Below are 72,089 nucleotides of genomic sequence, written 5' to 3' on the forward strand. Positions count from 1 at the left end.
TCATTTGCATTTGGTGATGGGTCTTTGTGATCTCCACTTCTTTTTTCTAGAGATGTTTACTAAACAACTCTTTTAGTAATAGGTTATAGAATTCTGCCAGCAATCAACATCAGGTTCACTGGCCAAAACAAAGATTTTGAAAGATAAGAAGAAAATATTCAGTAATTAAAATTCAACAGATATTAATTGCCTACTATATTGACAGCATTGTTAGGCATTTGGCAAAATACAAAATTATGAGACATGGTCCATGTTCTTATGGAATTTATACCTTAAGAAGGAATAAGAATATATATACATATACATGCATATCTATGTAAGTATGTGTGTACACACACACACACACACACATAATTATATGGGTATTATCATTTAGAAAGGAATGACATAATATAATTATAATACAAAATAAAACCTCATTAAGGTATTGGAGAGATGCAAAATAAAGTATTTGTTGAGGCCTTAGGGAGAAGGTCATTACATACAAGAGGGATCAGGAAGGGATTTAGGGAATAGGCAATATTTGAGTTGGACTTTAAAGGATGGATGTTAACTCAACAGGTGATGAATGTGAGTGATAATGTTCCAGACATAAGGAACTTAATGAATAATGGCATGAAGGTGCCAAAAATGCAGATCCTTTTGAAAGGAAAGAGTTTGGCTAAAGCACAGTGAATACATAGAAGGGTTTATGAGATAAAGGTGGAAAGGAAGAGTGATGCCAGATTGTTGGAGGGCTTTGAATGATAAATGAAGGCATTTGAAGTTATTGAAGAAGCAATAGGGAGCCACTAAAGATTTGTGAGTGGAGAAAGTGAAATGATTACTGCTATAAAAATGGAAAAATAGTTTGGCAACTTAATGAAAAATTGACTTCCTCAAAGAGAATAAACTAGTTGGTGGAATTGATTTCATTGTGGAACCAACATCAATGAGAAACAATTTCATTGAAATCATATTGAATATACATTTATAAAGTGCCCACTAGGTTCCAGGTATCATGCCAAATGCTAGCATGAGAACTGCTCTTGTGCCCAAAGTGCTGGGCACTTGGCATTCTCTTTTCTGTACTAATGGGATTTGCTCTGAATATATACAAGTGGTCCAGACTGGGTTCAGCCTTGGGGAACCTGGCTTCTAATGTGAAGGATTGGGTCCCTTTGCTTACACTCTTCAGCTCATTATACCGATAACCCAGTGATCCAGAAGTGATTTACTTAAAGCTCAGCTTTTGGCTCATGTCTGGGGTTGTCCTAAAAGGAGAAAGTAGAAACATACTCAATGTCCAGCATAAATCAGTTATGTGTCAGGTATTTATTTCCTACACACAAAAGTAAATACACAATACACTCTTAAGCATGAATCTGACAGAAACAAACATATATAAAGGGTAGCAATAACTTCTATTACACTCTCTCAGGAGGTTGATACTTAAACTTCAGCTAAGCAATTACAAATTATTTTTAAAAGACATTTTGTAGGACTGCTGAGAAGATATTTCATATTTCATCTTGGCTTTGCACTATCCCCCTTATGGTGTTGTTTGTCCTTCATTTTCAAATAGGACCAATGACATCATGGGAGTGATGTCTTGACTTGTGTGTGAATTGGATTTAAGTGAGGCAGAGTTGTACAAAATCTTCAGCCTATCTCTCCTTGAGTCATTGAGTTCTGGTGGTAAGACAAAAGTCAGGATGACTGGCAACGGCCTGGCATATAGTGGATGACCTTGGCATCTTTAATGTCTGACCAAGTTGCAAGCACTTCACAGTACCTGCTTCCACCATCTTTATGGCTCTTAGAACAAACTCTTCCCATCCACCCATTCAGCTGGGGTGCCAGTCTTCACATGTTTGGAGTAGACATCCCACTAACTGGGTTTGAGGCCTGTCAGTTACCGTCAACCCAATTTAGCCTGTGGGCAGAGATGGTTTTACTGGGGTGTGGCTTCTGGGTATGCTACAGCTTCTGTGAGCCACAGGTGAGAGTTGGGTGAAGGTGGACATCAAAGGTGGATGAACAACCTTGAAAAGGGCTTGGCAAGCTCTCATACCAGAGGTGCTAGTCCTCTTGGAACACTCCACACATCCCTTTTGTGGTAGATGTGTTATGGAAAGCCAGGCCAGAGCTAAGACTCTTATGTTGATGGCCATCTTCTCCAAGAACATTGGCGTAGTTACTGGGGATTCCTTTCCTTGTCACCAGTCAGGTATGAACATCAGCACCACCAAACTTGGACTTGTCAATCTTAGGATCAGTCCTTGTTCACCTATGGTCAGGCAAAGACACACAAACACAAAAAGAACAGCCCAAATGCTAGGCATAGGCTCTACTAGGTAGGACAAATGCTTTAGCAGCCATGTGTTTGCAGTTCAACATTACCTCCAGAGGGAGTATTTCACGGAGCACAGTGGAAGGGTGGATTGCTTTAGAATGTGACTTTGGGGGTAAGGGTTAAGTTGAGGTGGATGAGATTCAGGGGGCAAGCATTTGGGGGATGGAGAACAGGCCTTGCATAATAACAGAAGTGGGTTCAGGATCGCTGTGATGGGGAGGGTATAACCTGGTAGAAGATTGTTAATCATTGCTGAGTGAATTCTCTAGGAGTTTGGTTCAGGCTTGGGAACTAGTGTGGGAAACTGACTGAATAGCTTTTTTGTCCTATCTCTGTAGGCAGGCTAGGCCAGGAGATAGGTGGAAGGTTCAGAAAGGAGTAGCATCTCTGTCCCTTGCAGGCAGGGTTTTCTGCAAACTTGTAGAAGGTCAGCCCATGGGATCAGCAGGTAATGGAATGATGTCTCTCTGATCCCTTGTAGCTGGAAGGATCCTGAGTAATCATGAAGAGACTCAGGTGATGAGAAGGTGATGGAATGGTGTTTCCTTGGTCCCTCACTTACAGGAAGAGGCTGGGTCAGGAAAGCTGTAAGCAATGAGATGGCATTTCTCTGATCCCCTGAAAGCAGGAAGAGGCCAACACAAGGGACCTACAGGTGTTTGACTGAGAATAGCATAGAGTAGTACAATGGCATGACCAGAGGATATCAGCATCTCTGCATCAGAGATGTTAGTTGCCCCAGTCATGTATTTATATATTTCGTATGAGTGTGCTTTCCATGTGCACCCTAGGCACATATGTTCCTTATGTCCATATCTGCCAAATACGTTCCCTATTCATGTGTATCCTCTGCATGTACGCCCTCTTCCAATGGTGGCAATTTGTGGGAGAATGTTCCTCATGTGTACATCAGAGGCTGGATTTATTTTGCTAGTTATTCTGTTTGCTATGCTACTTGATTAAACTTCTTTTGTTTAAAATTGATGCATCCTTTGCCTGGCTGCTATAATAAACACATCCATGGGAACTTTTAAGCTTTGATTTTAAATGGGTACCTTGAATCTGGAGTAGCTATTCTGTGTACTCATTTATTTACCTGTCAATTCATCATTCATTTAACAAATATTCGTTTATGCCTGCTTCTTTTGTATCTACTCATAGTACCTAGTACAGGGCTTTGCAGTTGAAACATCCTCAATAAATGATTTTACTGAATTGAATTTTAAAATCTAGTGCTTGGCCTTTTTCCCTATCCTCACAATCTACATTTATTCTAATGTAATGCTCTTTCTCTTTCAGTTTAATGCTCTGTAACAGTACAGGACTCATAGGGATTACAGATGACATGACAGAAGCCAACTATTATCTTGGCTTAACTCTGAGCATTCTATTTCACACAAATACATTTCACTCAGATCCTAGGAAAACAATAGGCATTGTGGATTCAGGGAGAGGAAGACAATGATCTCTTTGCCATTCCAATCAAAGTGTTTTATGACCACATCTTGCATATCTTAAACAATTTAAATTTCTTTTCTCTTGGTCTCCAGCATGTGTCCTTGATGATCAAATCTCAAGTCAGTTCTCAATTCTTTTTTGTAATGCAACTGGAACCAGGAGGAAGTCCTAGAACTTTTCCCATGGATTCATTACACGGACTAGAGTTCACCTAGAGCTTTGTCTTAGAAACACAAAATGTAATTATAATGTCATGGGGTCCATTATTTGGATAAAGATTTTATTAGCTTGCTTTTGATTTCTAGCTCATGGTTCTCTGAGTTCAAACAAAGCATTGACTAATTATCCCTTTGGCTCTCTTACTACTACCTGAAAATAATGCCCCTATATCTCAACACTTATCTCCAACAGATGCACTGGGATTGGTTCAGCAAATATAGTACTGTGGTTAAGAATCAAGAGTAATTCCACATAATGTGTTTTCACCTCATCTTTAGAAAGAAAAAAAGATCTTAAATGTTACTTTGGAAGGACAGAAAATTATATAGAGGTTACCAGGATTTCCCAGGGCTGTTCCACGCTATGACCAATGAGACAAGGCATTTTGTAGAAGCTGATATGAAAGTTAGTGTTCGGAAGCCCATTGGGCTTTACAGTAATGTTATATGCATATGGAATGCAATATAGAACATTATTCCATGCCCCTCTGTCTGTCAGTGCCTGGGATCAAGTTATTTTTTTTTTTAACTTTTGGTTCAGACCTGTGATTTCATAAGGTAGCACTCATTGAGAAATCCCCCTTTACCAATTTGGAGCAGCAACTATCCTGTAATTTGTAAGCTTAGAGAGTTGCCTGAGGTGGTGGTGGTTAGTACTGAGAGGTTAGATGATTTTTCCAGAGTCACACAGAAAGTATGTTTCTGGGGTAGGAATTGAACCCACATTTTCCTGTCTCTGAGGCCAGCTCTCTAACCACTACTTCATACTGTCTTAGGGTCAAAGATTACACAGATTGAACCTAGATTTATCTAAGCACTCTATTGAGCTTATATAGTTCTAGCTAAAAGCTATAGGAATTAAGTTTGTGTGTGTGTATGTGTGTGTATGTGTGTGTGTGTATATGTGTGCACATATGCACATAAAACTCACAACCAACTTGCCCTAGGGATCTCATGACTATTATAGGCCTAGCATGTCTTTACCTTGGGCCTCCAAATTTACTGCTCCTCTACTTATATCTGTATTCTTGTGGAAATGATTAGATGGAATTTCATGACTAATATCCTTTTCTCTTTATGGCCACGAGAAAGTCTTCAGTGATCATCCTGTGAAATGTTCCTCAAGGCTTGGTCTGTTATGGCAAATACTACTGGGGGCTTCATTTCATATTCCTGAAGGATTAGGGTGGAGTAAAAAGGCTCACAGCCTAACTCTCCTACTCCCTAGCTTTTTTATTAGTTTATTCAATAAAGGTATCCATGAGTTCATCACAATTGCTTTCTCTCTTTACCTGTGCCTTTTGGAATCCTTAGCTCCCTTTAAGAAGCAGCTGAGATACTACTTCCCACCAAAGGATTTTTTAATTTAGTTTGCATTTGCTTATATAATGATGCTTGCTTGGACCTGTGCAGATTGCCCAACGTGGAGGCTCTTTGAATCCTTTGCCACAAGTGTAAGGAGGTAGCTTCCTTTGATTGGCTGTGTAGCCAGAAAGTGCATGTCCTTAAAACTGGTTAAACTGGGACATTCGCTCTATTTCCTGCACGGTCCATCCTGCTGTGTTCAGAGGGCAGAGATAGCCGCTTGCCCATATCAAGGACTGAACAGGAGAGAGAGGAAGAACTTCCTAACCCTGGACTCCCTCTTACCTCTTACTCTTGCGTTTTTCTTGGCCTGGGAGTGTTTCTGTTTCTGTTCTGTTTCTTTTGTCCTTCTCAGTTTCTCAGGTGCGGGGCAGTGATCTCCACCACACCTGCGAGTTTGAGCCATGATGACTTTGGAGCCAGGATTTTAGGCAGGAAGTTACAGCCATCCAAGCAGGGAAGCCCAGAGAAGCCTGACTCCTGGGACTCCAGCCTAAGTGGGGTTTTGGACTTGTAACTGGGACTGTATTCTCTTGGAACTGAGCTAAACTATGAATGTAGTTCCTTACCCAGAGAATGATATGGTGAAAGGGGCAATTGGGAGGCAAGTTTGTATATTTGTGATTATGCTATATCTCTTGAAATAAATATTTCTTTGTAAAAGCTAATCTGATTGTTTAGTAGCTGAATGGAACTGGGGTGCAGGGACCCACCCCTACAATTGAGGGAACACTGTCAATGGGGGCTTGAGCCATTTTCAGAGACTGGACAATCCTATACTCCCTTAAGGATAGTAGGGGAGAGATGAAAATGTAACCTATCTGCCCTGGTAGTGGGAGCCAGGGTGGTCAATGTTATGTTATACTTATGTGTGTTCATACTGTATCTGGAGAATCTAAGTCCCTTGAGATCAGATACCATTTTACATTTTGTCTTTGTTGCCTCAGTGTTGGTTTTGAGCAAGGACTTCCATGTTCCATAATGCTTTGCACAAAGTAGGTGCTTAATAGCACTCACTGAAAGAAATTAACCCTGTAGATGCCCTTCTGGTAGTCTTTGATGGGTTCTGTGACTGGTATTTAGAAATCCAGAGACATTTTTTCCCTACCATTAACTGCAAAATCCAAGATTATGATGGCTCTCCCTACCATTAGACTACAGAATGAGTGGTGACACTAATATATAGTGTCCTTCTTATTATTGTTGTTATTTATCCTTTGTTCTCAAAGAGGACCAGGACAACAGGGAGGTGATGTCATTACTTGCAAGTGAATTGGATTTAAGTGAGGGAGGCTGTGCAAAATCACCAGCTTCACTTTTTCCTCTAGAGCCATCTGGATCCAGTGGCAAGATATAGATCAGGAGGACTGGAGATGGCCCCATAGTGTCCTATACATAACTGGAATTCCAAAAATAAATAGTGACTCTCCTACCTCTCTCCCCAACTCTCCCGGTCCCCCAATAGTATAGGATTAATTTTTCCCAGCATTTCATCAGCCATCTTTCATATGTAAATCTCCATTTGTGTATTCTGGTACCTGAGCTACAGTAGTCAGCCTGGAAAAATTAGTTAATCATTTGGCCATCCTTTCCTCATTATATAATTAATTTAATTCAGTCATAGAGAATGCTAAAAAGGATAAAAAGGGCACCCATTGAGAAAGGTATAATGGAAAGTAGGGTGAAATTGGAGTCAGGAAGAGGGGTATTCAAATCCCACCTCTGATATTACTAGATTATTGGCTGAGTGATTATGGGCAAGATATTTTACCTCTCTGAGCCTCAGTTTTCTTATGTATAAAATGGGCATGATGATAACATCTGCAGTATCTATTTCTCGGGGTTATTGTGAGGATCAAATAAGACATGTGTAAAGTACAATGTAAACATCAGCTGGTATTAAAAGTAAAGATCAAAAGAGGCATAATCAGGAGATTAAAGAATTGATTGTACTTTTACCTTTGATAGCTGGTAGAAAATACAATTTTCTTCAAACATAGACTTCGAGATCCTCCACCAACTCTCCAGTTTTGTCTCATTTATTGTTGGCCTTCTACTTAAATTAAATAAATTTGTTTGTCCTCCTTTGTATGAAAGTTACTTATGTCCACTTCTGTTTTTGCATATGCAACATTGGGTTTCTAGGCTCCCTGCCCAGATAGTATTGTTATGGAGATGAGGACTCTGGGAGATGCTATTCCAGAATTCATCAATTTGGAAACTTCTGGAAAGGGGAAGTTGAAAGAGAGGAATTAGATTGTTGGCTGTTCCATTGATGGGGTCTAGACATATCTGGTTTCTAGATGCTAGCATTCCTGTTTCCCTCCTCCCACTCTCTGAAGTGATACAGCAACAGGGTAGTGACATTGGAACTGTGGGGGGAAAATAGGGACCACCATCATTTGTTTTTTGACATCTTGATGGACTAACAAGATAGAAGTCCCCCAACCACCTGGGAGTCTAATATTGGAATATGCCTGACTCCTGTGCAAGAACACAGTAAAGCAAATGCCCTTGTTGTAACTGTTGTAACAAAGACTTGTCCTTAGATAAAAAGCTTTGCAGTTTGGTCTGTCTACAGCTATAAAAAGTATTTGGTCTCTGTGTTTCATGCTCTTGAAAGGGGAAAAATATATTCTTATGATAAATCTTGTCACTTGCATTCCAAAAACTCTCTTTTCTTCCTTGACTGTTCCCTCTCTTTCTTTATTCCTCCTTTTCCTGTGAAAAGCTTTGCTTTTCTATCCTAAATTGCCATAGAATGATGCTAATTGATTGTGATTTCTAAGGCATCCAGAAAAAGTTATAAAAACTAAATCTGTAAACCAGGAATTTGAATTTGCAATGCAGATTCCTTAGCATGCTAATAAATCTCTTTAATTTCAGTTTGTCCTGTCATAGACCCATAGTCATTGGACTCCAAGAGAGAATTCCCTGACAAAACTGAAGAAATACTCACGATGACCCAACTTACAATGGAAAAGGAAGAGACAGAAAGAGGGAACAGACATCTAACCTGTCTCCAGCATCCCCGAGTCCCCACCAAAATGACCAGTGCTCCTTGATGCTGCTTACCTCCCAAGGTTTCATTACAGTTTGTACTATCATGTGTGTTTTGTATACAATTATAAATAAAAAAAAACCCTGGTAATTCTTAAAACCTTTTCTAATGTGATTAATGCTGGAATGGAGAGACAATTTGAGATTGAAGGTCAGCAGACAGATTGGAGCAGAAAAAGTAGATTTGAGAATTATCAGCATAGAGATGGTAATTAAATCCGTGGATCTACTGAGATCACCAAATGAAGTAGTATAGAGGGCAAAGAGGGTCCAGGAGAAAATATTGAGAGACATTTAAAGTTAGAGAGCATAAACTGGAGGAGGATCTAGCAAAGAAGAGAGAAAAGGAGTGGTTAGATAGGTAGGAGGAAAATAAGGAGAGAGAGTAGTATCCCAAAAACCCAGAAAGAAAATTATCTTGCTATTCCATTTTCCTAGCATGCTCTTCCCTTATCTGTTTGCCAACTCATGACTCACTTCTTTTTAAATGGGCTTTAAAAGTCACTTCTCCTATGATGCATTTTCTGCTTTATCCTATGGGGCTTTGTCCATATCTGCTTTACTACTTCAATACTCAGTATCTGCTGTACTTTATTGCCTTCTGTTTGTAAATTTAATCCCTATGAATATGATCTTCAGTATACGAGCATCTCCACTCCCTAGATTATAAACCTTTCAGAGTCCACACCTTTCATGTGTAGAATTATAGAACTTGAGAGGTGGATTGGAATACAGAGGTTCTCTCAATTTAAGATTGCACCCACCCAAAGCAAGAGCCTTCCCCACACTATCACTGGCAAAAAATTTTCTGATTTCTGCTCAAACACTTTTAGTTACTGAAGGTTCTTTACTGTGTCACGTCCTTACTTAAACAATTCTTCCTTACATCGAACTGCCCTATTACATGCATCCATTGGTGTTAGCTCTGCTTTTAGAACTATAGAAAATAAATGAAGTCCCTTTTCATATAAGTCTTAAATATTGGAAGAAAAATATGAGACTCCTCTCAATCTTCTTTTCTCTAGATTAATCACTGCCCGTTCCTTGAAACTTTCCTCATGTAATGTAGAATTTTGATCTCTGTTACCATTCTTTCCTTCTTCTGGACATGCCCCTGATGGTCAGTGCCCCTTTCTTTAAAATATGGTGCCTAGAATCAAATAGATGATTTCTCCAAATTTTATGTGACCAGCATGGAATAGAGTGAGACTATGATATCCCTGCATCTGGACATTATGTTTCTATGAATGTAGTCTAATTCAATGGTCATTTAGACCATTTCTTTTTGGTTCACTTTGTCTACAGGATGTTACAAGATATTTTATTAAACCTTGGATGAAATTGAATTGCACCTGTAACATTCATCTGCTTTATCATTGTTCTTTTAAACACCTGGTCCAGCAGCATGGTGAATAGGAAAAAAGTGAAGAATTTGGAGTAGGAGGATTTGAGTTCAAATTCTGACTCTGATTTACTGTCTATGTAACATTACACAAATCACTTAACCACTCTGGGCTCAGGTTTCCACATCTGGGAAAAGAGGAAGCTAGACTAGATCACTTCTAAGATCCCTTGCCATTTAACTAGAAGTATTTCAGAGAAATCAGATGATCATTTGTGAGTGATACTATAGGAGAAGGCTTTTACTTCACCTTCTACATCTCAAGTTCTATGATTTTATATAGGAAAGATATAGGCACTGAAATGTTTGCAATAATCCTTCGATCTTTTCCCCCTTTGAATCTGACTGAATGGTTTGTACCTAAGTTTGCCTGGCTGGGTGCCATAGGTATTTTAATTTTATTAGTAGGTACAAAGTTTTAAATTAAAAGAATGAATTTCTAACTATAGAATTCCATATGGGGCAGTTAGGGTGGTCTTCTCAGCATCCCTAAAATTATTGACTACTTTGCCAAAGCATAAAGCTTACCATGACCAGAGTAATTACATACTATGTTCAGAAGGGACACCTAGGTGGCATAGTGGTAAGAGTGCTAGGCCTGAAGTGAGGAAGAGCTGAATTCATATCTGGCTTCAGACACTTACTAGCTATGTGACCCTAGGCAAGTCACTTAACTGCTGTTTGCCTCAGTTTCCTCATCTGCAAAATGGGGATAAAAATAGAACCCATCTCCTAGGACTGTTGGGAGCATCAAATGAGATAATAATTGTAAAGTACTTAGCACAGTGCCAGGCACATATTAAGCACTATGTAAATGTTAGCTATTATTACCATTATTATTTTCATTGTTGTTGTTATTGTAGAAGACCCTAAACCTTCCAGCTGCAGTGGTCCACACATTTTTAACTATGTTTCAGATTTTGGAAAGCCATTTAACACTTAGAAAGTAAACCTCTTTTTAAAAAATGATTGATTACAATGCCTGATTTTGTTTTTCTTGTAATCTATACTTGAAGGAAAAAAGAATTAGGAAAAACTAATATGCCATACTCTTTAGTTAGAAGCTGAATGGCTGCTGATTGCCATAGACTGAATTGTACCTTATTTACCTAGTAACATCTTTGTTACTAGGAGACCATGCTTCATATTTTAGTACATTCTTATATAGAAAATAAAAAATATATATAAAAAATAAAAACCTGCCTTTATTTCCCAGGCAGGTATCCATTGGCTTTTGAAACCTTTATATGCTGTTCCCCAAACCATTTTCTGATAAATTCTGTTACACATATTTAATTTGTTTCAAAGATGGTTTTGCTTCAACACTTTGAAGCAGATTTATATTATACACCTAACCAATTGATTTGTGACATTGAAAATGTTTGCAAACTTGTTTCTTATTCTTGAGGAACTGCTGTGTCAAGTCAGCTAATGTTTTTAAGGTCATTGTTACACTCCTTTCTCCTTTGTTACCACTGAGTGGTTTGGACACGAGAACTAAATTGACTCCTTTGATGAAAAGTGGCAGCAACCTGATTCATTCATTTTGTTAGGTTCGAGGCTTGCTATTTTCCTTGAATTTCTGCAGATCCATTATTCTTGTAGTATTTTTACTGTTTTTGAAAAGAACTTTCCAAGAAGGCATTAGTTAATTTTTTAACTCCATCCCCGTTGGAACCTCCCCCCGCCCCAAGCCCCACATGTAGATGTAAAGATTTTACATCTTATTTTAGAGGTAGAGGAATTGAGAGTAAGTGACTTTTTCAATTCACAGCAGAGTTATTGTATATAGTTAAACAAGCTACTGTGGTAAAAAAGAAAATGCTGAACAAGATACTAAAAACCATTAAGCTTGTTTATGGATGTATGTCATCTGTTCTCCAGGAGAACTATTAATAAGAATATATTTTTTTTAAAAGCCTGAAGATCTCATGTCCAGTGAGGATAGAGAGAAGTAGGAGTGTGCTAGAGACAAGCTGAATGGGAGAACTGATTATTAAATTTTCAATGTGCATATTTACACCTCAGAAAGTGGAAAGCTACAAATCAGGGCTTGCTTTATTGTTTTGTTGATTGTTCAGACTTAAGAAAGTGACGAAAAATGTTGATAATGCCGATTAAACTTGAAAGTGTATTGTATGTATATTCACTTCCCATCTTCACAGTTGTTAAATATTTACAACTATACCCACAGAGAAAAGAATGAATTTTTTAGTACCCAGCACATAATGTGGAATGTTTGTATTGCTGACATAGGGTGGGGTAAAGAGAGATGTAGGAGCATTTCTTCACTTCTTAAGTTATAGGGGAGAATGAAGTATTCCTTAAAATAAATAGGACTCCATGACATAAAGAGAACTGAAAGGTTCTCTTCTCTCCTTTTCTCTCCAACTGTATTCCTTCACTCAGATGCAGGGCAATGATCTCTGCCTACAAGGAGAGTCCCATCCAAGGGCCTTTGGAACTGGGGTAACATTCCTCCCCTGGGCTGAAACTTTTTGCAGTCCCTTGTAAAGATCAACTGGGGCAAGTATAAAACTTGTAATTATGTAGTATAAATACAAACATTAGTGTTTTTTTAAAAAAATCATTTATTTACTTTTAGCTTTCAATATTCACTCTTATAAGATTTTGAGTTCCATTTTTTTTCTCCCTCTCTCCCTTCCTTCCTCACCAAGATGGTAAAACATCAGTGTTTTAAAACAACAAGGATGATTTTCCTGGCATAACAGGTAACTAACCCCTATGACAGTTGAAACACATTTAGTAGACATGGCATCAAATAAATCACCTAGTAGGATACTACAGTGAAAACATACCTAACTCCATATAGGACATAAGATATACACATTTCAGAAGTACATGCATATTCACAGGATGCAGAAATAAATCAAAAGTGAAAAGCATGGCTAACTAACAAAGCAAAGCTCGATAATTGTAATAATAACAGTATCAATAGACCTATATTTATGCTTATTTTATTTCATCTTTACCATGTATTTGATATACCTCTGAAGTGGGTATTATTATCATCCCCATTTTATAGACAAGAAAACTGAGGTTGAGAGAGGTTAAGTCACTCAGGGTCACGGGGCTGATGTTTGAGGTAGTATTTGAACTCGGGTCTTTCTGACTCCAAGTCCAACAGTCTGTCCTTAGCTGCCATCAGCTAGCCTACTTGTAGGTAAATAAATACAAAGTATATCTGTAGTAATACAAAGTAATTTCAGGAAGTAAGGAGGGCTAATGACTTGAGTGAGAATAAGATCTAGGAAGAAAGGAAGGCAACAAGAATTTGTTATGCACTACTACAAGCCAGGGGACAGTTACCTGGCACAGTGGTTAGAGTGCTGTCCCTGCTGTCAGGAAGACTCATTTTCCTGAGTTCAGATCTGGCCTCAGACACTAGCTGTGTGGCCCTGGACAAGTCACTTAACCCTGTTTGCTTCAGTTTCCTCATCTGTAAAATGAACTGGAGAAGAAAATGGGGCACCATTCCATTATCTTTACCTAGAAAACCCCACATATGATCATGAAGAGTCAGACATGACTGAAATAATGAAACATCATCATGAGTCAGGCACTGTGCTAATTGCTTTAAGAAGATTATCTCATTTGATGCTGATGATGATAACAATAGCTAACATTTATATAGTGCTTCCTATAAGCCAGACAGGAACTGTGCTAAGAGCTTTATAATTATTGTCTGAATTGAGCCTCATAATAACCTAAGATGCTCTTATTATCCCTATTTATAATTGAAGAAACTGAAGCAAACAGTGGTTAAATGACTTGCCAGGTAAGAGATAGTCCCTGAACTGTACTTTGAAGGAAGCTGGGTATTCCATAAAGAGAGGAATTGTGAAGATTATTCCAGACATGAAGCATGAGCATGAGCATGGAGTGGGAGATGGGATTATGTATAGAGAATAGTTAGGCCAGTTAGATTTGAAAAGGGAATCTGTGAAGGGAAGCAGTATAAAGTAAGATTGGAATGGTAGGTGAGAGCTAAATTATAGAGGGCTTTAAATGGCACTCTCATTTTTATTGGGGAGGCCATGGGTTATCAGTGAACATGCCTGAGCCACTGAGAGCACTTGGACATAAAGAGGTTATAGATGAAAAATCTGCAGGAAAAATCACAAGATAGCACAGAGCATGATTTAGTATTGAAGGAGGGCCTCAATGATCTGGACATCTTTTGAAACTCTCTCCATCCCAAGCACAATTGCTAGTATTTTCTTTACTTATATTAATTATAATTTTGTTCTTCAAAAGCTAGAGGAAAAGTTAGGCCAACATCTATCTGGACCTGATTCTCACCAACTTTCCTTTCCTTTCTTTCTTTTTGTCCTCTCTTCCTTGTCACCTGGTATTACAAAAGCCCAGCCTAGTCTCCTCCTACCCCTGTTCCTGACTTCCTCTGGATTTAAACACCAAGACCTCCCTACTTTTGGCTCATCCTGGAACTTTCCTCAGCACTTGGTGCCCTTACCCTGAATAGCCTACCCTCTGTGGCCCACTCACCATGGAATAGCTTTCTACAAGGCCTGCTCCTGTTCTCCTACTGGTGAGTTCCTCTGGAACCTCCATTTTGAGGATAGGCTGAGGCAAGCATGATGAAACAAAATAACCTGTATACCATATTTGAAGAAATCATAAAGGAAAACTGTCTAGAACTAGTGGAACTGGAGGAAAAGTTGAAAATACACTGAATTCATTGGTTGTCACCAGAAATTCTAAATTTAAAATATCCAAATATATGATAATTAAATTCCAGAGATTCTAGGAAGGAACAAAACAAGCATTTATTAAATACTATGTGCTAGGCTCTGTGCTAAGCACTTTACAAATATTATCTCATTCAATTCTCGTAACAGCCCTCTGAGGTAGGTACTATTATTATCTCCATTTTATAGTTGATGAAACTGAGAGAGACATAGGTTAAGTAATTTGCCCAAGTTTACAGAGATAGTAAGTGTCTGAGGCTAGATTTGAATTCAGGTCCTTTTGACCCTCAAGCTCAATACTCTATCCACTGGGCTACCCTACTGAGGAATCTTAATACCAGGGCAGGATAGAAAAAGTGTGATATTTTGTAGCAAAACTCAAAAGAAAAAGGTCTAGTCAGGAAAGAAAAAAGCTATTGTGCAAGGCTGATCTTAATCCTATCTGGATTTAAAAAAAAAATTCTTTAATAGGTACTTCTAAATATTCCTATCAAGAGAAACAGAATTGGTTAGAATTTTGAAATGAAAATAAAAGAGATAAGAGAAAGAAAGATAGGCAAGTTAAAGCAACTTGAAAAGGTTTAAAATTAAATGTTTACATATGGCTCAGGGGAGAAGAGATCCTTATGAAAGCTCTCCAATATCTCAAAAGGCCAGTGAGGGAATATAAACATATGAAAAGGGTCAATGTTTAAAAAAAAAGGAAGAGAAAACAAAACAAAACAAAGGAGAGAAAGAAAAGAAAAGGAAAAAGGAAAAAAGAAAATGTAATATGCTAGGGATGGAATGGGAAGGAGGAGGTGGGAAGAACTTATTATGTTTTGTAATTAAAGTGCTACACATGAAGAATATAGGATGTCCATGAAGGGTGGGAAGATTGGTGTTCTTATTAATTTTGTTTTTGTGTTAGCCCAGTTAGAGTAAGGTTGGGAAGAAAATATAGAGTGGAAACACAATAAAAGAAATAGTGCATGAAGCAGGAAGAGGTGAAAGGTGGTAGGTTTAAGATATAGGGTAGAGTTACAGAGGGAATTGTCGTAATCATATATGGTGTCAGAAGGGAGAGAAAAAGAGAAAGAGGGCTCAATGATCTGGATTGGGCTGGAGGGAGAAGAGATGGGGAGGGGGATAAAAGACAGATTATCAGAATATTCCAGACACAAGGAATTAATGCCAATTTAATTGCCTTATGCCTCCTTTTACTTTATTCCTGTACTTTTATTATAAGGATAGAGGGCAAAGAGAAGAAACATTATGATGGAATATGATAGTGGGAATATTGATCATAATTGAGAAGGTGTATGGAAGGAATGCACATAAAATTGAGAGGTTTGGTAGAATGCATCATAAATCAAAATCAAAATATTTTATTTACAAGAAGCACACTTAAAAAATAATGATTCATACAGTGTAACATGTGGTATTGGAGTAGGCCTTATCATACCTCAGCTAAATCCAAAAGAGCAAATGCAGTAATCATATTCTCAAGTGAGAAAGTGGTAAAATGAGATGGTTAAGTGACACAAACAGGAAAACTACATCATGCTTAAAGACACCAGAAAAAAATGAGAAGAAACAATATTAAATATATGTATGCATCAAATAGTGTAAAAACAAGTACTCAAAGGAAAAACTAGTCAAACTATAGGAAGAACTAGATAGAAAAACAATATTCATATATTCCTTTCAAACCTAGATAAAACTAACAAAAATAAGCAGGAATAAAGTAAAAGACTTGAACAGACTTGTAAATCTTAGATATGATAAATCTTTGATGATGATTGAATGGGAATTGTTTTATATATATATATATATATATATATATATATATACATATATATATATATATATATATATATATATATATACACTTTTTACAAAAGTTAACCATGTGCCAGGGCATAAAGAATATATAAACAAATGTAGAAAGCCAGAAATACTAAATACTTTTAAAAACAGGCCTGCAATAAACTCATAGTCAATAAAGGAAAGTTGAAGAAAAGATTGAGACTAAAATGAAGACTAAATAACATAATTACAGAGAATAAATGGATGAAATAACAAATGATAGAGTAAAAAATTGTGACTAATGAAGTGATATCAATTGGATAGAATACCAAAACCTATAGGACACGGCCTTAATCAGTTCCTAAGGGAAAATCTATATTTATTTATTTTTGGTGAGGCATTTGGGGTTGAGTGACTCGCCCAGAATCACACAGCTAGTGAGTATTATGTGTCTGAAGCTGGATTTGAACTCAGATCCTCCTGACTCCAAGGCCAGTGCTCTATCCACTGCACCACCTAGCTGCCCCAGAAAAATCTACATTTATAAAGACATATCAACAAAAGAGAGAAAAACAAATTTGAAGAATTGAGTATGCACCTAAAAAAAAAGCAGAGGAAAAACAGATTAATAATCTCAAATAAAAATAAAAATTCTAAAAATCAAAGAGAAGATAAAATTTAAAATAAAAATACTGAGATGACAAATAAAAATAAGGGCTTTAAAAAGAACAATAAATTAGATAAACTTTCATAAAAATACTTGAATAAAAAAGGAGAGCAAAACCAAATTCACAAAATTAAAAATGAAGTTAAGAATTTAAACAAATGACAGTGAAATAAAGGAAGTTGTCAGAATCTATTTTAACCAATTATATTGCAACAAAAGAGAAAATATAAAGGAAATGACAGAATATATATAAATATACAAAAAATTCTTAGGTTAACAGAACAAGAAATATAGAATATAAACAATCTGATTGTCAGAAACATAAGTTGAATAAGCCATAATTGAACTCCCCAAAAATAAACTCCAGCCTGGGATTGATATAAAAAGTAAATTCTATGAAATGTTTAAAGAATAACTAACATATAAACTATTTCATGGAGATAGAAGACACCTTTCCAAATACCTCCTATGAAAAAAATTGTCTTGATACTTAAACCAAGGAGAGACAAGTCTAATACCACTAATGAATATTGATGCAAAAATGTTTTAAAAAATTATCTAAGGCTATAGGAATTTTTTTTAAAAGAATCATTATGATGAGATTGGATTCATAGTAAGAATTTGGGAATGGAATGGTTTGGTGTTAGAAACACTACAAACATATGAAACAAAAACAATTAACAACACATAAGTATATTAAGAGATTCAGAAAAGGCCCTTGATAAAATATTGCAGTGTTAAAGACATTGAAAATCCTAGAAGTAAACAAACTTTTCCTTAATATATGATAAATAGTATCTATCTCTAATCAACAGCTAGCATTATTTTAAACTGGAAAATACTGGAATATTTTCCAATAGCATCATGGGAAAAGCAAGGATGCACATTGTAACCATTACTTTTCAATATAGTTCTAAAAATGTTTATAAAAAGACAAGAAAAAAATTGTACAACTTCCGCATAGTCAATGAATAGGCAAAATTGTCTATATTTGTAGTTGATGTAATGAGTTGCTTAGAGAATGCCAGAGAATTTATGAAAAAATTATTCAAAACATTTAATCACTTCACCAAAGTAGCAGGTAATAAAAGAGGCTCTTAAAGTCATTATATATGTATGTACATACATACATATCACACTGACAAAAAACATAAAGAAGAGATACAAAAAGAAATTTCATTCAAAATAAGTATAAAATACGTAAAATATCTGTGAGTTAACTTACCAAGATACATTGAAAATCTGTAAAAATACAATAAAATTTCTTTACAGAAGTAAAAGAATACAAATGGAAACATTTTAAATGTCTATGGATCATATTAATATGATGAAATGATATTCCCAAAATTGTTCTATGTTTATTGCCATATCAGTTTGGCTACTAAGGGGTTAATTTATAGAATAAGTCCCAAAAAATGGCAAAATTTCATCTAGAGGAATAGAAAGTCAAGTACATCAATAGACATATATAAAAAAAGTGAGGTAGTAATTCTCAAAATTATTTGGTACTGCATTAAAAATAGAGAAGTTGATCAGGATAGATTTCATAAGTAAAACCCAGAAGCAATGGAACACAGTTGCCTAAGGTTTAAGAAATCTAGGAATACAAATTATTGGGGTAAGAACTATTTATTCTTTTTTTAAAAATTTTTTAAAAATTTTATTAATTTATTTTGATTTATCAACAATCACTTCCATATGCTTTTGAGTTGAAAATTTTTCTCACCCTTCCTCCCCCCCACCCTCCCCAAGATGGCACACAATCTGATATAGACTTTATATTTACATTCCTATTAAACATATTTTCACATTAGTGAAGTTGTAAGTAAAAAATAAAACCAATAGGCGGAACCATCAGAATGATGAAACAAAACTCAAAAGAAGGTAAAAATAAGTGATAGCAATTTCACTTCCATAGTTCTTTCTTTGGATGTAGACAGCATTTTCCATCCCGAGGCCTCTAGAGATGTCTTAGATCCTTGTAATGCTGAGAAGGGTTCAGTTTAACAATATTAGTCATCGCATAATGTGGCTGTTATTGTGTACAAAGTCCTCTTGGTTCTGCTCACTTCACTCAGCATCAGACCATATAAGTCAAGACCTATTTATTCTATAAAGCAGAAAAATTGTAAAGCAATTTGTCAGGAATTAGAGTTAGGCCAACATTTTGTATCATATACTACAATAAGCTTCAAATGTATATGAGACCTAATTATTAAAGGATATGGCAAAAAAAACTAGAGGGGAATGGAAATATACTGTTCTTACTATGGTTAGTGGAAGAATTCTTAAACCAGTAAGGTAGATGATTATAAAAGATACAATAAATAATTTCCAACTGTGCTATATAAATATAGTAGAATATTATTGCGCCCTAAGAAATGATTAATATAAAGAATTCAGAGAAACTTGGAGAGATTTGTATGAATGAATGTAGAGCCAAAATAAGTAGAAGCAGGAGAATACCTTATACAATGGCTGCAATAATGTAAAATACAAATAAAGTCAAGTCAACAACCATTTGTTTAGCATATTCTATGTACCAGGGACTGTGCTAAGTGCTAGGGACACAAAGGAAGAGAAAAACAGTGACATCCTTGAAGGAGCTTACAATCTAATCGGAGAGACTATGTACAAACAACTATATCAAACAAGGTATAAATAGGACAAATGGCAAATAGTCACAAAAGTGAGGCACTAGTACTAGGAAAACCTCCTTGAAGAAGATAAGAATTCATCTAGGACCTAAAGAAAGCCAAGGAAATCAGGAGGTGGAGATGAAATAGGGACACAATTCCAGGCATTGGAGATAGCCTGTGAAAATGTAAAGAGCTGGGAGATAAAGTATTTTTCATGAGGGATAACACGAGACCACTGTTACTGACTTGTAGAATATGGAGGGGGGCATGGTGTTAAGAGACTGGAAGGGTAGGAAGGGACCTTATTCAACAATTTTGAAGGACGTTAGAATTGTGGTCATTGTGTGATTTTAGAGAACTGATAGTGTAGCATGCCTCCTTCCTTTCAGTAGAGAGGTGATGGACTACAGATGTGGAATGGGATATATTATGAAGACATGGCAAATGTGTCATTTGTTTTATTTGTTTGTCCTTAGATACAAGGAAGGATTCTTTCCATTGCATGGACCAGGGAATTCAGGAGAAACATCAATGAGTTTTTTTTTTTAAAAGAGCATCAGTCAAACATATATTTTAAATCATTAAAGGAAAGGTTAGTGATCAGAAAAAACAAGCATGGATTTATCAAGCTAATTTTTGGAACAAGTTTGGTATAATTAGGAGAATTCTATACATATGGTTTACCTAAATCTTAGCAATGCAATTGACAGAGACTTTGATATTATTCTTGTGGATGAGATGGAGAACTATGGGATAAAAAATAGTACAATTAGTTAGATTTGGACTTGGTTGAATTCCCAGACCCAATGAGTAGTCATTAATGATTCCATGTCAACTTGCAAGGATACCTCCAATGGTGTGTCCCAGGCATCTAAGCTTGGCCTATTCTGATGAAGTTTTGTCAATAACTTGGAAACAGTTATAAATTACAGATTATCATATTTGCAGATGATATAAAATTGAGAGAGACAACCAACATATTGGATGACAGAGTCAGTATCCAAAATGATCTCGTCTGGTTTGCTTTGTTAGAGATTTTTCTCTTCTTTCTGTTAAAGTGTTCTAATCCAAACCACAAAGAAAAAATCAGATGACTCCTGTTGCTTAGAGAAATGTTTTTCTTGCAGTAACTGAAGTTAGGTAGATTCCTTGTTAAATATTGCACTGACAAATTTTTTATATGTACTTTGTATACGTATGTACTTTATTGTTTGTGTTATTTTAGTCAGAAAAATCATGTTTTTGAATAGGGAAATGGATATATATTTCTTTGTACTCCTTGTTTTTATTTTAAAAACTTCAAATTGTTTCTTATTCATAATCAGCCTTGAATTGGTAAAACTGATCTGTCTCTACTTGCTCCTATTGTTAGCAAAATCTCTGACATGCTCATAGGTAAAATATCTATCTGAAATAGAATTTGGGGTAGATTTTTGTAGAATTTTAGGTAAATCTAAAAGAATGAAATTTAATATTTAAATGTAAAAATGGGTTAGGTATTTTGTCTGAAAAACATTTAAGTGTATCATTAGCTTGATATGAATCAGCAGAGTGATCTACAGCAGGAAAAAAAGCTTATGTGATCTTATATTGCTTTAAGAAAGGAATAGTAACCAGGGATGAGGAGATGATAGTCCTATTCTGCTTTGACCTGATCAAATACTTCCGGAGCATTGGCTTCAGTCATACACTCTGCTTTTTAGGAAGGATTATTCTCCCTCTTGTGTATTCTCCCAGCCAGATATCTAACTCCCACCCAAGGGCTGTGTTGATTGGTGAGAGTTCACTTCACATAGCCAGCCCCAGTCACTTCCTGCTATCACTGCCAATCCCACTTTTCAGGTAATCATATGAATACTGTGCCTGGAAAGGGAGCATCACGTTGTTGCCCTAATGCTTTATTCATCACCTCTGTGACTTTACCCTTTCCTGGCCACCATTCGCTGGACAATACCATCTTTGTTGCCTCTGCCTTTAGAATGTAAGTTCCTAGAGGGCAAGGACTATCTTCTGCATTTATATGCCCAGACACGATGCCTGCCATATAGAAAACACTTAATAAAAAGTTTTCATTCATTTATTCAAGAATGTTGATAATCTAAGAAGGCACCCAAAAAAGTATAAATAGGATGGAGAAGTGCCTTACAATTGTGCTATAAGAGGAACCACTGAAGGAAGATATGATATTTACCCTGGAGAAGGAAGTTGGTCTTTAGGGAGTATGATAGCAGTCTCTTAGTATTTGAAGGCCATCATAAAAAAAGTCATTGAATTGCTGTGCTTGGCACCAAATGGCACTGGGAGCAATGGGTAGAAATCGCAGAGAGGCATATTTAGGTTAATATATGGTACAAATTTTTAATGAACTATTGAATAAACAGTGAAGTGGATTGCTGTGGCTCAAAATGGGTTGCTTCCACTCACTGGAAGTTTTCAAGCAAAGACTGGACAATTGCTTTTTGGGCAGGTTATAGGTTACAGGAGATTTTGCGTCAGGGAGGTATTGGAATAAATGGTCTCTGAGAACTCTTCCAATTCTGCAATTCTGTCATTCAGTAATGTAATATCATTCAGTAAATCCCATCAATAAATGAATTTCTTATGTTTACTCAGTTTTCTTGTCTGAAAAGTATTGTCTACTGGTACTGGAAAAAGGAAATAGAAATTAAAGTTGCTTGCATTATTTTGGATTAAGATATAGGTTGAGAAAGAAAAAAGTAAACATACAATCCCCCCCACCTTAAAAAATGTCTAATACTTTTAAGCTAAGTTTGATAACATAATTACTCCTTTCAGAAATCCAAGGTTAAATGTTTGTTACAATTCATGTGAATGATTTATGATGGAACTAAAGAACCGTTAAGATTGCATTTTATCCTGCTACAGTGCATTCTGTTTCAGTACTGAGAACTAAATGCCTTATTTTTCTTTTAACAGAAGTTGAAATGATTCACATTGGCCTCACTATGAATTTCCCCGTCTGTGTGATATTTCCCAGGTGTGTTATATTTTATCAAGAGCTTTTATCCTTAGAAGAACAAGAATCATCTCTCCCCTCTACTCAATAAACTTCAGCAACTCCCTAGTACCTCCAGGAATAAATATAAAATGAGCATTTTAGCTTCAAATATCCTTCATGTCCTGTTCCTTTCTTACCTTTCCAGTCTTCTTTCACTTTACTCCTGTCCACATAACCTGTGATCCAGTGACCCTGGCTATTCCCCATGCCTGGAATGCTGCCTGTCCTCATTCCTGCCTCCTGACTTCTCTGACTTTGTTCAAGTCTCAACTGATGTCCCACCTCCTGCAAGAAACCTTTCCTGGTCCTTTTAAATCTTGATGTCATTCTGTTGATTATCTCCAATTTATCCTCTATTAACTTATTTGGACGTATTTGTTTGCTTATTGTCTCTTCCATCAGTCTGTGAGCTCTTTGAGGGAAGAGGTTTTTTTTTTTAATTAACTTTTGTTTGTATCTCCAGAATTTAGCAGGAAGCCTAGAACATTAAAGTAGGCACTTAATAAATTCTAGTATATTGATTGATGAGCCATTACTCTTTAACTCCTAGAAGGTAAATGTCTCTTTAATAACCTGTTATTGCAATCAAAGTTGCTTAAAAATGGAGGGTTTATTGGGTAAAATATTTATTGGGTAAATATACCCAAGAATACTTCAAGAGAAACTCGAACACCAATACGAAGTGCTATTGCTTTTTCTCCAGTTGTCTATATGCATGCATGTGTACACACACACATACACACACACACACACACACACACACACACACACATACACACACACACACACTGCTTGCTGACCTTTAGGGCAATTTGTTTTTCAGAGAAAGGGATAGAAACTTCCTAATCTGCTAATTTATATTTGGCCTTCAGGATCCAAGACAGTATTGACTCTCTCTTTCAGTTGGCTTTGTCCAAGACCTAATGCCAATGGAAAGCAAAACATTGGAATAAAATGTGATTGATAATTTACACTGAGATGGAAAGTTTTTCCCATAAAATGGAATTACTTACATCAAGAAAGGGAGAATATAGGGCCCTCCTCTTTTTTGCCACAAAACCCTCTGCGCATCCCTAAATTTAGCCAGTGATTTCTCAGACACTGTTCTCTCAGCCTTCTATTTCACTGGGGTCAATAGTCAATAAACATTTATTAAGCACCTACTATAGGCAGGCGACACTGTGCTAAGCACTGGGGATATAAAGAAGGGTAAAAGATAATTTCTGCCTTTGAGGAGCTCACAATCTAAGGTAGAAAGACAAGATACAAAAAATAACTACCAAAGGGAGAGGACAGCATTAGAGGGGAAACAGGAGGGAGAGTGTGGGCTGGGAGCATGGTGAAGTCTTACAGCACATCCTTCTTAAATGGAGGATGTAGGAGGAGCTTTCCAATGTCTACCTTTCATTGTCCCACAGGCAGGGGTTGCTGGGGAGGTTGGTGTGATCTTGTAAGATGAAGAATTTCTGAAGTCCAGGAAACAATGGGACATCCTCCGACTCTTCAGTCGTAGGTATCATTTATCTAGCACTTTGAGGATCACCCTGGTTCTCCAAAGCTATTTCAGGGAAGCATGGGTTCTGTTAAGCTAGAAAGACTTCAAATATAGCCTTGTCATGGACTCCATGTCTGTCATCTGAGGACCAGCCCAACCCTAGTTTTCAGAGTCTCATTTCCAGAGCAGTTGGTGAATTTTTTAAGTTGTGGGAATTCATGATGACTACCTATCTACTAAGGTACAGAGGGGTTTCTGCTTGTGTTCACTGGAGCAAGTCTCCATACTGACAAGATCCTTGAAGTATCTTTTGTAATTGTCTTGTTAAATTAAACTGTTCACACTTCAAGTATGTTTTTGCTTCAGGTTTTTGCAAGTTAGGTTTACATTGAATAATGATTATTATTGAGTCCCTCAGGCCTGTTGCTGAACATTGCTCAAAACATCTGCATGCATAAATACTCACAAGTATAAAGAGGGGAAAGGGGCTTTTTCCCTCTCACGTGTGCCTATCTTGATGCCTTAGAACAGAACAATGCCAGATTTCCCAACAGGCACATTCGACAAGTGCCTAAGGGACCTTCAAATTAACAGAAGTGTTTGATTAGCAAGTAGTAGCTAAATTGGCTTTCTCTAGTGGAAGCTCTGCTGAAGAAAACCAAGATATAAATTGCTTGTTATGATGGTTGAACTCCTCCCCTTTTCTATTCACTAACTACCTTTTTGTAGGAAACCTGGAGCCCAGATTCTAGGTCCTGAACTGGCACAGTGCTCTCTGGGCAAAAAATGTATTCCAGGTCATTACTGTCTTTATTTGCCATGGCCTCTGAGATCTTCCCAGGTGGCATCAAATTTGAATCCAATACCACTTCCAGTGGCCCCTGTCTCAGACTTAACATCAATGCTGCACGATGCTCTTGTTTTGTCTTCCTTAAAGCCAGAACTTGTCCCCTTCAGTGGAGTAGTCAGCACTGTTATTGTTAAATTGTAAGTTTTTTTACATTAATTGTTAAAATGCATTATTCTATCAGGATTTTTTATTTCATTGAACGATTATCAACTTTTCTCAAATTTCTTTTCTTGTTACTTTATTCAACAAAGTTAATATGATTTTTATACTTTATTAATTTATCTTTTGTTTTACAAATTTATAAATTCTTGCTCTGCTTTAAAAAATAAAATAGAGCAGTACTAACATCCCACATATATATTCTTTAAATTGCTGAGAAGAGCTAAGTCTATCAGAGTTAGTCATTGCACAACGTTGCTGTTGCTATGTACAATGTCCTCCTGCTTCTGCCCACCTCACTCAGCATCAGTTCATGTAAGCCTTTTGAGGTTTTTCTGAAGTCTGCCTGCTCATCATTTCCTATGGAACAATAGTATTCCATTACATTCACATGCCATAACTTGTTTAGCCATTCCCCAATTGATGGGTATTCCATCAATTTCTAATTCTTGGCCACCACAAAAAGAAGTATACATTTATCAAATGTCTACTTTGTGCCAGGCACTGTGCTAAGCACTGGGGATACAAAAAAAAGGCATGACACTCCCTGTCCACAAGGAGCTTACAATCTAATGAAGTAAGAAAGGTCCTGGGAAGGTCAAATTAAGTTGGCATTGATGTTGTGCTTTTAACAAATCTGCTTTCTAATCACTCTCAGTTCATCATATCTCTCCTTGTAAGCCTTTGGTTAAAAAAATCTGTTGTTTTCATTTATCCATTTACTCAATCAATAAACAATATGCATGTTCTCAGACAGCTGGACATGGCTTGTTCCTGTGCAAACTGCCTGTGAGAGATGGAAGATTGGTTTGGGTGGAAGATTCTCTTGGGAGATTCTTTAACATACTGTGCAAATGAATCAATACACACAATCGATACCTTGTTAATTGCTGACACTTGATAAGGTTGACTAGTTAGGAGGTAAGGAAGGATAGGTAGAATAATTAGTCATAAAAACATCATATTCCAGGAATAACCATTGCTCTTGAGAATTAAGAACATTTAACAGAAATAAGCAGATTGTGGGGCAGTTTCTAGGGAGAAGTTACTATGGAAAGTAATTAAGTTGGATCCCCAGAAAGTACGAACGTTGAGGCTATTTGCTGGCCATATGCTAATGTGCATGTTTTCTTGTCGGGAGGCAGTTAGTGATTATATGTGTATTGCAAATTTAGGTTAGTCTTTCTGTTAGAAAGACAGATGAAAGCCCTTGAGGCAAGGAGAAATAGGTATCAAAGATGGCTCATCAAACCTACTGACCATTACTCACTTCTACATGTGCTGTGATGGTTATGGGAACACATAATAAAGCAAACCTGGAACATATCTCTTGTGTAGTGGATATCCTATATAGGAAACTATAGGCCTTTGAGGCAGAGGTGGTATTGTCATGATTTCTTCCATTTGAAAGTCTTGACTTTGGAAGACTAAAAAAAGGATAAGGGAAGTGAATAGCTGGTGGTATAGAAAACATCAAAGAGGTCAGTCAGATGAAGGATACAAATGCTATTTTTTTTTAGTACAAATGATAGAAATTCTGATTGCAAATCAGCTTTCTAGTAGAGCTTCAAGCCTCTGCAAGAGGTGCCATGTAAAGAGGAAACATCCTTTCAGTGTTGGAGTCCAGATCTGGATTCAGATCCTGGCACCAATATTTAGTAATTGTATGTTCCTGGAAAAGTCACTTAATGTCTCTGTTCCTCATGTCTAAACAGGGATAATAATATTGATACTACCTAGTTCACAAGGCTGAGTATTGTGATGGAATGAGTTTCTACACAAATTTGAGGAAATCAAACATTATTTGAGTAGACCAATAGAAATGTAGGAAAAGCACTGGTTATGGAGTCAGGAGGACCTGAATTAAAATTAAGCATCAGACACTTACGAGCTGTGTTACCCTGTACAAGTCACTTAACTTTTGTTTACCTCAGTTTCCTCAGCTGTAAAATGGAGATAATAATAGCACCTACCTCATAGGTTGCTAGAATAAAATGAGCTTATGCTTGTAAAGTGCCCAGCACGGTGGCTGGCACATAGTAGTCACTTAATGAATGCTTGCTGAGTTACTGACTGGAATCCCTCTTCACCTCTGACTCTGAAATTCATGACTTTATTCAAGACTCGGGGCAAGTGTTCCTTTTTTTTTCTCCAAAGGCCCTTCTTGATTTTTCCCATAATCAGTACTCTCTCCTTCACTCCTTAGATTACTTGTCATTTATTTTGTATGCAATTTTTATTTACATCTTTGTGTATATGTATTTGGCCACAGGTAGAATGAAAGTTCCTTGATGGTAGAGACTCTTTCATTTTTGTCTTTGAATTGGTTAGCCCAGTGCTGTGTACTTAATAAGTGATTGTTAAATTGCATTAACTTTTTAAAATTCTGTAATGAAGATGATTGTGCAGGGCTTCAGACCAGGAGCAGCTCCATCTCTGGATTGCACAGAAGTTAAACTTAAACCCTTGTGACAGTTTGTGTGTCCTCCTCAGAGTCAGCATCTTTGGCACTGTGTGCCATTTTCTTGCATCCCTGAGAAAGGGAAAACCCTGGGGCAGAGACTTTATAACCTGTGTTTCTGTTAGGGTGTCTGGAAGGAGTCAAGGCCATAGTCAGGTTGTGAAAGGTGATGTCCACTGATGAGAACTTGTCTGACAATACATTAATTAGACCATTATCTGAGTGTTTGAAACTCTGAGACAGTCTTTGTCTCTACCATCAAGGAAGAACAACTGGGGAAGAAGACAGTCTTCTTTTCATTTATCACAAAAGTAGTACAAAAGCAGTATATTCCCAAAAGAATGTAACCTTCTTGATAGTAGGGACTGTTTCATTATTTTGTTGTTGTTGTTATTGTTCTTGTATCCTCAGCATATCACACAGTACCTGGGATATGACTGTTTATTGTTTGATTGATTGAATTATAATACTGATGGGAGAAAGGACTTTGACAATCCAGAAACCTGCTAAAAGTCTAAAAAGAGGACATTTGGGAAATTCTTGACTTAATTTGCTAACAATTTCACAACTTGCAAAGGAGAGGAAGCAACCAGAGCTGTTCTGGACTTAATTCTGACTAATGAGAAAAAACTGGTTGATGATGTAGAAGTGACAGGAATCCTGGGTGAAAGTAACCAAAGCAGTTTGGCGCTCATAATCATGACAAAAGTCAGATACAAACCTTAGATTTTCAGAGATTATTTTTTCCAAATTAAAAAGAAGATGTACACACACACACATATGATACTATGTACTGTGACTATAAAAGTAAATTATTATTTTTCATACAGACATGGATTCACAGAATGTTTAAGTTGCAAAGGGTCTTAGACATTCCCTTTCGAATCCAATTGAGGAGATTTTACAAATGAGGAAACTGAAGCCAAGAGAGGTGACATGTTTTGCCCAATGCCACAGTTAGTAAATAGTAGAGTAAGAAGTTGAATCCCAAATTGTCTTAATTTTTTGGCTCCAAGTCTAGTTTTTCCCACTATATTATGCTTCTTTGTCATAAGTGACAAATAGACAACAAAAAAGGGGGTGACGCCTAATGATAACAATATTGATGAATAAGGAAAGCTAAGATTTAAAAGGAATAGGTATTCAGTATGTAAGGAGGAATGAATACCTCAATACTTCAGGGAGCCATGATTTCATCAATGCATGTATTTTCTCCATTGACCTAAATCTCACACTCTCAATATCTTAGTAAATAGCTGTCACAAATGGCTATTGCAAAATAAACACCCCCCAAAAAACTTCCCCAAATCCAACCAATTAACTAAACAAAAATACTCCCCCACCCAAACAAAACACAAACCAACCAAGCAAAATTAAGCTATAATCTAACATCCAGTCTTCTGTAGATGAGCCTCCCCACACTTAACCATGCTGGTCCTCAAATGATAGATATCCAACCCATTTCTGGGTCCATTCTTCAGGTTTTTCCAACTTGCAAGGATGCTCTCAAAGTTGCATTCCCCTGGAAAAGTCTTTGATAATTTAAGGTAACTTCCCAGCCTTGTTGATGTAGGACTTTTGTTCAGATGACCTGCAGTTTACAACGTTCATGCCAGAAGAGAGAAAGATAGTTAAGGACAATACAAAATAAAGGCATAAACACTAAAGAAAGAAGGTCTGTGACAAAACTGAGATCTGTGAAAAATGGAAAAAGATATGTGACAAAGTTTAATTATTTACTTGTGGATTCTTCTGATGCTGTGCAATAAGCTTAAGGGGTGATGCCTGGGATAGGGGCTCTTCAGGGATTTCTTTACCTGAGGGTCCTATGGGTTGCTGCCACACTTGCATCCCCCTTTCCCCTCACAATGCAATCAACATAGGAGATCCCACCTGGAAAACATCATTTCCAGGTTCTAATTAGAACCTTTTCAATCTTTGGAACTCCCTTGGCCCTATGGCTAACAAATTCCTACCTATTCCTTTAACTTTTTGATTCAGAACTTCTTTGCAGAGTCTTTCTGTGCCTTTTGGAATCTCTTCCACTTCTAGAGATAACAAATTATTCTTGTTGCAGATTCCTTCCTCTCAAATTCTTTACATTTGATGGACTCAATGAAATCTAGTTTTTCCCTGAGTATACCATAACCCCTGTCACTCTCTTCATTGCTCTCCTGTCATACCCCTGGAAGTACAGGGCCAAGAGAAGGAATTACCTTTCAGTGCTTTGTCCTGACGGTTAGAGACCTTACCTTCTTTTAATATAACTCAGCACCCCCTTCTCCTTTGAACTTCTCAGTATCAATCTACCTATATCACTCTATTCTTATTTCTCTTCTTTGTCCCTGAGTTAAGTACCTGATGAATATTGATGTTTGTATTCATAATAATGAAACTTTGAAATTCTGGCTTCTCATCAACTTCTTCAGCTCCTAAGACTTCTGTCTCTACTTTCTTAGTTCCCAGAAGGCCATAGAACAATAGGATTGAGAGCTGGAAGTGGACTTAGAAGACATTGAGACCAATCCCTTCACTTTACAGATGAGGAAAATGAGGCAGAGAGGTTAAGCAACATGCCCAGCATTATATAGCTAAGGCAGGATTTGAACTCAGGTCTTCCTGACTCCAAGCTCAGCATTATGTCCATTATAATACCTTCGCTATCATTCCAAACCTTCCCCTTCTACTTTCCCACTGTTCTTCCCTCTACCTCTAGTCCTTTAGCTTCCTGTCTGTTCTCAGAGTCTATCAGCCCTCCTCTAACTTCTTTTTCTGCCTTTCACAATACTGGCTCTGAAGTTAATCATTTCCAAAGGCACTGTCATCCATCCTTAAATCATTTCCCTTTGCCCTTCTATTATTCATACTCTGCTAATCCTCAGTCTTAAGGCATGCCCTGTCTCTTCCCTCTCTGCTTCTGTTAATGAACTGCTGAACACCGCTGGAGGAAGTTAAAAAACTCTGTGGACCAGGTCATCTCCAAACTGATAGGCATCAATTTGGGCATAACTTCTACTGGGCTTTCACCATTATTCATCCATCCTTTTATTCACCTTTGACTATCACGTTCTCTATAGAAGTTGCTTCAAACTTTCTTTCCTCAAGTCCCCAATTTGATTCATCCTTTTTTCCTTCAGCAAATGAGGTCATCCATCATTCCTTATGTCTCTTATATCTCTATATCTCTATACTTATTGACAGATAAAGAGATATAGCTATGTATCTACATATACTTATCAAAACCTCTTTACATCTTTTTCCATTCTCTCTCATAGGATAAGCTATTCTTTCTCCAAGTCTTGTGCCCTTGATCCCATTCCTTCTCATCTTCTTCAGGAACTTGCCCCATTAATCATTCCTTTCCCCCCCCCATCTTTAACTGATTGACTGTCTACAAACATTCTTAGGTCTCTCTACCCTTAAAAAAGTTTCCCTACAGCTATTCATCTCTTCATGCTTTTGTCCTAGATCTCTCCTTCATTTTTCTCCTACAAACACTTTCTTACAATTAATTTAGTCCTAAACACCTTGCAATCCGTCTTTTGACTCCACTCCTGCTGCCTCTTCCTGCCTGTCTTATGACTTCTTTTGGTGTCTTTTCCTCATTTGTAATGTTCCTTCTGCCCTTGAATGGCTTCTAAAATTCTCTCCTAAATCTTACTTTTTCTCTCTACACTTTCTTCCTTTTTCATATGCTCTCATAGATTCACTATTAACTTTGACACAGAGGATATTCCAAATCTCCATATTTTGCTCTATTAACTCCCCTTAAATTCAGTCCCACATTTCCAACAGTCTGATAGATATATCCACCTTGATGTTATCCCAGCAGCTCAAACTTAACAAGTTTAAAACTGAACTCACAACCTTCCCCCTAATATGACCTAGCCTCCCAACTTCCCTATTACTGTTGATGTCACCATCTTCTCTGTCACCCAGGTTCATAATCTTAGAGACATCCTTGGCCCTTCCCTCCCTCTTGTTCCCCACTTCCATTCTGTTAGTTGTACCTCCATAGTGTTTCTTCCATCCAACTCCTAACCACTCCCATTGTCTACACCCCTGTGGACTCACTACCTCTTACCTGGCCTATTATAATAGTGTCTGAAATAGTCTTCCTGTTTCCAGTCCTTCCCAATACATCCTTTGCGAACCTGCTAAAATGATTTTCCTATGATACAAATTTATCATATTTTCTTTTTAAAAAATCTATGGTCGGTCCCCATTGGTTCTACGATAAAATGCAATCTCCTTAACTTGACAGTTAAGGTCCTCCACACCTACCTGTGTGACACTTGGAATGTTTCTTAATCTCTGTGCTTCAGAACATCTCCACCTTTATGAACTCTGAAATTCTCTTAGCTGATCACAGTCTGCTGTCCTTCTACCTCTCCTGTTCAGCAATGCCAAACTCTTCTTCATTCTCTCTCTCTCTTTTTTTTTTTGGTAACTAAAAAAATATTTTAAACTTAAATACAAAATGAGAAAAGAAAAAAAGCATTGTCACGTACACAGCAGAATGTGAGAAGATTAAATATAAAACAACAAATTTCCATTTCAAGAAAACCTATCTAATCAATACCACATATTGTTTTCAAAGCTGCCCAGCTTTTCTTTGTTTTCTTGTAAGTTTTCTTTTGTGCTCTGCTGTGCATTTAAAAAATTTTTTCTTTCCCCCACTCCCCTGCCCCAAAGAAGGCTACAATTAAGCATGGAGATCTCTCTCTCTCTTTCTCTTAATATATACAAACGTACACATACACACTTGTACACATATATGTAAGACCATACTATGCTTCTTTCCACTTGTCATCTATTTCTCTGAAGGTGGATAGTATCTTCTTTCACAAGTCCAAGTGTTTCTGTGTTTTTCTGAATAATCAGTTTGTTATTTCCTATACCACAGCAATATTCCAATCCAATCATATCCTATTTGAGAGATCGTCTATGAAAGTTTTCCCCCAATTTTCTGAATTCCTTCTATTTTTGGGCTGCATAGCTTTTTTATATAAGAACATTTTAATTTAAAGTAACCAAAGCTATCCATTTTACACTTCAACAATGCTCTCACCTTATAATATAGTTTAACATCTGATACTACTGAATCTGCTTCCTTTACATCTTTTCCCCTGGTTTCTTTGAAGTTCCTGACCTTTAGCTCTTCCAAGTGAACTTTGTCATTATTTTTTCTAACACAGAAAGATAATTTTTTATGATTTAATTGGGATGGCATTAGATAAATAGATTAGTTAAGATTGTCATTTAAAAATTATATTGGCTTTACCTACTCACAAACAATAAATATAACTTCAATTATTTAGATTTGACTTTATTTGAATAAAAAATGTTTTACATTTATATTCATATAGTTCCTCTATCTGTTTTGGCAAGTACACCCTCAGGTATTTTATACTGTCTAGTTATTTTAAATTGTCTAAAACAATATTGAATAATATTGCTGAAACATAATGTAATTTCCTTATTTTTCTCTTTTGATTAAATCTATTTTAGCTTTAACTTTGTATGAGATCATGATTACTATTACTGCTTTTTTTACATGCCAAATTCTACTTCTGCCCTTTATTTTATCTTTGTGTGTATCTCTCATTTTTATAGCACTTCCTGAAAGCAATGTATTATTGAATTCAAATTTTTAATCTGCTATCCATTTCTGTTTTATGGATAAATTTATCCCATTCACTTTCTAAGCTATAATCATTTGTTATGTATTTTCCTCCCCATTTTTTCTCACTAATCTTCTCACCCTATTTACCATATCTCTCCTTACTCCTCTACTTCTTTCTGCTTGCTACTTTGCTCTCCTGTTCCTTAACACACCTACCCCTCCAAGAGTCCCTCCATTATCCTCTCCCTTAATCCTATCTCCTTGCCGTCTTATTTCTTTCTGAATTTAGAAGACTTCTATATCCTTTTATATATATATTATATATATTTACACACACACACACACACACACACACACACAATGTTGTCTTTTTAATTCACTATCAATGACAGTAAGGTTCCAGCACCATCTGCCCTCCCCTACTAGCTTCTTTTGTATCACATTTTCCTTTTATGCCTCATTTGTATGAGTTAATTACTCTCTTTTAACTCTCCCTACACAGTTTTATTTTGTTAGAATCACCCCATCATACTCAACCTAGCCCAAGCCTTTTTTTTTTTCAAGCTACCCAAATAATGATGACAATTGTAAGGGTACTGCTAATATTTTCATATGTCAAGAAACAAATAATTTGACCTTATTGAGTCTCTTATAACTGGTCTTTAATGCATACCTTATAGTTTCCCTGGCTGTTCTATGTCACATTTTTTTAAGTTCTGCTGTTTTTGTCACAAAAACCTGAAAATATTTGAGTTTGTTAAATGTCCATTTTTTAGGGGATGGGATTATGCTTAACTTTGCTGGGTAAGTTACCCTCAGTCATATCCCCAGCTCTTTTGCTCTACAAAATATAGTCTTCCAAGCCTTACATTCCTTCAACATAGTAGCTGTTAGGTCTTGTGTAATCCTTATTGTAGCTCCACGATATTTAAATTGTTTTATTTTTTTTTGTTGCTTCCAATATTTTCTCCTTAACCTGGGTGTTTTGAAACTTTACTATGATATTCCTGTAAGTTTTCCTCCTGGGATCTCTTTCAGGTGGTGATCAGTGGATTTTTTCTTTTTCTGTTTTGCCTTCTTGTTCTAGAATTTCAGGGCAATTTTCCTTGATAATTTCTTATAACATCAAGATTCTTTTTTTTAAAGTCATACTTTTCAGGTAGTCTGACTATTCTTATACTATTTCTCCTTGATCTGTTCTCTAGATCAGTTGTTTTTCTGATGAGACGTTTCACCTTCTCTTCTATTTTTTCAGTCTTTTGATTTTATTTTATTATTTTTTGGTGTCTTAGAATACCATTATCTTCCCTTTACCCAATTCTATTTTTCAAGGAATTATTTTTTTCCAAGTTTTTGATTCTCATTTTCAAATTGGTTGACTTTCTTTTCATGATTTTCTTGGATTCTCTTTTTTTTCCCTAATTTTTCATCATTCTCTCTTATTTGTTTTTTAAAGTCCTTTAAAGTTCTTCCAAAAACTCCTTTTGTACTTGAGACCATTTGACATTTCTCATTGAAAAATAAGTGTTTTTTTTTTCTATCTCCACTATCTTCCTTTGAATATGAACCCAGATCTCTAACACCATAGTATGTATTTATGGTTGGGTTCTTTCTCCTTTGCTCACTCAATTTTTTTGGTATTATTTTATTTTTACCAGCTATTAATGTAATCAAGTTCTATTCCAGAGGTATGGGGAATGATGCCCCAAGCCTCAGGTCCTTCTTAGTGTTATTTCTGAGGCCTGTCCCAGGGCTCAGCTCTCCTTTCCACTCTTAAGCCATGGTTAGGGCCCTCAACCATGCTTTCCTGCAAATGATCTTACCCCTTCTGCTCCCCTCAGATGGCTGCAAACTACAGTTGTCTTTTCTTCCTTGGAACTGAAACCAAGGACTGTGCTCTCCTGCAAGAGCCCAGACAGGGTTCCTGTCAGGGACAGCAGGGTCCTTGCCCCTCTTCTATTGTACTCACCAGGCATGTGTGATCAGCACATCTGTTCTTGGCTCCCTTGAAAATGCTTCTACTGTCTCCTACTCAGCTGTCAGACCCCCTGTACTGTCTGGGACATGAAAGTTTCTAAGGCTGAGGCTGCTTCCTAACCCCAGTTGCCCCCAGGGCTTGTTGTTTGTTGATTCCACAGAGTTGGCCTGGTTGGTGTTTGCACTTCACTCACACAGAACCTTTACTCATGGAGGTCAGGTCTTTAATGGGGGTTTTTTGAAGTTATTTTAGGAGAACACCTGCTGTACCTTAACTTGTTCCCTTACACTGTTCTACATTCCCTCAGAGGTGATATTCTGTCTTTTTTTTTGTGGAGGAAATTTGGAGAGCTCAAAGTTTTCTGACCTATTCCACCATCTTCCCAGAATCCTCTCTCTGTTCTTCATTCTTACTGTTACCTTCAATCCCTCTACCCTTCAGTTCTTTCTTAGGTTATACTATCTTCTCTCCCTCATTTTGATCCCTTGGTGAACCAGTTCAACTTTATATTGCCCGTTTCTCTTGAGTCCTTTGCCTGTTTTCTTTATTACCAATCTTTATTTACCAAGTTTTGGCCTTTGTTTCTACTCAGATGCTGCTAAACAGAGCTGAATAAAATCTTGAAACCATGGTTATTGGGCCCGTTACAAATTTATGTTATATAATCTCATCTGGCCTCCCACTGCAGCAGGGCAAACATTTTGTGCCTTCCTAATCAACTCACTATTCCATTCAACATCGTGGTTCTTCCAAACCCTTTCATTCTTTCTCAAACATGAATTCCCCTCCTTCTACCCTTTTGGCTGAAAACCTAATTTCATATTTCACTGAAAAATTGAGGCCATTCATCGACTATTCCATTTTCTCCTCTCTTCATCTCACATCACTCAGAAGCTTTCTGCCTCTGTCTCCTTCACTACTGTCTCACATGAAAAGGTGTTTCTTCTCTTTGCCATAGCATACCTCTCTTTATGCAAAAATGATCAGATTCCATCCTGTCTTTTCCAGTAGATTGTTGCCTCAATCTGTCCCATACTCTCACATCTTCAATCTCTCCATTTATATATTGCTTTTACTGCCTACAAACATGCCCATGACTTCCCCATTCTGATAACAAATAAAATAGAAAAAAATTTAAAAAATTAAATCAACCCCCCCAATCCCCAACCATCACTTGATTTATTGCTTCCATTAGCTATTGTCCCATATCTCTATTCTTTTTTCTGCTTAAACTATAGAGAAGACCATCTATAGTTGGTGCCCCTTAGCTTCTACAAGAAGCTTTTTTTCTGATCCTCCTTAATCTTACTTCCTTCCTACTTCTGATTATTGACAATTTATCCTGTATATATCTTGGTTGCATGAAGTTATTTGCATGTCATCTCCCACATTAGACAGTGAGCTCCTTGAGAGCAGGGATTGTCTTTGGCATTTCTTTGTATCTCTAGTGCTTAGCTCAGTGCAAGGCACATAAGATGCTTAATAAATATTTGTTGATTTGACTTGACACAATTTCCGTCACTCTTCATGATCCCTTTTTCTCTTTTTTTGGCAAAGAGACTGGAGTAGTTTGCCATTTCCTTCTCCAGTTCACTTTACAGATGAGGAAACTGAGATAAATAAGTGATTTGCCCAGTGTCACACAGCTAGTAAGTGTTTGAGGCTGGATTTGAATTCAAATCTTCCTCACTTCAGGCCTAGCACTCTATCCACTGAGCCATCTAACTTTCCTAGAGATAGGAGTAGCCAAAAAGAGGGACTGGCAGCCAGAGATGAAATTTGGATCAGAAATATGTGATATCAGAGTATGAGGGACAGGCAAAGAAATATATCCTAAAATCAGACTGAAAATTCAGAATATAAATGAAGCAAGTAAGTCTCAATCTTCTTAATAACTTTGGGACAATTTGCTACACTTGGAGTCTTACACTCATTAGAAGTTAGGTTTTGTCTTCTACCTTCCCCTAAATAAGCTTCAGTGTCACAGCTTCCTGCTGTAACTAGTGTCATTAACTTAGGAAAAAATGGCCATCTCTGTATGCTCTCCAGCCTGTCAATGTCTTTCTTAAAACACAAGATGTAGTTGAGCGCAGAGTGCAGTGGAATTATATTCTGAATGCTTTAATTTTATTAATGTAGCCTACAAGTGCATTAGCTGTTTTGGCTGCTCTAATATGCTTTTGACAAGCTCTAATATGCTTGTGCTAGGAAGGCTTGGAGTTCAATCTTGGAAACAGAATGTACGCTTTCTGAGGAGTAGCCCCTCTAAATATAGAGAAGTTCATCCCTAGGAGGCAAGCCATGAGACAAAGGAAAGTACAGAAGAACCTTCAGTCCTATGTGGCTTGCTTCCTTTTCTCTAGAAATTATAGCAAAATGGTAGAAATAGGGGCAAAGTTTGCAAAGAATAAGACAGTTTTTGGATGTCTATAAAATTACTCTAACTCTGAGAGCCAATGTTCAGTCATCAGCAAATAGATAAATTGCTAACGGTAGCAAATCATGTCAATTTTGACATTATTGTTTTAAATGAAACAAGGATACAAAAGGAAATTGCAGCTAAATGAAAGGATGTCTCACAGGTTCAATCAGTGAAGTAAATATAGGCGTTCATAGGAAGATCATAGATCTAGAATTGAAAGTTGCTGAAGCTGATTTTATGACGCATCTAGAAGCAATAAGAAACATAACTTCATGGAACATTTGGTTATCTTGTATTGCTGTGCTTGTCATAAGTATTTGCCAGAAAAAAATACAGCATGAAAATAATTGCAACTTTTGTGTGAATATCTTTTAACGAACAGGTAGATAAATTCTGTGAAGAACCTGGTAAAACCCACCAGATTCAATCAACATATACTTTTATGTAAAGAGAGATATAGTTGAGAATGGTGAAAAAATATGTTGAAATATATTGTTCAGGAGTAAGAAATGAGACAGACCAAAACTTTGTAGATTGCAAAGACATCTCATGTTTATACATTATGAATATTTTCTTTCAGAGAAGAATTAGAAGGTGCCAGACATCTCAAATGCTAAATAACATCACAAGAAGTAGAATTGATTATATTTAAGTAGACAGGAAATGTCTCGTTACTGATGTAGGAGTCATTCCTGAATCAGACTACTGAACAATTAGAACAAAGATAAAATTAATATACAGTTAGATGAAAGAAAAACTGGGGAAAAGATGTGGCATGCAATTAAAACAATTCAACCTGACCAGTTTAAACACATTATTGATGCTGGTAAATGGGAAACAGATGGAAGAGAGGACATCAACACTGATTATAACAACTCCCCACCGAAATTTAATGGATGAAAATCAATTGTTATAATGAGGAGAACAAAGAAGTCTAAGAACTACCTCAATCAGCAAATTCTTGACATACTGGCCAAACAGAGAGAAGGTGTGCCAAGGGCAACACTGGTTTAGAATATAAACTCATTTCTAAAATCTTATGAAGAAGGATGTCAGTCAGTCAACACAAACATTTATTAAGGAAGATTATGAACAGTGTCATTTAATAAAACAGGGAAAAGCAGTGGAGGGAGAAACAATTTCAAGAAAATTTGATAAGAGATTCAACTAACTGAAGCAATGCCAAGGGCATCCAAGGATGAAACTGGATGGACAACAAGCAGATAAAAGAAAGAAAATATCTGAAAAGATTTTCCTTGAAGATTTTTGGTACCATGTCTTTCTACCATTTGTGGACTCCAACATTAGAGTCCCAGATATTTTCATGAAAGAAGTGGAAATCACACTGAGAAAATAAAAATGGTAAAAATGGATTAACCTAAGTAAATACATAGGATACTCATTCCAGAACCAATACAATTTTGAGGGGGGCTCTGGGTTCAATTCTTAAGGTATCTAAAGGAAGGGAAATCACCAAAAGAAAAAAAATCAGAACATTATTAACCTAAAAATAATAACTAAGAAAATATCATCAATAAGTATCATCTTGTGCTTTCCTCTAAGTTACCCTCATCTTTAATGAGAATATTAGAAAGGAACAAGTAGACTTTTTGTGAGTGGTAAGTCCTAGATTAGAGTCTACATATTTAGTCTCACCCAATTGTCTGAGACGTGTAGAGAATACAATACACTACTGTGCTTATTTTTGATTGATTATTGAAAACAGCATTTCATTCAATAGAACAAAACACCAGCCTAAAGACAATCCTCCAATAAAGTCCTCTCATACCTAGATAAAAACAATTACAAGATACCTTGAAGGGTAAAACAACATAGATATCCTTGACTGACGATCTCTGATTATTAACGTCAATCAAAGAACAAAATAGGCAGATGTGTACTTGTCAAAAGAGGTCACTATTGTCATGGAGAAGGTCCAATGCAGACATCCAAGTGAAGGCGTTATAGATGGCTATGTATTCCAGATGCTCCTATTTGCAGATGATATTGTCCCCATTGCAACATCACAGAGCCTGCCAAATGATATCCATAATGATTCAGAAGAGTTTGGCCTGATTATCCATTTAGGAAAAACCAAGTGGATGAAGCATGCTTATTGACTAGATTATATTTGTCTGAATGGACAATATGTAGAACACATCTGTCAGCATGTGTATCATTGGCAAATGCTACAAATGGACAATGAGTTGGGCCTACAATTGAAGAGGAACAGGAAAGCAAGTGGACATTTGTAAAATTCTTTTAATTGCTCCAAGGTGCCCTCTGAAATAAAGGCCTCTTTTTTTTAAATTAAGAATGCTATACTGAGTTTGATAAATAGCAACAAAGAAGAACATTTCTGTATACAAAGAAGATCAGAAAAAAAGAATTGTATATGAAATTGTGAATCTTACTAGTATAGCTTGTTTTTTTTCACAGTATATACTAAATTTAACATATTAGTTCCAAAAGACGTCCTGTTTGTCTGCTTCCCACTGAACCTCCTGTTCAATAAAAAAGTTTCATTAACACACTTTTACAAATGTAAAGTTGGAATTAATTGTTCTCTGAATGTTTGATAGAATCCACTTATAAATCCATCTGTTCCTGGATGTTTTTTTCCTTTCCATTTATGAATTTAACATTTTATTTTTCTGAGATTAAGTTATTTAAATAATCATTTTCTTATTCTGTTAATCTGGATATTTTACATTTTTTGTAAATATCTCTGAATTTCCATTAAGCTACCAACTTTTGTTGACAATTAGGCAAGATAAATTTTAATAATTTTTTTTATTTCCTTTGCATTTGTTAACATTTTAAAAATATATTGGTAATGAACTTTTTCTCTCTTTAAAAAATCAAATTAACTAATGGTTTGTCAGTTACTTTATCAGTTCAACTGTGTTTGCTTTCTGTGTTGTTAAACTTATATTTGGGTATTTTGAATAATAAAACATTTATCATTATTTATTCTGCTTGGTTTGGACTCCATGAACATCATGTCTTTCCCCCAGGATAAGTTCATTACCTGAAAGCTCATCATCATAGAGATTGATCCAGCTTTGATATTCAATAACTTCTTACCTCAGCTGCCTCTTCTCTCTGATTGCAGGGCTGGAGGATGGGGCAATAAAACTCATCTCCAAGGGCATAGAGCTCTGCTAAACACTTTCCATTACGTGCTCTGCTTGGTTGGGACTTCCTGAACATCCTGCCCATGCACTGGGTACTTCCTTTTGGGCATTGTCTTACCTCATTAGAATTTAAGCTCCTTGAGGGCTTTTCCTTTTTCTTAGTTTTATCCCCAGAACTTAGGACACTGCCTGGCACATGATAGGCACTTAATAAATGCTTATTGACTAAGTTCTCTTTATGTGCCAGTCACTGATATAAATACAAAAAAGCAAGATAGTCCCTATCTATAGAATTGACAGATAATTTCGTTCTTGTTCTTCTAATTTATTTTTGATGTGATTTTTTTGTCTAAGGCACGTACCCATTTGGATTTATCCTGGTATATGGTGTGAGGTGTTGATCTATTCCTAATTTATGCTATACTGCTTTCCAATTTGCCTGGCAATTTTTTTTCACACAGTGACTTCTTGCCCCAGTAGCTGGTATCTTAGGATTTATCAAAGACTAAGCTACTATGCTTGTTTGCCTTTGTCTATCTGTTTATCTAATCTGTTCCACTGACCAACCTCTATTTCTTAACCAGTACTGAACTGTTTTTGATGATTATTTCTTTGTAGCATAGTTTATTGTTTAGTCATGTCTGACTTCGAGACCCCATGACTTGTAGATAGAGCACTGGGCCTGGAATCAGGAAGACCTGAATTCCAATCCAGCTTCAGACACTTACTAGCTATGTGACCATGGGCAAATCACTTAACTTCTATGTGCTTTAATCCACTGGAGAAAGAAGCAGCAAACTGCTTCAGTATCTTTGCCAAGAAAACTTCATGGATGGTATGGTCCATGTGGTAATGAAGAGTCAGATATGACTGAACTACTGAGGAACAAGAGTATAGTATGACATCTAGTACTTCTAGGCCCCCTTTCTTCCTACTTTTTTCATTATTTCCTTTGAAATTCTTGACTTTTTATTCCTCCAGACAAGTTTCTTTTTTTTTTTCCTACCTCTAAAAAGTAATGCTTTAGTAAGTTTGGTTCGTATCTTGCTGAAATAATAAATCTACACAGGTAGTATTGTCATGTTTATTCTATTGGGTTGGCCTACCCATGAGCTGCTAATGTTTCCCCAAATATTTAGATTTGTATTTATTTGTAAAAAAAGTGCTTTGTAGTTATATTAATATATTATCTTTATTGACATATTTATCTTGATTAGTATATTTTTATATGTGCCTTTGCAAGTAGATTCCCACATATTTTAAACTTTCTATAGCTTTAAACTTTCTGTAGTTATTTAAATGGAATTTCTCTTTCTATCTCTTCCTACTGGATTTTGTTGGTAATATGCAGAAATGCTGATGATTTGTGTGCATTTATTTTATATCCTGGAACTTTGCTGAAGTAAATTGTTTAATTAATTTTTAGTTGACTCTTCAGGTTCTCTGAGACAGTGGTGTCAAACTCCAATAGAATTGTTGTTGTTGTCCAGTCATTTCAGTTGCGTTCAACTCTTCATGACTCTTCATGAATATTTGAGATATTCTTGCAAAGGTACTGGAGTAATTTGCCATTTCCTTCCAGCTCCTTTTATGGATGCGGAACTGAGGCAAACAGGGTTAAGTGAGTTGTTCAAGATCACACAGTGTCTGAGGTCAGATCTGAAATCAGGAAAATGAGTCCAGCACTCTATCCTCTATGCCACCTAGCTACATCTTGAAAAGAAATAGGGACCACTAAACCTTATATCAGGATCCTTGTGATCTTCATATTGACTTAGAAAATTATACCACTTGTGTTCTATTTTTATTTAAAATTTAAAAAATATATATCCCAATTACATTTTAATCTGATTCAGGCTACAATCAGGAATGTTATAGTTTGTTTCCTCTTTGCCTGTGCTTATTCCTTTAATTTCTTTTTTTGTTTTGTTTTGTTATTACTGTTTAGATATAGCTATGAAATTATGTAACCATAATAGTCCTTTATGTTGGGACACCTTTTTTTGTTTACTCATTCTTCCACTATGTTGTCTGACTTCAGACTCTATGTTGAGGTTGTGCTCTGTGCACTTCTCCAAGGAATGTCTGAGCTGATCTTGTGTTCTTCTACTTTCGTGATGTATTGAGTGTTATATTATTCCAAGATCTGAGGGATAGTTGAGGCTGGGAACCTACAAGCTTTTAGTATTCCCAGAGTGGTGTGATTCAGGACAAAAAATGATCTCTGCCTCAGTGATATGAGCTCTAAAAGTTCCTGGCCTTGGTTTGAGGCTGAGCAATAGGCCTGTGAACTTTCCTCTGGTTGAAGTCTCAGTAGACTGCTACTGGCCTCAGTCACTCTCAGTATCTGTAAAGCTTTACAGTTTCAGAGTGATAGAATTGCAGGTTACCCTTTGATGTGGGACTCTTGTCCTAGTTTTTTTCTGCTGCAGGCTTCAGAGTGGATGGGCGGGCTGGAACCGAGACCTCACTCTACTTCTGGGGTCAGAGACACACAGTTTCTGCTTGCTACTGAACTTGTTCCTTATTCAGTTCACAGTCCAGGGCCTATGGCCCCTTCTTATCCTGGACTATCATCCTTAGGGACAGCTTCCCTTTTTAATCTGCCTTGATCTTTGTCCCAGAACTAGGTAATGAGTAATGGAACTGCTAGTTGGCAACAGTCTGGAACTTTTTTTTCAGCTGTGGTAAATTTCTTTGGTTTTCTTATAACCACTGTGTTGGAATGCTCTGTGAAGCTATGCCTGGATAGAACCTGTCCCCAGTATCTGCAGATCTTTCTGTTTGTTTCCCTATGCTGACCTTAGCTGGAAAAGTGACTGTGATTTTTTTTCTTCTTGGATTTCCCAATCAAGACTTGATCTAGTACATTTTCTAGATCTTTGGGGAGGAGTTGTTGGGGAGACTTCTCCTTCCTACTACTCTGTCATCTTAGCTTTGTTGCCTTTTATCTTTCAGAAGTTTCATTTTTGTGTTTAGATGTAGTATTTTATTAGTTGCTTTTATCTAGTCTTGTTTAGTTGCATGTCCAGTTCATTGAATTACTTCCTTTTCTCTGTCCTTAATGAAAATGTTTAGCAATATGTGTATTTTCCCCAAGGGCTATTTTGGCTACATCTTATACAATTTTAGTATGTTGTTTCTGTTTCATTTCCCTTTGATCCACTAAGTCTTTTGGCTTAAATTATTTAGTCTTCTTTTAAGTTTGAATTCTTTCTTTTTCTTTCTTTTTTTTTTTTTAAGGCAATTGGGGTTAAGTGACTTGCCCAGGGTCACACAACTAGTAAGTGTCAAGTGTTTGGTCTGAGGCTGGATTTGAACTCAGGTCCTCTCCACTTCAGGGCCGGTGTTCTATGTACTGCGCCACCTTGCTGCCCCTGACTTCCTTCTTTAAAGACCTCTTATTGATGATAATTTTTATTGCATTTTGGTCCATAAAGGCTGTGTTAAATATTTCTGTTTTTCTGAATTTGTTTGTGAGATTTTAATACCTTGCACATGGTCATTTGTGTTTTGAAAGATTCCATGTATATATACACATATATTCCATTGTATTCCCATCTAGTAATCTTCATAGAGCTATCATATTTAATTTTTGTACAGTACTATTTAGGTCCTTGACTTCTTTCACGTTTTTCTTTTAGTAGATTCATCTGTATCTAAAGGGAAGGGAAAAGGAATAAACATTTATCCAATATCTACTCTGTAACAAGTACTGTACTAAGTGCTTTACAAGTATTATCCCATTTGGCCCTCACAAAAATCTTGTGATGTAGGTGCTATAATGATCCTTATTTTACAGTTGAGGAAAATGAGGCAGACAGAGGTTAGGTAACTTGCCCAGGTTCATACAAGTAATAAGTGCCTGAGGCTGGTTTTGAACTCAAATCATCCTGAGTTCAGGCCCACTGCCCTATCCACTATACTACCTAGCTACCTGCATCTGAGAGGTTTTACATTTAGGTACTCTACTCTTATAGCTCTTTTGTTTTTCCCTGTAATTTAATTAACTTTTCCTTTAAATATTTATATGATATGCCATTGAGTGCATATATATCAAGTATTGATACTATTTAATTGGCTGTGGGGCCTTTAAGCACAAATTTTAAGCACAATTATGCTCATCTCTTAATCATTTCTATTTTTATTATTGACTTCTCTCAGATGATGGTTTCTCCTATTTTTTTAAAAGTTTATTTTCAGTATAATAAATTTTACTCCAATCCCTCATTTTAATTCTGTGTGAATCTTTATCTTTCTTGCAAACAACATGTTGTTGGATAATACTTTCTAATTCATTCTAATACTGTCTTCCATTTTGTGAGTGAGTTCATCCTATTCATATTCATACTTATAAGTGGAAGTATCTAACATATCTTCTTTTAGTTTTCCTCTTTTTCCTCTTACCTCTCCCATATGTAGAAAAAGTTGGTAAAAATGGAGGAAAATGATCACTGTTAGCAATTTGTAATTGAAGTAATTTGCTTCCTTTTGACTGCCTATCCTCTCTTCTCTTTGCCCAGACTTTGATTCTTACACTTTACTCCTTTACTTTTAATACCTTCACCTTTAGATCCAACCTTCCATGTTACAGGGCCTTTTTTTCTTTTTGCTTATGACTATTCCCTTCCTGATTCTACCATAATTCTTAAGCCCATTTCTCCCTTTCCCTATCCTTGCCTTTTTCCCTGTTGAGTTTAATATATCATGAATCAAACCCTTTATTTGTATTTATGTGTATTCAACCATCCTTTGTCTGGTTCATATTGAAAAAAGTTAATGTGATGCCAACTTCCCTAACTCTGTTGGCCTTTGCTATGTATTCTTCTTTTCCATACCCCAAGTAAGAGCATAGTAAGCTTTACCCCCTTATTCTAGTGCCTGGAAAGGTAGGGATGTTATGAAGGTCTTTGAACACCAAAAAGGATTTTGCTTTTGATCCTGGAGGTGATAGGGAACCACTGGAATTTATTTAGTAGGAGATTATATGGCTGGCCCTATACTTGACAAATCAACAAGCATTTATTAAGATTTTACTTTATGATGTGCTCTGTGTTAGGTACTGAGCACGCAAATAAAAGCAAAAAAGACAGTTCCTGAACTCAAGGAGTTTATGTTCTAATAGGAGGAGGTAACATATACAAAGAGGAGTTGAGAGGAAGAACTTGGAGCTGTAGTTGTTAAAGTGTTGTCAATGAGTTTCGAGGAATTATGACAAATGGGGAATGTGCCACAAGACTGGGGCTGAGCCATTAGAGTCACAATATTCAAAAAAGAGAAGGAAGTGAGTGACAAATCACAGGTTAAAAATGTAAAATTCTAGGTGGATTATTAGGGAATGTTTATGAATGGTTAGTAAGAGGATAGAACAGGTGATTTCTTGGCTTGATTAACACTAAGTCATACTAGACAAACCTCTTTTCCTTTTTTGATGGATTTATTACACTATAGATCAGGGCAATGTGACATAGTATACCTGAGAAGCAGCACAGAGTTGCGGTTGGAGCCCTAGACTTGCAGTTGGGACACCTTGGTTCATATCCTTCTTTATACATTCGCTGTGTGATCATAGGCAAGTTATTTAATCTCTGAGAGCTTCAGGTTCTTTATCTATAAAATGGGGCTAATACCACCTGTACAACTTACACAATAAACTCTTATGAAGAAAGCAATTTGCAAACTTTGAAGAGCTATGTAAATATGTAAATTATCTTTGTTACCTGGATTTTATCAAGCTCTGCTACTTATTATCTGTGTGACACTAGGCAAGTCACTTAATTACTTTGGGCCTCAGTTTTCTCACCTATATGATGAAGTATTTGGGTTAGATGACCTTAAGATACCTGCCAGTTCTAGATCTATGATTCTATTTAATAAAGTCTCTCACAATATCTCTGTGAAATCAATGTAAAGATGGAGATGGAATCATAATATAGTTAGGTGGGTTTTGAATTGCCTAACTAATTGAATTCAAAGGCTGTTCAGTAATAGGCTGGAGGAGGTTTATATTTAAGTGTCACAGACCTTTGTCTTTGTTCTGTTTGGTTCAACATATTTATCAATGACTTAGATGAAGCCATAAATGATACGCTAATCAAATTTGCAAGTTGTAGAAATCTTGAAGGATCATTGCATAATAAAAAAGGAATCAAAAATGATTTTGTAAAAAATTGTATATAATAGAAGTCTACAATTTTATGTACAATCCTTTTTCTGTTCTCCTATATATATGGAAATGCCCACCTTATTTGATATTTTAAAAATTCAGAATAAAAATTAATTTAAAAAAGATTCTGACAGGTTGGAATGCTGGGCTGAGGCTGAGAAGATGGAATTGGACATAAATAAGTGCAAAGTCCTATATTTGGGTTAAAAAAATCAATGCCACAAGTTTGGGATGGGGGAGATGTGACTAGAAAGTAAATCCTGTGAGGAAAACAAACAAAGAAACCCCAGATTAATGTGTTCCTCTAATGCTATAAGTCAGACTGCTCCCTAGTGAAAATAGATTAACATTTAATTGGAAAAACCAGATTAAAATGTAATTGGGGAACATTTAAAGAAAGTAATAAAAATACAATAGAATTTACATAACGTTAATATGTGGTTTTCTAACTCAATATGCCCAAAAGGATCCTTATGTATGGTGTAGTGGTCCCCCATTTCTATTGAGTCTGACTACTACTTTAAGGGATCTGTGATCTTGCCTATAAAATGAGGGGGTTTGGGTAGATGGTTTCTGAGGGTCACTCTAGGTCTAGGTCTAGAATCTTATAATGGGGACATTCCCTGAAATGGTGCATATCACAACCTATATACGATTACCCATTTTGTGCAACTCTCATTGATTATCTCCCAACTTCCCTTTACTCCACTGTCTGAAAAGGAGGTGTCATCCTCCTTACCATGACCAACTTTTTTATTTGTGTCCTTGATTCTTTTCTCTCCCATCTCCTCTAAGATATTTCTCTTTCAGTCATTGCCTCTTTTTTTTTTTCATCTTCAACTTACCCTTATCTAATGGTTCTTTCCCTGCCATCTGTGGACATGTTTAGATTTCCCCATCCTCAAACCAAACAAATGAATGAAAAACAAACAAAACCCTCAAAGCTTCATATCATATTTCTCCTGCCTTTTACCGACAAATTTCCAGAAAGAGTTATTTACAACTTGTGCCTCTACTCTCAACCCTTGAAATCTGGCTTCTGGTCCTAGCATGCCACTGTTTCTGCTTTCTCAAAGGTTTTCTATGATACATTAATTGCTAAACCTGTTTGACTTTTTTCAGTCCTCATCCTCCATTCTCCGTATAACTTTTGACACTGTCATGTTCACATGATTTTGATGCATTTTCTTTAATTCCTTATCATGAAAGCACACTTCTATATGTTCAGCTCCATACCCAAAACTACCTGCTGATATTGCATGGATATCTGAATTGTCAACAATGCAAACTCAACATGTCCACAAAGAAACTTATCTTCATACTCCCCTTACCCAAACCTGTTCCTCCTCTAAACATTTTTATTTTAGTTGAGGCAATTTGGTCCTTTCGGTTTCCCAAATTCACAACTGTGGAGTCATTTTTCCATGATTCCCTCTTTGTTTCCCTTATATTCAATCACTTGCCTAGTCTTTTTCCTTACTTTCATCACATCTCTCAAATTTGCCTTTTCCCTATTCATCACCTCTCACTTAGACTATTGTTTTTTGAAATATGTTTTTATTGATGACACATTTTTTTAAATTCACCAGAATTTCTTCTTGCCCTACCAGAGAACCCAGTAGGGTCTTGTTACTATATAACCAATAGTATTTTTTAAAGAAAAAAAAAGAAAAAGAAGAAGAAGAAAATCAGTAAAACTGATCAATACCTTGAAAAAGTGTGAAAATATGTCCAATGTATGACACTTAGGAGCCTCCCCTCTTTGCAAAGGGCTGAGGGTAAGGTTGTCTTCTCATGTTTCTCTTTTCAAAACATTCTTGTTCTTAGTTGTTTTGAAATCTTCATTTTTGATTTTTGAGCTTGTTTTCTCCATTTACATTGTTGTGGCTATTGTGTATTTTTTGTTTTCTGCTTACTGCAATCTGCATTAGTTCATGTAGTTCTTGTCAGGTTTCTCTATATTCATAATAGTTATCATTTTTACAACACAATAATATTCCATTATATTTATGTACCACAATTTGTTTAGATATTCTTCAATGGTGGATATTTACTTTGTTTTCAATTCTTATTTTGGCATGTATGTGGATTTTCTTCTTATCGATGGCCTCCTGAGAATATAAGCCTAGTAGTGGAATCTCTGGACCAAAGTGTATGCAACTTTAGTCACCTTATTTGCATAATTCCAAATTGCTTTCCAGTGTGCTGATTCATGATTCCACCATCAATGCACCAGTGTGCCTATGTTTCTACAACCCTTCCAATGTTGACTATGCCTATCTTTAGTCATCTTTGCCAATTTACAGGGTGCCAGGTAAAATCTAAGGGTTATTTTGATTTGTATTTCTCTCATTATTAGTGATTTGGAACATTCTTAAATTTATTGATAGTTTACAAATCTTCCTTTGAAATCTCTTTGTTTATAATCTTTGAGAAGACTTACCTATTGGGGAATAGATTTTGTTATTTACCTATATCTATATCCATATATATTGGTTAATTGTTTATATCTTAGATACCAATGTCTTATCAGAGAAATTTGATACAAAGATTTTTTTTGTCATTCAATATTTCTCTTTTTATCCTAGGTGTATTAATTTTGTTTGTGCAGAAACTCTTTGGTTTCATGTAATCAAACTGATCAATTTTATCTTTTGTAATTGCTTCTATCCTTTGTTTGGCTAAGAATACATCTCCTACCCATAGCTGTGAAATACGATCTGAATCTCTTCTAATTTTTTTTATGGTATGATCTTTCATGTTGTAATCACATATAAGGTGTTGATCTAAGCCTAATTTCTTCCATATTGATTTCCAATTTTTCTAGAAGTTCTGTTTTTTTTTTAGAGACAATTGGGGTTAAGTGACTTGCCCAGGGTCACATAGCTTGTAAGTGTCAAGTGCTTGGTCTGAGACTAGATTTGAACTCAGGTCCTCCTGATTTCAGGGCTGGTGCTCTCTCCACTGCGCCACCTAGCTGCCACCTAGCTGCCCCTTAGAGTTCTTTAAAAAAATACATAAGGGGTTCTTTCCTAAGTAATTTATATTATCTGCTTTATCAAACATCGGATTATTGAGTTCCATTGTTTATGATTCTTCCTTAACTAATCTATTCCATTGATCTACATCTATTTTTTAAACCAATGCCATATGGTTTTGATGAATGCTCCTTTATAAAATTATTTGAGGTCTGGAAGTGCTATTCCCCATTAATGAGAGTTGTGTTTTGTCAATCAGTAAACAAATATTTATTAAGCACTCACTGTCTACCAGGCATTGTGTTACTATGAAGAAATACTGTGAAGAAAGACACTGCCTGCCTTCAGGGAGTTTATAACCTAGTGGGAAAAACAAAATACAAAAGGAAGCTGACCAGGTGGGAGGGAAGGAACCCACAGGAGTAAGATAGAGAAATTCAAATGGGTACAGCCAGGAGGGAAATGAAAAGATGATTGGCCAGGGTAGCCTCTCTAAAATTTCCCAAATGAAGGTTCTAGGAGGATCTCTCTGTTCTGCCCTCCAGTCAGAGGAGCATCCAAGGCAGAGGGTGAGTAATGATAAAGTGTGATGCTCCAGTTGCAGGGCTGAAGTGATGTTGCAGGATGAAGAGGTTTCTGGGGCATGATGGAGAAGGAATGCAGCTGGGTGATAAAAGGCTTTTTTTTTAGATATTGAGATAATCATGTGGTTTTGGATTTTTAAAAATATAATTATATTGGTTACTTCCTTAAAATTGAACCATCTGTGCATCCCTGATATAAATACAATTTGGTTAAGATGATTAATCTTGGATAAATCTCTTTAGTCTGACAAGATTTTATTTAAAATTTTAAAATTGGTAGTTTTATTGATATTGGTCAGTGGTGGATAGAATGTTGGATCTGGAGTCTCTCTTCTTAATGAGTCCAAATCTGGCCTCAGGCACTTACCAGCTGTGTGACCCTGGGCAAGTCACTTAACTCTGTTGCCTCAGTTTCCACATCTGTAAAATAAGTTAGAGAAGGAAATGGAAAACCACTCTAGTATCTTTGCAAGAAAACCCCAAATGGAATAAGGAAGAGTTGGACACAACTGAAAAACGACTGAACAACAATAAAAAGTGATACTGGTCTATCTCTCTTCTGTGCTTTATTCATGTTTCTCCTGGCTCTGTCCCTCACATCTTGGATTTCAAAACAATACTAATACCTAGGTAGAGATGGTGCAGTGACTTTATCCTGGACTTGGAGTCAGGAAGACCTGAATTCAAATATAGCCTCAGACTCTTACAAACTATGTGATTCTGGGAAAGTCACTTCTCAGTTTCTTTATCTGCAAAATGGGGATAATAATAACATGTATCTCATAGGGTTGTTGTGAGGATGAAAATAAAAAACAAATTTGTAAAGTGCTTTGTAAACCTTAATTTGCTAAAAAAAAATGCTAGCTAGCTATTAATCCTGTCATATCCTGAAACTTCTTTCAGAGCCTAAGTGATGAGGATGGGATCCAGACCCCAAGAAAGAAAAACCCAGGACTTGCACACATGGCCAAATCTCTGGCGTTGGCCTGAGACTATAATCTCATCAACTGGCCTTTCATGGTGGCTACACCCAATCTCCCAATTCTCTGTTACCTTTAACCTAGATAGCCCTAGTCTTATCTTCTCTATGCCCCCTAACCATTTCCCATCTTTAAACCTAGGTAGGCTCCATTCTCCCTTGGCCACATGGTCCAAGTCCCAGGTGGTCTGTTTACCCCAGTTTACTGGCCACTCCCATCCAGATCCTCCTTAGACCCCTCCTCCATTCACCCTAAACTGCTTGGCAACTCCTAGATCCCTCCCACAGTCTTTCTGTATATAAGGTCCATCTTGTCTCTGTTAAGGTGCTCAGATGTTCTGTTCCTGACTTTCTGGACTTGAAAACCATACCTCCTCTATGGCTGGCTTATCTTGGAACTTCCCTCAACATCTGGGGCCTTTAGAATAATAATCTACTATCTCTATGCCCTACTCACTCTGGAATATCCCTTAACAAGGTCTGCCCTCCTTCACCTATTGGTGATTTACTCCTGGAGCATCCATTTTGTGGAAGGACTCACATCGGCCTGCCTTTATTCTTCTCTTGGACTTGTTCCTAATGTTCTGTCTTCAAAACTAAGCTGAATATTTTCATTCACCCTTTCCCTATGCCTCCCCCCTCCCACTTTTCAGCTCCCTTTCATACTTTGCCTTCTCCCACTAGAACCTATGCCCCTTGAAGATAGGGAAAGTCTTTGCTCGTATTTGTATCCCCAGCACTTACTTAGCAAAGTGCCTAGCACATAGTAAGTGCTTCGTAAATGCTTGTTTCCTTTCTTCCTTCCCTGATTTAGGTAGTAGGACTATATTTGTCACTTAAAAAGAATCTGAAAGGGTACTTCCTTTCTCAATTTTTGATGATAATGTGTGCAGTATTGTTACTAATTATACATTTCATTGAATGCCACTTGGAACCCATTAGAACTAAGTGTAGTTCCTTTACAATTATTTCTTTTTCTGAGGCTGGTTTATTTAAGCTCTGTATTTGGTCTTCTTAGTTTGGATACTTCATTTTTTTTGAAGATATTCCTTTATTTCTTTTGTGTTCTCAGTCTTGGTAGCATAGAATTGTGTGTAGTAGGTTTTGATAATTCTTTTTCTTTTTATTTCTTCTGGTTTTGTTGTGATTCACTTTGTTCATTAGCTTTTTGTTGATTTGATTTTGTCTTCTTTTCTATCAGATTGGCCTGTTATGACAATTTCCTAGTTTTTCCAGCCTCTCCTCTATCCAGTATATCCTCTAAACAGCACATACATGTGCACACTTATATATGTGTACATATCCGATACGTACACATATATGTATATTTAATCACATTATATATACACACATAAACATGTACAAAATGTAGTCACTTGTACATGTTAGGTGCTTAATAATGTCTGTTGACTTAATTACTGTTACATATCTGCTAAAAACAAATAGTTCCCAAACTTTGCTATATTAAAAATTATTGGCCATGTTTAGCCTTGAAAAGAGATGACCAAAGAGGGACATGATAGCTGTCTAGCTGTGTGACCCTTGACAAATCATTTTACTCCTTTAGGCTTTAGGCTTAAATATAAAATGTAAATTATAGATAATCTTAAGACTTTTCTACTTTTATCAGAGTAAGAAGGTCCCTTACATCTCTAAAATTCTTTGGAATAAAAAAAAATCTGGGGAAGTAGAAGGGGAAGTAGGCTTATTTATGTTTTTTCAGAGATCAGAAATCATACAATGGATAGGAATTAGCTGGAAGAAGATTTCAGCTCAATATAACGCAAAACTTTCTAAAAATTAGAGCTGTCAAAAAATGGAATAAGCTTACAAAGTAGTGAGATCACAATCTCTACAAGTGTTCAAGTAGAAGCTGGCTGTCAGGGACATTGGAGAAGAAAGCCTCTATTTGGAGGGAGTTTGCATTCAATGGCCAATAAATTTCCTTGTCTAAGGGAATTAATATCATTGGGGCTTAAGAACTTAAGATATCTTCCACCTTCCATATTTTATAAGCAAAGAATCAGAAGCCAGGGGAAGTTATTACTTATGTAAAGACACACAGGTAATAAAAGGCTGAGCCAGGATTTTATCCCAAGTCCTCTATTCTTTCCATGGTACTATAGAACACCTACTCTTTCCTTTGTTTTTTTTGGGGCCAATCTAACCAACCAAGTACAGACTGGGTAAATCATATACTCTTTATCTGTATCCTAAAAAATTCACTAAATTATGGAAACTGTCTTTTCTCAAACTTGGGCAGATGATATCTACTAAGTTCCTTAATTCTGCTTACCTCTGTGATGAATTTGATCAGATTTTCTGACATTTGTCCTGTAAAAGCCACATTGGAAATTACTTGACATCTACTTTGTTTCCAAGTCATTAATAATTTTATTACTTATGAAACATTAAAAAATAGTCTCAGTTTGCACTGAGAGGTACAGAGCATAGAAACTACTCATCATTCTAATTAGCATGGATGTGATGTGGTCCTGACATTTGGGCATGGATTTGAATATATGACATTCATTTGCATTATTTTTGCTGGAAGCTATCTTCATTTTGAAGAGAAAATGCAGCAGAGTTCTACCAATGTGAAGTGTCTGCCTCCATGCTTCCTATGATTAATGGTGACAGTGACTGTCCCTGGAGTCCATCATTAAGCTTCCTCTTGTTGGCCATGAAGGGCTACTAAAAAGCTGGCAGCTATGATCTGAATTTAGCTTGCTCCAGCTGGGCTGTCAGAAGCCAGAGTTCATATATAATATTATACACATATACATATATGATTTTATATACATATATAATTTAATGTTTTATATATAAAGTTTGTATATATTATATACACACATATATAATTTTAAATATGTATAATTTAGTGTTTTTACATATAAAGTGACATATATAATTTATATATTGCATGCATAAAATTTAATGTTTTCAACTGACAATTTTTTTTTCATTCTACTTCCTTCTTTCCCACACACATTAAAAAAGAAAAACAAAACTTTTGTAACAAATATGTATAGTGAAACAAAACAAATTCCTGAATTGTCCCTGTCCAAAAATAAATTCCTCATTTTGCACCTTGAGCCCATTATCTCTTTATCAGACGATGGGTAGCATGTTTTCATCATCAGTCCTCTGGAATCATGATTGGTCATTGCATTGATCAGAGTTCATAAGCGATTCAAAATTGTTTGTCTTTATAATGTTTTTATTACATACTTTGTTCTCCTGGTTATCGTTGCTTTACTCTGCATCACTTCATACAAATCTTACCAGGTTTCTCTGAAACCATCCCTTTTATCATTTCTTTTGGCACAATATGCCATTGTATTCACATATCATAATTTGTTGTTATTCCTCAACTGATGAGCACTCACTTATATTCCAGTTCTTTGCTACTACAGAAAGAGCTGATATATATGTGTGTGTGTGTGTGTGTGTGTGTGTGTGTGTGTGTGATGTATCCTTTTCCTTTTTCTAGTTCCAGTCGTGGTATTGTTGGGTCAAAGGAAAAATCACAGTAATAGAGGCATGAAAAACAATGACTGTGACTTACCCTCAAAACTGGGGAAATAAACCCTAGGAATTAGGCAACTGAAAGGACTTCTTTCAGCCACAAGGGAAACTGAAGGGACCATCAAAGGACAAAATTTTCCTTTCTTTGCCCAAATATCAATAATGGAGGTGGCTTAGGGGCATATTGCTAATATATCAATATATAACCTATCAGCAGGGATATAGCACTTAGTCTTGTTATAATGTGGTGATTTTATCCTCTCCTTCAACTGTAGGTGTTAAAATTTGCCTGCAAAGAGACTTGGCATTCAATAATCAATTATTCATCATAGTTTCATATATGTTGACCTTAACAGACTAAGTCATAGAAATACCTTCAAAGCAAACAGTGCACACGGAAGGGATCAGAAGATGTAGAGTTCTAAAGTCCATTTGAGGCCATCTAACACCATCATTTTACTGATGAGGAAACTGAGGACCAGAATAATTAGGTTACTTGCCAAGGCCACACAACTAGTAAATGGCAGTGGTGAAGTTCAAACTCATGTTTGCCCAAATTCTAATCTAGTGCCTTTTTTTTTTGTTAAACTGTACCATGTCAATATAGGAGGGATCTATGTGTGTGATAGAATGTGTTTATCCCAATTTTCTATGGCAAATTGAACAATGGTGCCTGGAAGTTATGACAAAAATTTGGTTTTCCACTATTGGTTGGATCTTTGTACATTTTAATTTGTATTATGTTGTCTTTTTGTATTTCAAGTATCGATGACTTCATCAATGTGGACAGTACTACCGCTAGTATAGAACATGACCCCTTTAGGCTTTAGTAGACTGTCTTTGTGAGTTTCCAGGGTTTAAAAATTCATCATGCCTTTTTGCCAATCTGATGACAAACTTCTCCAAATTCAGTGATGCTGGTCTTCAGCCAATGCACATTCGATTTACACCTCTGAGCATGGACTTGAAACCTTTCCAACCTGAAAGGTTTTCCTGGAGCTTGAACTGTATTGACATAGTATCCATGCTAATTTCCACGCCATAACAAAACATTGGGTTAGACATTGGTAGAGATGTATTAAAGTAAAATGGCATGTGTTTTAAAAAAATAAGATGACTTGTAAGGCCACGATTTGTTTAAGATGACTAATGAGAGAGGGCCCAAGTCATTTGGAAAAAAAAATGCATTTATTAGGAAGAAAATACCTATCTGCAGAAGGGGAAAGAATAATAGCTTCTAATAACATATCATGTTTTTATAGCACTTTATTTTTACACACCCTTTCATATCATATTGGCTGGAATCTAGGCCCTTCTTCAATTTAGGCCACACTGTTTAATAAGTTTTTTTGAAAAGGGAAGAAAAAAGCATGAATAACACTGAGAGATAATGGGGATTATAAATCATACTCAGATTTTATTTAGTTGTAATCTATAGTCAGTAACATATAGTATGTTGCCTAATTTGATCCTCACAAAAATTTGGTAAAGTGGTATAAAAAGAGGTAGTATAGTCAAAACAGTGTTGTACTTAGAATCAAAAGACTTAGGTTCAAATCCCAACTCTGCTGCTATCTATATATATTTCTCCAGGCCTGAGTTTCCTCATCTATAAAGTCAGGGAGTTGGAACAGATGACTTCTAAGATTCCTTCCAGCTTAAAATCTAAGATCCCAAGTAGTAGTATTTCCATTTCACAGATGAGAAAACTGAGGCTCATAGCCAGTATGTAGATAAATTGTAACTTGATCCCAGGCCTTCTTGCTTCAAATCTGATATCCTTTTGATATTATTACCTTTACTGTGCTCTAAGTTATAATTCCTTAACAATTTATTCCCTACAAAGGAATTGGTGAGCTAGTAATTTACTTTGAGCTATTTATAAATAAATTAATTATTTTAAGAGTAAAATCCTATTAATAATAGTTTTACCCATTTTCCTTTATATGATTTTTTAATATATTATTTATATGATTAAGGTTATTTACATATCTTGTATTTCTGTAATCAAATCAACAAATATATATTTTTTTTTGGTTGGACAATAGGGGTTAAATGACTTGCCCAGGATCACACAGCTAGTAAATATTATGTGTCTGAGCCCGGATTTGAACTCAGGTCCTCCTGACTCCAAGGCTGGTGCTCTATCCACCGTGCCACCTAGCTGCCCCCCCAAATCAACAAATATTTATGAAGCAGTATAGTAATGAACACACGGATAACATATGCTTCATTGAGCATAAGTGATAGTGTGATATACCGGAATAAACATGAGGATTTGGAATCAGGTGATATGGTTTGAATCTGGGCTTTGCTATCTACTGTCTGTATGACCTTGGTTGTCATTTAATATCTTTAGTCCTCAATTTTGCCATGTGTTGTATTAAGTAATTTAAGGCCCATTTCAGCCCTAACCCCAACTCCAAATCCCTGATCTTCAATAATTTATATTCAAAGAAGAAGGACTATTTCATTCCTCCTTTAAAAAATGTTAGAAAACACACTATGAGATATATTGACACGGAAGCAGGGCAAAGTATATTTATGCTAAGGTGATGGTTACTGTTGTCATAACCATAGAAGGACAATATAAAGATGAGGGCATTAAGAAAGCAACACATGGAATGATTTCTAAAAGGCAAAAGCACTGATTTGTGAAAAAGGTTTAATTAACCTAAATATTTGTATCCTAAGGAAAAGAGCACCTGGTAGCCTTACAAATACTTGAAAAGTACAGAAGAGATTATTTTGTCAGATAAAGAGCTAACACAAAGAGCAACAATAGAAGGAAATAAAGTTATCAACAAATTATATTGAGTATTAATACTGAGAGTGAGAAATGATTTTTCCCCAGTTATGAAAGTAGGTGTCTTGCCAAAACATCAATTGTGGAAAAAGGGTTTAAAAGTCTTTCACAATCTGTCTCCAGTCTATCGTTCTAAGCTACTTTCATATTGTTTTTCTTCACACTTTCTACTTGATAGACAAACTGGCCTATTTGCTATTCCTTGAAGTTGTACTCCATGCTTTTACATAGGCCTGTAAAGGAATACCTTGTTTTATTGAGCTTTGCTTTCTTGCACTTCATAGATGTGTTTTTAACAAACTGAAGGTTTGTGGCAACCCTGTGTTGAGCAAGTCTATTGGTACCATTTTTCCTATAGCATGTGCTCCCATCATGTCTCTGTGTTACATTTTGGTAATTCTCCTAATATTTCAAACTTTTTCATCATTATCATATCTGTTATGGTGATCTGTGATCAGTGACCTTTGATGTTACTATTGTAATTGTTTTGGGACACCACAAATTGCAGCCATGTAAGACAGCAAACGTAATTGATAAATGTTGTACATGTTCTGACTGCTCTACCAACAGGCTGGCCCCCTTCTCTCTCCTCTTCCTTGGGCCTCTCTGTTCCTTGAGACTTGTCTTGTTTGCTGTTGTCCTTTGTTTTCGAAGAGGATCAAAATGACATCACTATGTTAGAGTCAAGCTGCAGTGTGTCCGACTCTGGCTGATCAGACCAATACAAGCGCAGAATGTTCTACCACAGGTCAGGCAGAAATAGTCCTTGTGAACATTTGGGGTGGATTCTCTAAGTTTGCATATCTTGCATTTCTCTTGAGCTACTTCAATTCTGCTTTGTTCATAAAGGACAGCACCTTTTCTGATGTAGGCACACCATGCTGAGTGGTCCTGTGCCAGTGTCTCCCATGTCACACAATCAATTCCAAAGTTCCTAAGAGAGATCTTGAGAGCGTTCTTGTATTTCTTCTTCTGACCACCATGTGAATGCTTGCCCTGTGTGAATTCTCCATAAAATAGTCTTTTTGGTAAGCCTTCCTTTCACATTAGAACAACGTGGCCAATCCCTAGGAGTTGCGCTCTCTGAAGCAGAGTTTGAATGCTTGGCAGTTTAGTTTGAGAAAGGACCTCAGTTTCTGATATCTTATCATGCCAAGTGATCTTCAGAATTTTCCTAAGACAATTCAAATCAAAGTGACTCAGTTTCCTGGCATGACGTTGGTATACTGTCCAGGTTTCACGGGCATGCAACAATGAAATCAGCACAATGGCTCTGTAGACCTTCATTTTGGGAGTCAAGTCGAATACCTCTTCTCTCTCATACTTTCCTTCTGAGCCTCCTAAATACTGAGCTAGCTCTGGAACCTTGGTAGTGTACTTTCCAGGGATGTACACATTGATAATGAAGTTGATTCCTTGAAACACAACAATATTGACATTAGGCCAACTAAAAGCCCTACAATGGGTTGCAAAGTGTTTAAGTGAAGGGAAGAGTCAATTTCCAAGGCAAACTTCATTTCTGTCTTATTTTAAGAAGTTGCCACAGCCTCCCCAAACTCCAGCAACAACTACTTGAGCAGAAATCAGCCATCAACATCAAGGTGAGACTCTTCACCAGCAAAAAGATTACAACTTGCTGAAAGTTCAGAAGATGGTTAGCATTTTTTAGTAATAAAGTAATTTTAAATTAAGTCATGTACATTGTTTTTTAGACATAATACTGTTGCATACTTAATAGAGTACATTATAGGGTAAACATAACTTTTATATGCACTTGGGAAACCAAAAAGTTTGTGATTCACTTTATTGTGATATTTGCTTTATTAGAATGGTCTGTATAGAATTCGAAATAGCTCAGAGATATGCCTGTACTGTATCCCATCCCCATGTCAATCTTAAAGAATTCCTGTCTTCCTTCAAGTATCAGTTCATGTGTCCCCTCCTTTACAGGAAGCCTTTATTGATTTTTCTACTTGTTAGTGCTTTCCCTCCAGTAGAATGTAAGCTACTTGAGGGTAAGAACTATTTTTCTTTTGTTTTTATATTTATATCCACAGTGCCTAGTATAGTGCCTTGCACAAAACAGGTATTTAATAAATACTCGATGAATTGAATCACTGATAAAAAGTATACATCTTAAAGATCTTTTGAAATTGATAAGCACTTAATAGATACTTTTGGATTGAATTAAATTGGATTTATATATATTTAGCATGGATTTTATATTTTAGTTGTTACAGCCTCCTAATTGGTCTTATTGTATTTAGTCTTTCCCCTTTCCAGTCCATCCTTCAAAAAGCAACCAAAATGATATTTCTAAAGCATAGGTCTGACCACGTCACTCCCTTACTCAAAAGCTTCCGTAGCTCCCCATTCCCTTTAGGATAAGATGCAAATTCCTCTTATTTGGGCAAAAAATCCCCCTTCATTATCTGATTTCGACCTGTCATTATAGCCTGATTACTCATTACTCCACCTCATCCATTCTATGATCCAGGTGAATTGGCCTACTAGCTCTTCCTGTAACACAACATTTCATCTTGGGCCCATGTACCTGTGCCTATAATGCTCTTACTCCTCTCTGTCACTGCTTAGAAGCACTATGACTCCTTTCAAGGTTCTATTCAGATGCTACCTCCTTTAAGAGGCCTTTCCTGACCCACTCGATTGTTAATGTCTCTTTTCCTCCAAAATTGTATACTTATTTTGTATATATTCTGTACTTTCTCATCTACGTGCACATTGAATTCCTCCAGTAGAATGTCAGCTCTTTGAGAATAGGGATTTTTTTTTCATTTTTGTCTTTGTATCCGGTGCTTAGCACAGACTGTGGTGTGTAGTAGGCATTTTGAAATGTTTGTTGATTGATTAGTCAGTGGCAGAGGTAGTACTAAGGACCCAGATCTCCTGGCTCCTGATCCAAGATATGTAGAATGGCAGTCACCAACACAACTTTTAGATATCATTTGCCAAATGGTTTGGGGAAACCCAGGGGGAGAAGCATGTGAACAGAGTTGTCTATAGACTACTGAATTGTGGTTATTATCCCCGAGCCTTGTTCTTTGGAGATCCTATAATGTTTTAATGATTGGTGGCTTGCCAATGACAAAAAGTGGCTGCTGTTGAGAGAGAAGTGACTCCTTTGATTGATACTAACATATGAATATGTATATATGTGTGTATGTGTGTACGTGTGTGTGTACTATATGAAATTTACATATATAATGAATGTGTGTGTGTATATGTGTGTGTGTGTACACACAAGGTGTCTCAAAAGTCACAGTGCAGTTTTAACCTGTTCATGCTAGATTCTAATGCAGGTCTTCCTGACTCTAGGCCCAGAACTCTATCCAGGATTTGATCTAGCTGCCTGGGGGGCAGGGTGAGGTGGGAGGCTCCTAGGCTAGGGGGGGCAAACTGGCCCCTGGCTGAAACCCAGCAGGTCAAAGTTCCCATGTTGATCAGTAGTGGGATTAAGTTCTTCGTAGCGGTTGCACTTGCTGTCTAGGTGAGATATGGAGACCCAGTCTCAAGAAAAAGGAAGGAAAAGAAAGAAAGAAAAAGAAAATAGGGAAGGAAAAGAAAGAGAAAAATAAAGGAAAAGAATAGAAAAGAAAAAAATAGAGTAGATACTAGTAGTGGGTGAGGTTATAGAAAAGAAATCTATATAGAGTGAAGCATGGCAACCACTTAACAGGGATAGGTGGTCACCAATATGGACAGCGGGGTCCCAAGGATGGAAGTTCTTTCAGAATGTTAAGAGAAAGGTGGGCAAGGCTATGGAAGAGAAGTCTGGAGAGAAGGGAATACAATTTGATAATATGTTTATGATGTTGTTTTAAGTAAGTTATTGTAAAATTGTAAAATTGGTTTAAATTCCATTTTGCTAAAACTTAATCAAGCTAGATTTAATATTCCCTTTCACTCTTCCTTCTAGCAAACTTTACCCACCACCTGATGTGGTGCTTGGGTATTATGTTTGGACCCCAATTTCTCCCCAGCCTCAGAAACACTGTCCCTGACAGTTTCTCCCCAGCCCAAGGACCCTGTGCCTAGTAATTACTCATGAGTAGGCCCCAGCAAGACCCTTATCTCTCTCCCTGGTGCAGTTCCAAACAGCACCTGAAAGATTTGTTAGTTTAAACTGGCTTTGCACTGGGTCATAAAGACATTCTTACCCACTGCTATACTATCCTACCGCCCTACTTTATTATCTACATCCTTGGCTCCTCATTAACTATATTGTAGACTTAAGACATATGTATACTCCCTACATCTATCTTGTCAAACAAGACATTGATTGGTGCAGACTGGACAACTCTCAGTTACCCTGAACTCTAGTTGACTTAGTGATGTAGCAGGCCTAAAACCACACCTCCACATGGGCCCCCTTGTGGGCTTTTCCTAGTGAACTCTGGGTAAAACTCCTGTGCAGTAGGTACATGTTCTTTAAAGAACTGACCACTCCTTAACACTCCCTAATCCCACCCTGAATCCCCTAGTTAGCATATTTGGCACATGTTTTATTGTATTTTATCCTATATAAACTTTAACTGTACCTCTCTAAGGTTGCAGGATCCTTTAAGAATCCTTGCCCGCTGAAAAGTGTAACAATAAACTTTGCCACCTTGGCTTAAAGAATGCTTGAGTCTGTGAATTCATTCCAGATGACCCATGTACTTCAGTCTTTGAGGGGTCACAACCTCTCAACCTCTCAGCCTGCAACATTTATGGCACCCCACGTGTGGCTAGTCTGAAGTCTCAAGCCTTCTTCGACTCAAGGTAAGCCTTCCCCATCCACCCGCCCTGTATTTGGGTCGCCCCTCAAGCACCTAGGAAGGCTTGCTGGGGCTGGGTCGAGCCTGCAACAGGCTCTAGCGGATTTCCCTCTTGACAAAGGATGCCTTGTTGGGAACTTCTGCTGGTTTTTTTTTCTCCCTCACCAGGACGCTGGTTGAGGTGAGTAGACTACAGGAGCAAGTCCTTTTCTTTTTTTTTTTGTTTGTTTTTTTAAGGCTTATAGGCAAAGAGGATGGGCTGATCTCCCTCTATACCTCGAGATTCACCTCTAGGTTATCTTTTACACAGTTGGAGAAAGCTCATTCTCCAAAACCTTAAGAAATTTTTTTTGCCTGGTCTCCATAAGATCTGGAGAATCACGAAAAATTGTCTGTTTTGTGCAGGGGAAGTCTCTCTGAGTTTTTGGATTATCCCTGTCATTATCATATATCTGTTCTGTGTTTGTGTTTGTCTGTGTGGTGTGTGTCCGTGTGTAATCTGAAACCCTTTGCAGCCGGGGCTGTAGCTGGACTCTGGAATGCCGTTTTTTCTTCTTTCTCTCCCTCCCTGATAACAGCAGCTTCAGAGGAGCAGGTGGATGAGAAAGAGAGAAAAATACTTTATTATTTAGGTTACATGATTGGTAAAAAGTAAGTTAAGAAGGATCCTAGAAGTGTCAGGTCAGAATTAGAAAGAAATAAGATATGTGCAGTTTTAAAGGGACTTTAATCAAAGTCCATCAGAGGGATAATTAGATAGAAGGAAGGCAAGAAGGTTTAAGCATGTAGGAGAGAGGAGTATGTGTAGAAAGCTTAAGGAAGGTATAATTTATTTACATAGTGTGAATAGCAGGTTTGAGAGTAAAATGTTTTGAAACTTTTGGAGAATTGTTAGGAAAAAAAAATCTTTCTCCTTCTCTCTCTTTACATTCCAACCTTGGCCAAGTTGTTAAATGTGGAAGAGAGAAAGGTGAGGAAAGAAGAGGTGAATCTTTTCTCAATCTTTTCTGCCTCTCATAAAAAAGTTTTTGCATACCAGAATACAACCAAAAGGTAATTTAATTCATTCTGGTAATATTTCAAATGAAATGTGATGCTCTTAATTTAATGCTTAAGTCTGAATTTATTATACTGTTTGGAAGTAAAGTAAATTGGGAAAATGTATGGATCTGAAATTTGCTAAATGGGTGACATTAAGCAAGTTACCTCAGTTTATCTCACATGATTGGAAGGCACCTAACACAATGCCTGGTAGAGGGCAGACACTATAAATGTTAACTACTGTTATTAGTTCCTTAATTAGATGTGACCAGTATGCAATGTCAATGGTGAAGAGATGCCCGATTTTCTTTGTAAGGAAATTTGGAAATGCATTCAACAGAATTGGAGTCATCAGATTGGTGATGTGTTTGCTTTAAGTCTTAAACACCTAGTATTGTTCCAAACTGGTAAACTTTTGTATTACTTTGTCAAGCAGTTTTTCATAATTTGGATGTTATTGAAGTGTGAACTTAGAGAAACTACAGTGGGAAAACTGTGCAAAACCAGTTATATTATTTTGTCAGCCCTGCTAACCCTGTCCTATAATGTTTTATAACTGTCATTTAGTAAACTAGGTATTTCCACCTTTACCTGTAATTAAAGAAGGGCTTATAGCTAAAACAATTTGACTATCACTTATGAAGTTATAAGATTGTTAACTAAGTTATTTGAAGTTACTGTTTTAATGTTAAAACCTAGAATTGTTAATTGATTACTGTGTGAAAAAGTGGGGATTGGGTCAAAGCCTTATCCAGATCAGTTCTGCCTATTCAAAACAGCACTCTTGGGATACGGGGGTCGGCAGGCAGGGGCACTAGGATCAGCCCCTCCCTGGGGTATAAAGCAATTCCCCTTACTTTGTAAACTTGCCCTGGTCCCTGGAAAAAAAAATCTGTGTGGGCAAGATCACCTGCTCTGAGAAAGGAACTTGTTTGGAGTTCCTAAACAATGAACTTGGCTTGCTAAGAAGTTGCAAGTTTATGTACAGTAGATAGAAACGATTTCTAATGATTTCCTCTTACACCAGGACAAGTTATGTGAGTCCTGGTAAATATTGCTTATTGCAACTCCATGGGAGTAAAATTAACTGTATCACAGCTTTAAGCTGTGATTAGTGAAACTTGCTCTTTGAGGTAAAAGGCTCTTGGGACTATAACTAATTTTGTTTTGAGTTTGAATTTGGGTATAGTTGTCTGCGTTAAATCAGTATCAGAAATGCCACAAGCTACTCAGAACAGGTGGATGTCTGCATCTGGGAAAAAGCTGTGAGGACGATCTTAGCCTCAGTCTAGGATGGAATTCTCCTGGCTCAGTTTCCCCATTGTGTTCCTTTGAGAAGGAATGTTTCCCACCTTACTATTCCTGAGTCTGGCTATGATGTGGAATTGATACTGCATGATTAGAGAACTGTGACTGCTATCTGAATTCAAACAGAGCTAAGGATATTCTTTCCTGTCATATTTGGATGTTACATGTCCTTGCCTTTTACTTTTATGGTAGATTTCTCTGATCAGAGCAAGTGGTCAGTAAAAGACATCAGCACAATATAAGTATGTGAGATCTTGCTGTTTTGATCTGAATTTGTAGTCATCCCATGGCCTAAGTATAAAATTAGTGTTTGAATTTATCATATGTTAAAGATTCAATTTCTGAAGTATAATCAGAGAAGGATAAACAAGCTTGCAGAACAAGATTGTGTATCTATTCAGTTCTGAGGTTAAAGTTAGGAACCTCTTTTGTTTAAGGCAGTTTTTGCAAGAGTCCCCCTCCCCAATGTAACCACCTCAGAGGTCTTCGCCACCCCTTTTGTACTGGCCACTCCTTTATGGGAAAATTTTTCTATCTCAACATCCTGTTTCTCAACAGGGAATTATTCCTTTGCTTGGGAGACAAGTTCTATGGCCACTATACAGGTAAAGACCCTTGCCAGGGGAGGGATTGTAAATGTCTCTCCTAGTCTGTTGACTTGCACCACCTGTAATGATGCCTACAGTGATGTGTCCCCAGAACTTTACCTCTGCCAGCTGTACTACCTGTTCTGAGGGAACACTCCCTACTTGCACCTATGACCAAATTTTTCCTGTCACTCTCCTAGTAGGTATTTCTTATTTAACCTTCTCTTCCTAGTTGACCCACAATGTTACTGCCCCCTTCTAGCTGTAACACTCTTATTGATCTTTTGAAAGTTTCTCTCTTACCTGTAATATTGGCATGTAATCATACTGATCCATGGGGGCATCCATGCTCAGTATCTTTTATAAACAGGTCCCATCTGTACCCCTAAAGGATACTCCTTCCTTTGTGGGATGGGTGGGCCAGGTGGTGAGGATTCTGGGGAATAAGTAAAGCAAAATGCCACTACTTGGCAGGACCCCAGAACTGTTGTTCTGGCCACCTGGTGTTTAACAACTTATGAGGATTTTAGTGTGTGCTTCCTTGGATTTTTGACACCACCTCTGACCATTTTCAATATTACTACATCCAGTACCTCTACTCTAACAAGAGTGAAGCGTGGGTTCTGGGACAATATTCTCTGGTACCTTAAAAGGGAGCAGAGTATCTCATGCCTTGGTATGGACATTTACAACATGAGTTCATTCTTTCAAATGTGACAGGGACCATTCACCAATTGGCAAATGACACAGCTTATAGTCTCCAGGACATTCAGCAACCTCTGAATTCCCTGGCAAATGTGGTCCTGGATAATCAGATAGCTTTGGATTATCTACTTGCTTAGTGCAGGTGTCTGTGCCCTGGCCAACACCTCCTGCTGTAGGTATATTAACAACTCTCAATAGGTGGAGCTCAATAGAACTAGAGAAAGTCACCTGGATGTGAGACACTCCTGAAAACCTTATTACACCAGGGTCATCCTCTTCTTGGGGACCCTGGCTTCTTTCTATGTTAACTACTATTCTTGTCTTACTCCTGATTATATTCCTTTTACTTCTTTTTGGCCTTGTCTGCTTAATCTCCTTGCCAGATTTGTCTCCTCTAGGCTCAGTGCCCTCCACTTCCAGATGACTGTTCAGACTGGGTACCAACATCTGTCCGAGACCACAACCCACCACCTCTTGGACCTGGCATCGGCCAAGTTCCAGACACTGGTTAGAGAACCAACTCCTTGACCAGAGGGACCCCAGGAGGCAGGGACAGCTCTATGCCCAAACCCAGCAGGAAGCAGTTTCAGAAGCTGAGAACATCATTCCTAACCCCGAAAGATTTTGGTCCTATCTGTTTAAAGGGGGAATGATGTGGTGCTTCGGTGCTTATGTTTGGGTGCTTGTACTTGGACCCCAATTTCTCCCTAGCCTCAGAAACACTGTCCCTGACAGTTTCTTCCCAGCCCAAGGACCCTGTGCCTAGCAATTACTCATGAGTGGGCCCCAGCAAGACCCATATCTCTCTCCCTGGTGCAGTTCCAAACAGCACCTGAAAGATTTGTTAGTTTAAACTGGCTTTGCACTGGGTCATAAACATTCTTACCCACTACTGTATACTATCCTACTGCCCTCCCTTATTATCTACATCCTGGGCTCCTCATTAACTGTATTCTGGACTTAAGACATATGTATACTCCCTACATCTATCTTGTCAAACAAGACATTGATTGGTGCAGACTGGACAACTCTGTTACCCTGAACTCTAGTTGACTTAGTGATGTAGCAGGCCTAAAACCACACCTCCACATGGGCCCCCTTGTGGGCTTTTCCTAGTGAACTCTGGGTAAAACTCCTGTGCAGTAGGTACATGTTCTTTAAAGAACTGACCACTCCTTAACACTCCCTAATCCCACCCTGAATCCCCTAGTTAGCATATTTGGCACATGTTTTATTGTATTTTATCCTATATAAACTTTAACTGTACCTCTCTAAGGTTGCAGGATCCTTTAAGAATCCTTGCCCGCTGAAAAGTGTAACAATAAACTTTGCCACCTTGGCTTAAAGAATGCTTGAGTCTGTGAATTCATTCCAGATGACCCATGTACTTCAGTCTTTGAGGGGTCACAACCTCTCAACCTCTTACACCGCAATACAACCACATCTAGGAGATTTTTGCTTAAAGGTCAAGCTTTACTTCCATCAGGGGTGAAGAACATTTGTCACAAGTCACCCTCTTGGTCCTCAGGTGCAGCCCTTTGACTGAATCCAAACTTCACAGAACAAAGCCCTTAATAAAAGGATTTGTTCTGTAAAACTTGGACTTAGTGAAAAGGCTGCACTCAAGGACCTAGAAGGCCACATGTGGCCTTGAGGCCCCCAGGTTTCCCACTCCTGATTCCTCTCCCTTTGTAACCCCACCTGTCACTCACTTTCCTGAGAAACTTGATTAACCTAAAAGGTCAAATCTCATCAATGTAAACTATTTAGCAATCCCCCCCCCCCAACATACACTAATCCTGTCACTTGAGATCCTTTGTTTTGTGACTGGAATCACTTATCTTGGCTAAATTAAACCCTGTTGGTTAAGGGGAGTTTCAGAAGGGGAAGTCCAAATTATGTAATCTCAATTCTGATATGTCATTGGTAGCCAATCAGAAAAAGACACATCTATGTAGCTCAAAATTGTGCTCTATCGTCTTGTTGCTATCAAATACCTTATAGTCCCTCAGCACTTAATACAACCAAAATAATACAAAACAAAGTAAATTGTAATTATAATCTCTCATCACTCAAAACTACTTTGTATTTTTCTGTGTAGATTTTTTTCTCCCTTAGGAGAATATAAACTCCTTGAGGGCAGTTACTATTTAATTTTTGTTGGTGTATTACCAGTGCCTAGCACATAATAAAAATTTAGTTATTGAACTGAATTAGCCTTCTTTTGCTTCTTCCTTGGGAAATGATAGTTTTCTGTCCCTCTTTCTTTTTCAAAGATATTCTAGATACGGTGGTGGTCACACTTTTTCTGACTTGGCAGACTGTCCTGGGATGAGGGAGAAATGTACAGCCAGAATTTCTCCAGGCATAAAAAAATGGATTTAAATATGCCAAATGTTCCCCAAAGGATTTCTTTTGCTCTTTGTGGATAATATGCCATTACACTTTAGATCAATTGGACACAAAATGAATGACAGGCTTGGATTTACCAGCTGAAGAGATAATCTCCTTCTAAGTTCTTTGCCATCTTCTGAATCTTTAGCCTCACAGGAGCATTCGAGAAAAAAGTTACATGTTACTTAGCAATCATTGGCAACCAAACTTTATTATAAGAGATTTGGGGAATTCCATTCAGCTTTTAATTCCTTAGGAAGTAACACACCTCATCTGGGAAAAGCGACATCAATACAAGTGACCATCTTCATGGATTTCTTTGTATCATTTACATAAGGGGAGTTAATTAGAAGAAGCATTTGACAAAAGCCTTTAGTTGCCAAAAATCAAGCCAATGACATTCAAAAAAATTCACATGGCACTTTCTTCAGTATGGACTTCATTTTTAAGTCCTTTCTCCTCATGCCTATCCATAAGGGCAGCGGATATAGGAACCTATAGAATTCTGCTCCACTTTATATCCCCTCTCCCATTTGAGATGGAGTTTTTTTTAGAAGCCAATGATTTTCTTTTGCTGACATAGACCTGTTCCCTACTCCCTACTTCTCTTCTTACCCCCAACACCTCCCACCCAACTCCCTGCACCCTTCAACCCCCACTTGTTCTAAATCTGGGTCAGATTGTGTCCTTCTGGACACTCTCTTTTCCTCTGTAGAGACTACTAGTGGTAAAATACTTACTGAATAACAGATTTAGGCCTGTAAGGGATCTTAGATGCCATCAAGTCTACAGCTTTCATTTTACACATTTTTACAGGAAACTGAGTCACAGAGAAGCTATGTGACTTGCCTGGGGTTGCAGAGCTGTAAGAATCTGAAGCAGGATTCAAACCAGGTATTCTTGCCTGTGCGTCTGGTACCTTATTCACTACACCACATTGCTTCTTCTGTTGTACTAGGACCTCGGGTTGTACAAGCTATTTATCCAGCCACACGACCAAAGGACACCCACTTCTTGTTATTTCAGAGCCCCTATTTCCCATGGATCCACATTTCATGAAACATTTACTTCCTCTGTACACAGAATCTGCTCTTTCCTCCTTTGGGACTGGTAGATTCCTGTCCTAGGTTCACATTCAGATTTACAAAACTCACTCTCAAATTACACAGGGATCACCAGCCAATCACTGCCTCCAGTCAATAATTCTCTCTCCAAATCACACAGCAATGACTCCAAACAAGCTAAATCTCTGTCTTCTGTACCCTCTGGCTTCATTCTGTTCTTTATCATAAACATGCTGTTTATTCCACTGACTATCATCATTAGAATGTCCTAAGTTTTCACATAATCCTGGGGCTAATATATTCATTTCAATTAAATAAACATATAGTAAGTGCCTATTATGTGCATGGATAGGGAGTAATTCAGGGGTGGGGAACCTGTGGCCTCCGAGGACACATGTGGCCTTCTGGATCCTTGGGTGTGGCTTTTTGACTGAGTCCAAGTTTTACAGAACAAATCCTTTATTAAGGAGATTTGTTCTGTGAAGTTTGGATTCAGTCAAAGGGCCCCACTTGAGGACCTAGAGGGCCACATGTGGCCTGGAGACTGCAGGTTCCTCACTCCTGTTAGGCAATGGCAAATGCAGATACAAGAAATACAGTATTAAGTTCAGGGAAATCTAGTAATCCAGCTTGATTGGAATGTAGAGTTTATGTAGAGGAACAGTAAGAGATAAGGTTGGAAACATAGGTAGAAGCTAGATTGCAGAGAGTCATATTTTATCCTAGAAACTATGGGGATCCCCTAAAATTTCTTGAGCCAAGGAGAGAGGTAGTCAGACTCGTGCTTTAGGAATATCAATTTGGTAGCTGTGTGGAGGATGGATTGGAGAGGGGAGGGGCTGCATGCAGGGAAATCAATTAGGAAGCTATTGTAGCAGTCCAGAGAGGAGATGAAGAGGGCCTGAACTAGGATGATTTAAAAAAATTCTGCAAGTCTGGTTATACACGTTTTAGTCAGTTCAGATACCTATTGGGATTCCCTTGACTCAGAATTTTAAAAAGGTTAATTTTGAAAACTTACAGCATGGAAATGCAACAAAAGCAAGAATTTGCCCATTCTTTTCATTCTTACATTTATGGACACAGATAATTAGATATTGGGAGCTTCTGAATTCACAAGCATTTTCACTTGGATATTGATTTGGCAATCATTAAATATCTGTGAGGAATTAACCTGGAAACCTAAAACGTAGAGCTGGAATTTTAACTCCCTCCATTTGATTTCAGATAATAACATTTTTAAACATTTAATAGTATTTTCCCCCTATTACATCTCAAGATAGTTTTCAGCATTCATTTCTGTAAGATTTTGAGTTCTGTATTTTTCTCCCTACCTTCCCTCCCCTCTCCCCAAGACAGCAAGTAATATTGTGTAATGGCTAACTTTGATAGACCTAGCTCTTCTCAGCAATACAGATCCAAGACAATTCCAAAAGACTCATAATGGAAAATGCTATCCCCATCCAGAGAAAGAATTATGTACAATCATGTTAAATCTATTTCCACATTAACCATGTTGTAAAAGATCGGAATCATGTTAAACCTATTTCCACATTAGCCATGTTGTAAAAGATCGGAATCATGTTAAACCTATTTCCACATTAGCCATGTTGTGAAAGATCTGAACAAAAGGGAAAAACCATGAAAAAGAAAAAAACAAAAAAACAAAAAGCAAAGTGAAAATAGTATGCCTCGATTTGTATTCAGACTCCATGATTCTTTCTCTGGATGGGGATAGCATTTTCCATTATGAGTCTTTTGGAATTGTCTTGGATCATTGTATTGCTGAGAAGGAGCTAGGTCTATCAAAGTTAGCCATTACACGATGTTCCTGTTACTGTGTACAATGTTCTCCTGGTTCTGCTCACTTCATTCAGCATCAGATAATATATTTTATCCAGAAGACTAGAAAATACCATCCCACCTACTTCATTAACACAACTTGAGGGGCTAATTCTCAAGTTGGGGATGGAATGTCAACTAGTTTATTCTGCCCCAGTGAATTCTTACTAAATAATCGTGAAGAGATGGCAGATGTGTGCCTCCTTATCCACTGTCTCCTTCCCTGATGCATATACACAGGTTCAAGTCTCTCTGATCCTTAAAAAAACTTTCACTTGACCCTGTCATGTCCTCAAACGTGTCTTCTATCCATTCTCTCTTTGGAAGTCAAACACCTAGAAAAGTCATCTATATACTTGGGTCTTACTTCCTTACCTCCTGCTCAATTCACCACCCTGCAAAGTAGCTTCTGACTCCACCCTTCCACTGAATTTGCTCTCTGCAAAGTAACCAATGGCCCCCAAACTGCTACATTCAATTGCTCTTTCTCAGTTTTCATTCTACTGGAATAGATGGTGCA

This window comes from Phascolarctos cinereus, unplaced genomic scaffold, assembly GCF_003287225.1.
Source record: "Phascolarctos cinereus isolate Bilbo 61053 unplaced genomic scaffold, phaCin_HiC Scaffold_726;HRSCAF=1367, whole genome shotgun sequence".
Lineage (NCBI taxonomy): Eukaryota > Metazoa > Chordata > Mammalia > Diprotodontia > Phascolarctidae > Phascolarctos > Phascolarctos cinereus.